Source organism: Phodopus roborovskii, unplaced genomic scaffold (assembly GCF_943737965.1).
Source record: "Phodopus roborovskii unplaced genomic scaffold, PHOROB, whole genome shotgun sequence".
Lineage (NCBI taxonomy): Eukaryota > Metazoa > Chordata > Mammalia > Rodentia > Cricetidae > Phodopus > Phodopus roborovskii.
The window spans coordinates 13234231-13305749 of record NW_026126578.1 but is presented as its reverse complement, the minus strand read 5'-3'; the positions used below and the strand labels follow the sequence as shown (position 1 = coordinate 13305749).

General features: G+C 46.3%; 2 protein-coding genes across 3 annotated transcripts in view; both read right to left on the bottom strand.

Annotated features, from left to right (window-relative positions):
• The window catches only part of Slc6a12 (solute carrier family 6 member 12), a 22111-nt gene extending 13835 nt beyond the window's left edge, over positions 1-8276 (bottom strand). The window contains exons 1-3 of one of the 2 annotated variants that reach the window (XM_051203597.1): positions 8123-8276; positions 4043-4272; positions 1-112 (exon numbers count right to left, since the gene is read on the bottom strand). The exon at positions 1-112 is cut by the window's left edge and continues 23 nt beyond it. In XM_051203597.1, the coding sequence (XP_051059554.1) occupies positions 1-112; positions 4043-4256 (326 nt within the window). In that variant the 5' untranslated portion in view covers positions 4257-4272; positions 8123-8276. Of the gene's footprint in view, positions 113-4042; positions 4273-7597; positions 7857-8122 lie in introns of those variants that run through there. The other variant, XM_051203596.1, reaches the window with a different exon arrangement.
• A 5119-nt stretch (positions 8277-13395) lies between these two features.
• Slc6a13 (solute carrier family 6 member 13) lies at positions 13396-49611 on the bottom strand. Its single transcript, XM_051203598.1, has 15 exons — positions 49489-49611; positions 46897-47103; positions 31040-31174; positions 28037-28177; positions 26053-26137; positions 25298-25430; positions 24365-24499; positions 18511-18614; positions 17548-17672; positions 16511-16623; positions 16091-16228; positions 15393-15495; positions 14969-15069; positions 13853-14023; positions 13396-13533 (listed from the first exon to the last, which is right to left on the bottom strand). The coding sequence occupies exons 2-15, from the start codon at positions 47096-47098 to the stop codon at positions 13411-13413; spliced, it is 1809 nt and encodes a 602-aa protein (XP_051059555.1). The 5' UTR covers positions 47099-47103; positions 49489-49611; the 3' UTR covers positions 13396-13410.
• Positions 49612-71519: the final 21908 nt, after the last annotated feature.

Below are 71519 nucleotides of genomic sequence, written 5' to 3'. Positions count from 1 at the left end.
CTCCAGGCAGTAACACTCCCCTGGCTGCTATACTGGCCCAGTGCCACCTCCAGAAAGAACACTGGGATACCACAGCTGAAGAAGAAGATGAAGTAGGGGATGAAGAAAGCTCCTGATGGGAAGAAAGGCAGAGTCTGAGTCACTTGCTGCTTCAAAGTCTTGAACTCCCCTCCAGCATCTTACCCTCAGTCTCCTTCCTCACACACCCGAGACCCACCCACCGGGACTCCCTCTGCCTAGCTGCACGCTGTCAGGGATGCCCAGCAGATGACATGAGCCCCAAGTAAGGCAGGCAAAGTCTTTGGAGGGAAAGGAATGAATCTTGAGAGGGACGCTCCAATAAACGAACTATTCACTGTGTTTCACAAATCAAATCCCATATTAGTTTTGAAAGAAAAACATGTGTTCTGTATAATTTGACATGCTTCTTAAACGATCGAGATGTTACATTTTAGAAGCAAACAGACAACGCCAGCTTGGAAGCTTTCTCACCAACAGTTTTCAGAGGGCTTTTCTCCTTCCTTAAGGTCTGCTTGGTCTGCCTGCCCTGCAGCAAGCCCTACAGGGGCCTGTGGAGCTGTGCTGAGGTCCTGTTTCAGCCCAGAGGTCCCTCAGGGGAGAGGATTCTTTTTGTCTGCAGCTTAGCAACACTTCCTTGGTGCTTTCTGTGTCCGACCCTCTCCTAGGCTTCAGCAGCTTTGAACCCTCACAAATCAACCTCCCACCAAGGAGATGCTGCTGTCGTCCTTCACAGAAAAGAAAGCCCAGCCCAGGCTCAAAACAGGAGAACAAGATATAGATGAGAAAACGGGCACATACACCAGGCCTCCTGACCCTGAGACATCCTGACTCCTGACCACTACATGTGGCTATGCCATAACGCCTCTGAGGTCAAGACATCCTCCCACTGAGGATGAAAGGCAGGGGGCACAAAAGAAAAAAAAGCACAGAGTATTGTACAGCCTTCCAGAAGCCTGCCTGCCTGAGTCTCCCGCACCCTCCCTCCCCCATTACTCCCTGCCTTCCTTTCTTCCCCCCTTCCTCCCTCCTTCCTCCCCCTTTTTATCCCTCCCTCCCTCTCTCCTCCTCTTCCTCCCTCTCTCCCCATCTTTTGTTGGTGGGTACCATGCTAGGACAACAACCCAGGGCCTCAGCTATTCATTCAGAGTCTGCTTGGTCCTGTTTTGCTAGACAAGGTCTCACAATGTCACCCATCTAGCCTTGATCCTATGGTGCTTGCTTTTGCCTCAGCAACCCGAGTACTGGGATTACAGACCCTCCCTCCAGATTTCTTGTAAGCATATACAGTTCTTCTTCACAAAAGCAATATACTATATATTATTTGAAAACCACTTTAAAATTCATATCATGACATTATTTCATTGCCCGTAGAATGTTCTGGTGTGGGAATGGTATTTCTTTAGTATGTTATCACTGGACATTTAGTTTCGTGCTTAGTTTTTTATCAGCGTGAAAATTGCCCACACCCTGACATATTTGTTCAGTTTCCTCTTTAGCACACATCTCCTTAGGCACAATTGCTGAGAATTCCTCTTTTCTTGGTGTATATGTGCATGTTAAAGTGTGTACGATGCAAGCGTGTACATTTTTATTCAATGTACAATCCCATAACATTAAAGTGTTCTAAATGTTGTGCATCCACCTCCAGAACTTTTTCATCTTCCAAAACCGAAACTCCGCATGCTTCAAACATGATCTCTGCCTCCTCAGCCCTGTCAATGATATTCTACTTTTTGCCTCTGTGAATTTCCCTACCTCACAAGTAACACATGAGTGGGACCATAACATTTGTCCTGTTATATTTGTGTCATTAATCATGTCTTCAAATTCACCGATGCATCTATCACATGCATCATAATTCCCCTTTAAAGACTAGCTAATAGAACTGGAGAGACAGCTCACTATTAAGAGATGTCTTGCAGAGGAAGTGGGTTCAGTTCCCAGCATCCATAAGTCCAGTTACAGGGACCCAACACACTCTTCTGACCTCTGTGTGTATCAGTCACACAGGAGGTGTACATGCATACATGCAGGCAAATAGTAACACATGTAAAATAACATAAATTTAAAAGGAAAATTTTAAATAAATAAAAGCTAACTAATGTGCCTCCTGTGCAAATACCATACTTTGAAGGAGGGACCTTCACAGGAAGTCTATGGGTGCATATAGCCACAGGTCTCTTCCTACCAGCTATGGGAGCACTTTTCCTGTGTCCCTGGAATGTGGGCTTTCACCCACAGACGATGTGGAGACCCAGAGATAGGTTTCCTCAGGCTTTCTTGGGGCTGAATGGAGGCTGAATGGAGTATAGTGCAGGGAACCCATGCACATGGCTCTCTCCTGAGCTTCCAGCCCTGCAAATATCCTATCCTCAAACAGGATGATCTAATCCTAGCCTGGGGACACTGCCTGGCCACAGCCTCATGGTGTGTCCCCAGCTGTGTCCACAAGCAACCTGACAATGTCCACGGGGACCTCAGCCAACACAGGGAATCAGCTGTGGGTTATTTTAGATGTTCCTCCATCTGCTCAGATCTACCTCAGGCAATGACCTGGCCACTGACTCTTCCCTGAAACACAGAGTCACAAAGAAGACTTAGAGAAGGTTCTGTCTGGGATGAGACAATTTCTTAAGGATGGCTAAATTAATTTCTTCCTCTCCCAGAGGCTCTCCCTTTCTACAGAGCTGTGTTTATTACCCAATAATCAATGAATCTCTCGACATAACTTAATAAAAGGTTACTTTCCACCCAGTAGGGCCTGTGGTCAGGGGGACTTGAGCCCTTTTATCACAAGGAGTTGGAACAGTTCTAGCCTAAAGCAAGACAATGACATTTGGGTTAATCTATGACATCATGTTCCCATTTAAATCTATTCCCAGCTTATCTAGAATAAGGAAAGAACTAAGTCCTGATCCTTCTTATTATTTTTCTAGAACCCCCAAAAAGCTGGTGACTCCAAGGTGAAAGCCAAGGCCTCATTTAGTCCCATATACTAAAGATTAGGGAAAGAAAGGCGAGGTGAAGGACAGTCTGCCCAGGCATAGTCAGCCCTGGTAATCTTGGAAGAATGCTTCCAGAACCATTTGAATGCCAGACCCCATCATGCTCAAGCCTCTTATATAAAGCAGCACAGTCTAGATACAGGACCCATCCACAGCTTCCAACTCAGTTAGGCTATACTGTCAAGAGAATGCTATGGAAAGGCTGTGTGTTCTTAGTACAGATGCAAATTTTTAAAACCTATTTTTGACCCACAAAGAGATTGCCTCCATCGATGCCTAACCTGTGTCAAAGGGTTGGACACACCTGCTAGATATGTATCAGCTTAAATATAAATAGGGTTTAGAACGCTTTTCTAAACAATGATTATCTCTAGTGTGTTTCCTCTTCCTGGAACAGTTCTGATATTACAATGAGAATATGCCACTTCTGCAAAATGAACTGCCAGACCCAAGAATGAATCCCACTGGTCACAGACTATTCCCCCCTCCACATCATTACATCCCCCCCAGATGTTGTCCAGAGTCCCTCTCCCTTCTCCTTACTTTTCTCCTTGCCACTCAACTTGTCACCATGACATGCCACATGTGTTTCTTGCCTGTGATCTGCAGCCTTCATCAAAATGCAACACACAGACCAAGTTCTGGCTTGCATCTAGAACAGAGCCTTGGCTCATGAGAGGCCTGCAGTCATGGGATTGAATGAATGAATGAATGAGTGAATGAATGAATGAATCCTAATAGCAGCTATCATCTGTTGAAGGTGCTACAGAAGCTAAGGAGCCAAGCGTCATGCTTCTGATCATTGTCTCACCTAAATCTCACATAGTCCTGGGTAATAAATCACCCCCAGTTCAAAGAAGGGACACTGAGGCTACAGATGGAGCTGGGACCCAACAAGAGCCTTCCAGATTCATGGCAGCCCCCCCCCCCCGTCCATTTGACCACACTTCCAGGGAAGGAGTGGCCCTGCTGGCAGGGTACAACACTCCCCACCACATCACTGAACACAAACTCACCACCTCCATTTTTGTAGCAGAGATAGGGAAACCTCCAGACATTGCCTAGCCCAATGATCTCCCCAGCCACTGACAGCACAAACTCCATCTTGTTGGTCCATTGGCCTCGATCCTTCACCTGGTCCTGGCCTTTCTGGCCCATCATCTCTCCCTCCTCAGGGACCCACGAGACCACAGGATACCCATCTTCATGAACTGCAACTTTTCCGTCCATACTGGATAGGGAGACCCTGTAAGGGAAGGCAGGATTGTGAGAGGCAGAACCCTGGTGATGGCAAAAAAAAAAAAAAAAAAAAAAAAAAAAAAAGGGACTGCGCACGCGCTCACACACACACACACACACACACACACAGAGATCTCCCTTCACCATGATCTTTCCAGACCAGTCTTTCCTATTGGCAAGAACTTTCTTCCCAAGCTCTTGATGGCATTTCTACCTAAAGTGATACTCTGCTTTCAGAGTTATGAGGCTGAGCCAACAGGAAGCAGACTCTAGCTTGCCAAGTCTTCCGCAGACAAAGCAAAGATGAAGCAGGTTTTCAGGGGTCAGAGACTTGCCCAACACCACCCAGGGGTAGAACTGTGACTAAAAAACCCCATCACTGCTAGCCCTTCTGTCCAGATCTCCAGTTTGCTGTGAATAACAGCAACCTGGCCTCTGGCCTCCAGACCAGAAGGGCTCAAAGGCTGGCTGTGAGGGGTGTTGGGGTTAAAGGGCAGGTGTGGCTGAGGTGGCCCATTGAGCTTTCCTGAGCAGTTGGGATCGATGGAGGCCTGGTAAACATGGGAGCTGGCTCATTATGGGCTCTGATTGGGAGGGAGGGAGAAGGTGTGGCCTCTAAATAAGACCAGTTGAGGACAGGGGTGGCATCGGGGCCAGCTCTAGGCCTTCCAGGGAAGTTGTTTTTTTTTTTTTTTTATGTCTGTCTTGAGAATAGTTGTGGAATCTGGCTTGGGGGAGTCACTTGGATGGTGGTCATTTCAAGGTGACCTCAAAGTGCTGAGTGCCTGGTTCTTACAAGGACAGTCTGGCAGGAGCTGCCCATTGTGGCTGTTGCTATTCCCTTCCCCCTGACCTCTGAAAAGTCCAGCACTCCCCAAGCTTCCAGAGGCCACTGTCTGTTTTCTGACCCCGTTGTCTATTTGTCAATGGCCAGGAGGTAAATTTCATTTGGAATCTATGTTTGCTTTCTCGTCCCTCCCTCCACACAGCTGATCACGCTGAGGCCACTACTGGCCCTCCTCCCACGGAAATGCCAAGGAGGAGGTGCCTGGACCGTCAGAGAATCGCTGTCCATTGGCCCTCCCCTCCAGGGAACACTCAGGGAATCAAATAGCCAGGTCTACCATGCACTCCATACTCCTCCAGGGCTCCGAGGAAGCACAAGAGAGTCTTTTTATGAAGGGAGACTCTGTGTTTATTTGTTGGTCCTTTTAACCCAGGCAACAGCCCAAGCCCCAGTCCGTTAGAAAGGCGTAGGCAGGAGCCAGCTAGGGTTGTGGAAAATTTTGAAGGTGATTTGGAGGGTGCAGGCTATCCCAAGAATGAGGAGGCATGGCAGGGCGAGGTTCTGGAATTGGGATATACTCAGTTTCTAACTGCAGTTTCCATGCAGGAATGGGATAAGGGGAGTAGCTCGTGTAAAGGCAGGGCACCAGCCTCAGACACAAGGGAGATGGAGGAGGGGGTCCAGGCTGCTTAAGCGGAATCCATGGGTGCTCAATCCCAGGGGAGCTGTCAGTGAGGCCTGAGGCCAGATGGAACTGGAACTCTGGCTCCCTGCGGAGTGGCCCCTGAATCATTCCCAAATGGCAGATGACAAACAAATCAAGGGCTAATGAAAAAGCCCAAAACACTGCCACAGAAGCTCCAGGCAGGAAACCAAGTTCACCCAGATTTGCTAATTACAACAACAGAAGGTTACCATTTAGTCAGTGTGGGACTACAGACATTCCTATACCAGATCGCATCCTGACAGGCTCTGAGTTACTAACACTATCAGACCAGCATTACAGGTGAAGAAGCGAGGCTTGGGGAATAACGCCTGACACGAAGCATACTCACACTGGAGTACCAAGAAAACGAGTGGTAGGACCAGCTCTTGCTTTGTGACTTAGACAAATAACTCCTCCTCCCTGAGCCTGAAATCTAGAAGAGAGAATGGCCCCTTCTGAGTAGGGACAATGGCAGACCAGGAGGCTAAAGGTGAAGAGATGTGTAAAAGACCACAATAGGCTGCTGTTGCTTGCCAAGCCATGGCTCAGAGTAAACCCCCACGCAAAGAACCCCAAGGAAGCTGGCAGAAGACAGCCCTCACACTCTCCAGACCACTGGCAGCTAGCAAACGAGGGAATGAATGAAGGGGATGATGGAGGAGAGCAGGGTCAGGGAAGCGAACCCAGAACCCAGTCCAGGCCTGAGGCTGAGCTTCATCAAGGATGAGAAGGAAAAAGAAAACCTGAGATGATGAATGGCCATGGGCATGAATTTTCTATAAATAAAAGATTGGTGCTGGAGAGATGGCTCCGCTGTTAAGAGCACTGGCTGCTCTTCCAGAGGACCCGGGGTTCAATTCCCAGCACCTGCATGGTGACTTATAACTGCCTATAACCTCAGTCCTCCTCAGGCACCAGACATGCATGTAATGATCAGGCGTGCATGCAGACAAAACATCCAGACATATAATAATAATCGTATAAAAATTCGTCAAGAGATTATTGAGAGGAGCATATATCATAGGTAAGAATGGAAAACTGAGACAGGAGAATAAACACAAAGGCACACAAAAAAGGAGAGCAGGCCTAGAGCCACAGTGAGTGGAGGTAAAGAGAGCTAAGCCACAGCACTGGACATCTAAGTTAGACTGGGGGGGGGCGGTAGAATGATAGCCATGAAAACAAGCTGCATGGAGCTCTCTTTTCTTTTTCATTTTTATTACTTGTAAAAGCACAAGGGCCAGTATGGGTAGCACATGCCTGAGATCTCCAGAACTCGGGGTGGAGGCAGGGTAGTTAAGTTCCAGGCCAGATCAGCTACATGGTCAGAGCCTGTCTCACAAAAACAAAAACAACAACAGATCCCAAAGGACAGCTCCGCCCCCAAGGTGGCCCTACCACTGCTAGTCTGTTTGCTAGGAATGATTCAGTGACAGCAAAGATTTGTTCCCCTCCACAAGCTCTGTTACCTGTGCAGCCCTAGTTCTCCACTACAGGCTGCCCAGGCTGGGGCAAGCTGGGGCAAACTGGGGGCAGGGGAGGGACTTCACCATACTTGGCTGCCCTTGAGCATATACTGGGCTCTGTCCTGAAAGGACTAGAAAGTACAGTCTTAATTCTTTTCTCAAAGCTAGACAGGTTAGACAGAAGCCCACTCTGGGTCTAGAAGGCACTCCAGAAGTCCTGCCCCCCAATACTGCTAGAGTTCCACTCAGGCAACTCCCCCCCCCCATCCCAGCATAAAAGAGACCCAGCCCTGCTCCAGCCCGTGCCCACATACCAGCACCCACCCCTGCACACCCTGGTGCCATTCCGTCACGTCCCTTTGCACACACATACCTGTGTGCATGGCTCCAAAGCCTGGCTCCTCGTAGCCCTTCACACCTGGTAGGCAGCTGGGCTCCACAATGGTAGCCCACATCTTCCACAGCCCCTCCTCAGCCCCAATCCCAGCCTAGGTAGCTTTCCCCCTCTTGAGAGGAGCTCAGGCTTCCTGTGCTGGCCCTGGCTGACTGAGAGCAGGCACCCCCAACCTGTGACCGTTAGTTCCAGACCCATCCACTCACCCTTCCTGCCTCTGGGAACCGACCGCCCTCCCCTGGCAGGCAGAAGACCCGCCTCTTTCACCCACTGCTCAGGGCCAGTTCCCCATCGGTGGATTCTTCTACTTCTCAGGCTTGTCCCTGAGCAATTCCGTGGTGTGGATAGTGAGGGGACCGGTAGCATGCACGAAGGTCAGACTCCCTCTGGCCTCAGGCAACCAGTTCCCTGCTCCCTGCCCAGACACAGTCCTCCAGAGCCAGGGGTACAGACCCTCTGGGGCTCCAGCTGAACGCTCTGCTCCTCTGCAGGCTTCCCACTCACCTGGCCTCTCAGCTCAGCTGGAGCTTCTGCTCCCAAATGACTGTTTCCAGATCTGGAAGAGGATTTCTCACCTTCAGCTCTCCTGCTCCTCCCTGTCACAGCCCCACCCAGTGGTCCCGGGACACAGATAAAGAGACAGACAGACGGACGGAAAGACGGACAGAGAGGGGGTAGATAGAGGAATACCACAAGCAGCAAGAGAGGCTGAAAAGTCTATAAACCAGGATTACAACATCTCCCCTCGGGAAGTGAAGCTTTCTGTCCCCGTCTCTCTCTCCCCTCAGCCCCCTCCCTCCTAACTGGTGTCTTCCCAGTGGGCACTGTCCAGGAAAAGCCCCCCCCCCCGCAGCCTTGCTGACCTGGGCTGTGGGCAGCCCTACCTCCCTGCCCTCTCTCCTCCTGCTCCCAGCACCTATCCTTCTTCTCGCCTCTACCCCAATACTGGCTCCTTCTTAGGAAAGGTACAGCCCCTCTTACCAGAGCAGTGGGATGGGAGCCACCAACTCCCAGGCTAGACACTGAGGACCTTGAGAGGGGAGCTGGCCTCAGTGACGAGGGCATGGGAGGAGGGTGAATCACACGCTGGAGTTTTCCACCAAGTACCTGGCCTCTGTGGCTCCCCAGTAAAGCCCTAGACCTCGCAGCCACTGCCTTCTCCTTGGGATTTTCCTAGAGAAAGCTCCAGAGCCGGGAAGAGAATTGCAAATAAGATTCAGGGCACAGCCCACCCACCCTGACTTTCCTCTCCTCCCTCTCCAGGATCCAAGGCGGACTCTGAGCCTCAGTTTCCCATTCTGGACAAGTGGATCATGTGTGATTTGCAGGGTTGCTGAGAGGGTTAAAGTCAATCACAGGAACTTAAGGAGAGCAGTCAGTATTTGCTGTAGGCTCTGGTGAGGTTCTGGGATCCAGACACTCTGATTCTGGGCAGCACCGAGCCGCACGCCAAAGGCTCATCCAGAATAGCCTGGCAGCCGTCAAATGTGAATCCACGTGCGGAATGTGTGTCCCCTCAGCCATGATGGGAGGGTGTTCCAAAGCAGGGCTCTGTGAGTGTGTGCTCACAGTGTGGAAATGAAAAGGCCAGTGGCTTCTGGGAAAACCAAGATGCTTCTTCAGTCCTGGGTGACATGACAAGGGGGGAAATTGTGGGGAGAAAGGGAAATTTCCCTTTACGTGGACTTCCCCTTAGTCTGCTAGAACTTCCTCGCAGTGGAGGGTGTGAAGTGAGACTGGCAGTCTGTAATTTTCCATTGGCACCTAATCGCCATGTCTCAGGTCCCCCTTGGCCTCTCTTTCCCATCAAGGAAAACCAGAATGAGGCTGGCTCTCAACACTGTCACCTCGATGAAACCAGAAGCGGGCTGGGGACCAGCTCTGGAAGTCATGGCCTGCCAAAATCCGCACTCCTCTCTCTCCCATGCTCAACTGGTACGGTGCCGCCTGCCCTGCTGGGTCTGTTCTATCTTTACAGGGTGGGCCGCCATGGTGACCCGCTAGTGCTTCATGCACCAGAGACTCCAGAGTGTGTGAAAAACAAAGGACCCAACTTTGCCTGCCTGACTCTCTTGCCATTCTGCCCAGTGAGTAGTCTGATTTCACCTAGTCCTTCCCCGCCTTTAGCCGGCAACCTCAGACTTTGTCTCTCCGTCTTCATGTTGGTCCCCCTTAACCAAGCTCATCCCAACTCGAGACGCCAGAGACCATGTCTTTGCAAACACCTGCCAAGTGCTGTGATGAGCTGAAATGGATATACAGTCTCGCTGCAGGAAGAACCATTGGCATTTGTCTTTCTCTGACCCATGCATGCTCACAGAGGCCTGGCATGGAACCCAATTCTGGGCTCCTAGCTCAGGCTGGATACACCATGTGTTGCCTCCCTTAGGAACCTTGAGATGTGGATATTAAAAACTCTTTTCCTGAGGAGGGTCCTGGGGGGAATAGTAGTGAATCTGAACCTGTGTCCTTGGGTTCCATTATCACAGGCTCCTTTACCAGATCATGAACAGCTAATGGGCAGGCGTCTCATTGCATGAGTCTCTGCTGCTGTGTTAGCATTTAATACATGCTGCTGCCTCAGAGCAGGTCCTTGGCCTGTATTGGATGGATGTGTTGATGAGGAAAAGGAGAGAGGAAGGGAGAGAGGGAAGGAGATGGATGCAACTGCAGGAGAAAATGATTGTACTCATCACTTTGCTGGGAGACAGCATATGCTGGTCTCTTGGAACCAGGGACAGAACAGGACATGAAGGGCTCCAGTCCTACTATTTCTGGAAAATCCTCCATGCTGAGCAGGGACATTGGGCCACAGGCTGTTTGGGGGATACTTCTTCCTCACTTCACTTAGCTCAGTAAATATATATTCTTCTTCCTGAGACTAAGAGGTAGAAGCTGTCCCAAACACCTCTTACACCTTTCTGCTATGAGAAGAGCCACTGTTGGGGTGCAGACACAGTACATGAGGGGTTTACCAAAGTGTTTCCGGAGGAGCTGCCTCTTCTGGAGGCTGGTGACTTTGTGTGTGTGTGGGGGGGGGTGACTAGTAATGTTAGCATATTTAGAGGCGAAAACTGAGCACCCGGGGGTTAGTTTGCTTAAGTTATTGAGTATGAAAGTCAAGATTCAAAGGAGACTGTGAGATTCTGTGGAGAAGACTGCCTGGATGAGCTTGTGCAGAGGAGCGCATTGTCCAAGGCTCACAAGGGCTGTGTGCATGTGCCTGAGTGTGAGTCTTGTGAAGTTGAAGTTTCCAGGCAGTCTAGTGGGCTCAGTGTCTAGTAAGTACCTCCCTGATGACCCAGGCATCTTCTCTGATGTCAGTAGTTCCAAGGCCTCTGCCTTCTGCGCTCAGTGGTCTCTTCCCACAAAGCTTGCCAGCCTTCTCCAACTGTGTGGGCTCCCCTTCCTGCCCTGCTTTCCTCTTTGGGGTACTGCAGGGCCCAGTCTCTGCCCTTCCAGGTAGAGACACAGTTCACAGTTCCTCCGCCCTCCACCTCTCCTCCGCCCCTACCCAAGTACTATAGAAGTACCAAGTACCAGGGGGAAAGCTCCAATCCTGATCATATCTAGGCATGGTCACTCATACCTATAATCTCAACACTTGGGAAAGCTGAGGCAGGAGGATCTCTGTGAGTTCAAGGCCACCCTGAGCTAAGACTGTGATCCTGTCTAAAAAGGAAAGCAAAAATGAAACCATGTTGGCCAACCCTGACCACACTTCTCATATCTCCACCTGTCAGTCCTACATGGATAGCCAGGGTTTTTCTCCCACACCCATCCCAATACTGTACTAAAAGAACAATTTGGTTCCTGACTTCGCTTGAGTCCTGTAATAGACCTGTGTGGGTGGGGTACATGGTATTATCCACACCTGAAAAATGAGCATGAATTCCAAGGAGTTTCTACCAAGATATGTCATGAGGGAGACACAAGTCAGGGACAGAGCCAGCTCCCTGTCACTTAGGCTACAACACGTGGTTTTCACACCATTTGTGACTCTCATGAGAGGGACTCACCTCATCATCACTGAAGAGATTTATAAAACTTCCTCAGCAAATTTAGAAAACTTTCATCAAACAAGGGAACAGAGAGACAGATAGCATACACTCAGAACAGCCTACCCTCCATGAATCCCTCTCAAAGAGCTTTGTTCCTTTGTCAAGGAAACTGCTTCTGGGCAGGCATGGTGGTGCTCTACAAAGCAAGCCATGCCAGCCAAGGCTACATAGTGAGACCCTGCTCAAAAAAGAAAAGACATGGCTTGGATTCTGGTTCTGTTCTTTTGTGTGTTAAATACAATGTATGTGGTGCTGTAGCCATGGATCTTCTAGAAACACAGTCAGGGGTGGAGATATGAGACAGTAAAATCCTGGGTTTGGGCACATTGCACCTGCAGGACTATATTCAAGGAGAAAGAATCAGTGTCCCCACACAGGAGGATCATTGTCCCTGGTTTCTACAGACCCTTCAGATACAAAACAGAAACTTAAACACTGGCAAGGATTTCAATACATTTTCCTTGAAACTGAAATGTCAAAAACTGAGAAGCCACCCAGAAACCCAGAATGCCTGAGCATCTCAGAGTCACAGGTCAAATCAAGGAGCACTAGAGGACCCAGGTAGACCTTGCACTAGATGGGGAAAAATGCACGTTCCATCCATGTTGACATCACATTACAGCAACTGGCGCTCCTCCCCATCCCCTGAGAGGCCTGTTGCTAAGACACGTCTGGGACCTTGCTTTGACCTCCAGGCAACATCCTGGAGCTTCATCTGCCTTCTGCCTGATACTCTTGAAACCTAGCCTTCAGCGTTCCTCTCTGACACTCAGGGCTGAGCACATAACAATGCCACCCCCATGTGGTCACATCTGGAAGTGCGTGCGGTACCCTGTGTTGGAACCTCTTGCTAGCTGAGCATAAGGCCCTCTGAAGGAAATGGATCCCTCTGCTGGCAGAGTCTGGGCAGGATTTTCTCTACAAGGCCCCTCTGCATCCATCCTGGTCTGCCAAGGCCCAGCTGGCAATCTTCTCTCAGCCTGCATCAGCCCATGGGTGCACACAGTGTTGATGGGCAGGGCAGGGACACAACAAAGGCCAAACGGACAGGAGGAAACTGTAACAAGTGAGTCTTCTTCCTCTTTGTAACCAGGGACTGGTCCCCTTTGTCCCTCCCTCCATCTCCCCTTTTTAAACCTATGATGGAGAGAGGAGAGAGGAGGGTGGAATGGTCGTGAGAAGCAGGGGGTAATGATAACGCAGGACCACGCATGACACGTTAGGAAAACGTGGAGGAGAGGGCAGCTTTCTTCAGTCTAAATGCGTGATGGGCCTGACCCCATCATTTGCCCCCTGCCCACCAGAGCAGCCACACCTGCCATGTGATCCAGTGAAAACCTCAGTGGGGAAAGAGAATCAGGAGGAGGCAGGGCCCTAGAGCCACAATGTCATGATGAAGAGGGAGGCAAGGCACGAAGAGAGGGCAGAAACCAGGCATATCGGCAAGCAGTTGTGGGAAGAAGTTGGGTTTAATGGCATGGAGGGAAGAGGGCCCAGCGACCAGCCACACTGCCACCTCCCCAGCCCTTGCTGGGCTTCCTAAGCTGCCTCATAGGGGTGTTACTGCTGTGGACATGTCACAGTGTTTGGCCCACCCTGGAGCAGGAGAGTTGATATAGAAGGCACCCAGCTCAGAAGGTGGGTGCCAAGTACCCCCTCTTGTCTTTTCTGGCCTCTGCTGCTATAGCTGTCCCCATAGCCAGGCTCACGGGCATGTCCAAGGCCCTGGCCCTAGCAGTTAGACTCCACTTCTGTGAGCCTGAGAAGGGAAGTCATAGGTGTAGCAGGAGCAGTAGGTTCTGGTTGGTTCTTCCGGGGAAGGTCTTCAGCTGGACAAACGAGCTGGCGGAGCCTCTGAAAGGACAGTAGAGATAGTTGCCATGGTAGAGGAGGTGTGCCTGTCAATGCCCCTCATTACTATTACTAATGTCTGCCTTCCTTCCCTACTGTAAACCTGCTTGCAGCTGCCAAGACCACAGTCACAGCTTGGGTCTCCAGTTCTGCTGTGTCTCTTTTTTAAGACTCCCAACTACTCTTTCTCTGGATCTCTGGTACCCATGCCAGGCTTGTGGGGGGGGGTCCCTCTACACCAACTCCCATGGGAAAGCAACCCTCTTGCCATCCAAGACCTACCCATCCAATGAGGCTCCTACCCCTACTGCTTTCCTCCTACCTCTCTGAGTGGGCCCTTGAGAGTCCTAAGCTTGTAGATGCTCCAGGCGGGAATGCAGATCATGGAGGACAGAGCCAGCAGCCACCCCAGGGCATCCCCCCACCAAGGGTATGTGTATTTCTTGTTGTAGGTCAGTGGTGTATATTTGATCAAGGAGAACAGGAAAGTTGCCTGGAATGAAACGGAAGAGGAAGAGGTTGGTGCTGGGGCCCTGTGCCATCAGGACCCTCATCCCACCCACCCCCAAACTCTGCCTGGTAGGGTTTGTTCTCCCAGCAGGCTGTGCTGCCTATCTAAGTCAGTCAGTCTCCAAGTTCCACCCTCATTCTGCTCAAAGTTCACTCCTGGATAACTATTTGCAGTGTACATGCCCTGTCCCTGCAAGACCCTTGGGTCCCTCTCCTCAGTTGGCCCTATTTAGGACATAACTGTGTGCTGTCTCCGGCACCAAGAGTCAGCCATGAGGACTCCAGTCTCGAACTACTGTCCTAGTTCATATCAGACACTTGGTAGGAGCTCCAGAACTGCTGGGCTCTCTGAAACATCCTAGATGGTGTGAGTGCTTCACCTGTTGAACTTAGAGCTGATACTTATCCTGTGAGTTGCTGAGACTGTGTGTGTGCGCGCGCACACGTGTGCGTGTGCGCGCATATGTGTGTGTATGTAGCACTTTGTGGACTGGCCGGTGTGCTCACAAGCATGATTCTGAACAGCCTAGCATTGCTTTTTAGTCCTAACTGGGACAGCAGCCTCGTGCTGTACTATTGGTCAACCTTGAATCTGATCTTATCCTCGTGCTGTGCTATTGGTCAACCTTGAATCTGACGTCAGCCTCACACTGTCCTATTGGTCAACCTTGAACATGATGTCAGCCTCACGCTGTGCTGACCGATAGGTCAGCTCATCTGACAGCCTTGAACTTCGAGTTACCCTCAGTGGTTAGGGGAACTCCTCTGTGATGGGGAAAGGAGGAATTTCTCTTCCTTTCTTATCTAGTGAGAGGGTGAATGAAAATCTAAGATGGCGTCCAAGGCCTAAGGAACTATGGGCTTCCACTCTGCTGCAACCACAATCCCCCTCCACCCTGCCTTTTTTACCCCTTGAGAGTTCTGTTACCATGCACACAGCTGGGGTGAAAAAAAGCCAACAATATTTGATAAGAGGCCAAGGCTTGTATCCGATCATATCCTCAATGTTGTCATAGAAGCGGCTGGCTCCTGTCAGGAGAAAGAGGAAGGGCAAAAAAACTCATTTCGGGCCGTGAGAGGTTGGGACGGGGTCAAGCAGACGAGGGTGGGCATGGACAAACAGTGATATAGCTGCATTTTGGAACCACGGCTGTGAGAAAGCAGTTGGCTAGGAATCGTGGGCATACACAACATCAGGGAAAGGAGACACTGAAGCTGTTCAAGGGTTCGGACGGGACGGGGTGTGGGCTCCTCAGGTGCTCTGGCTGTGACAGGAAAAGTGAGTGTGAGCAGCAGATGTGTCCCTTTTGTCTGAGAGCGCTGGCTCTGGGCCCAGGGCAGCAGCCACTCACCGTACACCCATGCCACACAGAAGGACTCAAAGATGGCCACAAAGAGCAGGCACATGCCACTGGCTGCATAGTAGTCGAAGAGCTGAAAGACGTACATGCCGCCCTGTGTGGGAGATTATTGGGAGGATGCAGAAGGGCCAACCTCTATGAGCCCTATGTCCTGCAGCCTCCCAGCTGGACAGAGGTGGTGAGGCTCACAGACGATAGTATAAGACACTTTAGCTCTGAAGGCCCAGCAATCAAAAGCAATCGCTATTTCTGGAAGGAATATGGAGAACATCAGACAGCTGTTATTGTTGTCCCTGAGACAGCTCCAGACAGTGTATCCAGTCTTTGGAGGAAGGCTAGCCATCTGTGGATTTCTCAAGCTGACAGGTTCTGTCACCTGTCTTCTCCTGTGTGACACTGACAGAAGGCCACCCATCCCCAAGGTACCTCTTTCTCTTTGAGGTCGTTCCTGGGAAAGCACGGGATCCCACCAGAGAGGTAGCTTTCTCATGCTAATACTTCCCATCCATCCTCTCCGTCCGTTCTCTGTACCCTAGAGCCACATTACTCCTCAAACATTCATTCTGTGGGAGCTAAAGATGGGGGCCTAGTGCCCCCAAGACCACAGGCCTACCCTGTGGTCCTTCCCAGAGGAGTCATTATGTGTTTGACTCCTAATCAGGTCCCCGTCTAGCCTTGGGGACCCTCACCTCTGTGAGCATGATCAGCCCGATGAAAAAGGAGATGACAGATACAATGAGGATGAGGATCTCCCTTCGGTTCTTCTTACGGAACACCCTGGGATACATGTCCACCAGCGCTGTCACCAGGCTTTCTACACACACAAACTGAATGAGAGGGTAAGAGAAAGTGTGGGGGAATTGAGCTCCTGGAGCAAGCCCCATCAGCCAGCCCTAGCTTCCTTCCAGCCAGCAGGCTCCCACTCAATCCCCCAGAGCAGTTACCCCTGTGTGTGGGTGTGAGCCACCTTGACAGCTCCTCCAGGTCCCTGGAAAGGCATCCACCTCTGACATCCACCCAGTCCCCAACTATTCAAGGTCTCATAGGGTCTCAACCATTGCCCTCCACACCCACTCGTCCCTCAGACTTGGAGTGGCCACCTCTGATACCTGGCTATCTAGTCCCAGAAGAACAACCATGAAGAAGAAACAGCAGGCCCACAATGGTGAGAAGGGCAACATCACCACAGCTCGAGGGTAGGCGATGAAAGCCAGGCCGGGGCCTACAGCAGGAGCAGAGGAACACAGGCCAGAACCTGAGCCAGCCCCAGGCCTCTGCAACCCCAGGGCCTCCCAGGATGGGGCCATGGAATAACAGAGCTGGAAGAAACTGCCCCCAAAGTTGTCATCACTAGCACATACCGACATAAGCCACCCAAGCCTCTACTTGATTCTCAGTGTCCACCACCCCACCATATTACAGCAAGAAGAGAATCTAGAGACCCTAGCAATGGAGAAACTTGGGCCTAACAAGGACTTTAGGCACTCAGATCTACTGCCTCAAACCAGGAGTCTCAAGCTAAGAATGAGGTCCAGGAGCCAGCAGGCTAAACAAATCCATGAAGCTGACCTGAAGGAATGTATGAGAAAGTGGGAGGGACCTGCTGAAAACTAGGGCAGGGAAGGGTGGGTGGCTTTGCCGTGGTGCTGAGACATAATCAGGCCTGGATTTGGTCTGGGCCTGCAATTCACTGTGGCTACCCTGAAGCCTTTTCTGTACCCGTCGTCAGTGAACAGGAGTCAAAAGAACCCACTGACACATTCATTGTCAAATAATTGCTTCTTTAAGCTGATTCCAACAGCAGAAGCAAACTCCCCTGCCAAAGCCTGGTTAAGCCACAGGAAGCTTCCTCCAAAACGCCAAGGATACCCTGTGACCTTGGACCCAATTCCCACACTAGAACAGCCAGGATAGTGTTGGTATCAGTTTCACATGGTTTATACCTCATGGTACAAGCCAGATGCTCTACATAGCATGTGTCATATGCTGCTTCAATGTCCTTTATCAAAAATGCTTGGGATTTTTGTTGTTGTTTTGGAATATTTATATGGACCCACACAGTTAGGTTCCCCTACTCTAAAAACTGGAAACTTTTTCAGTGTTAACTCTGGGTCCTGGTTGTCCTCGGCCTCCCCAGAATACTCACCTGACTCAGCAACCTCAGATATGGGCACACCCTGTTCCTGAGACATGAAGCCCAGGATGGAGAAGATGGCAAAGCCGGCCACGAAGCTGGTACCACTGTTGAGGATGCAAAGGGCGATGCAGTCCCTGTGGGGCGCAGGTGGGAGAAGGAGGCAACAGGCTAGGTCAGAAGAGAACCGCCAAAGGCCTGGGCTCTCCCACAGTTGCAGAGGCCAAGGGTGGGGCTCCCTGGCAGAATTCAGACTGTCAAGTGTACCCCTCCTCCAGCCCCTTTGACCCTCAACTAGCTCTTGTGTGGAGTAAACCATGGTGGTCCCGAAAGAATGATGCCATATGGAAGAAGAAGACTGACCATTCCAGCCACTCCATCACATCCACCCTGACACACTCCTACTATATGTCTAGGGACACGGCCACTCTGATATGAATCCATGTGGTTTGTGCATAGACAATCACAGATGACAAATGATTCTTGGATGCCTCAATTTGATCTTGGAATGCACAATAGAATTCTTGGCTATATCTCAGGTAATATTAAAGCTGGATGAAACTCTTGAGTATGAACCAGGTGGGCATGCGACAGAGATCATAAAGTGGAGAGAGGTGTCTGGGAGGTAGGCCTTGGCAGTGAAATGAGACTGCATAAGGACACATCGTTTGTCTGGTAGCGTCACCAAGACAGGGTCACCTTTGTACAACGTTAGTAGTAATTTCCCAGCCTTGCTGGCATAGCTCTCTAGCACCTACGAGCCTCTTAATAAGCCAGGGAAGGTTGTGTACCTCATGTGGTCTTCCAGCCAATCACATCAGTCCTACCTTTTGAAAAGCAATCCTCTGCCCAGCCTACAGCTGGCTTCTATGAGTTTTCCGTAGCCTTGGGGTACCAAGGTGGGATGCAGATGGACAGGTGCATGAGCTAGTGTGGTCCACCCTGATCTAGGTTGGCAAGAGACGAGAGAGTCACCTGTAGCAATTGTTGTGGTACTTGTTGTAGCTGCCCAAGGCCGTGAGGCACCCCAGACAGATGGCAAAGGAGAAGAAGATCTGGGTGCCTGCATCCATCCACACCTACACAAGGGAAAGGAGGAAGCTGAACAGTATGAAAGCTCATGTGAGCCTCCATGAGAGAACACAGGCACGCCCCGGGCCCTGGCTAGCCGTGGCAGCAGACCCGTTCCCACTGCTCACCTAGAGGCTCTCCATCATGGGCCCCTAAATGGATTTCTTGGGAATGCTTCAGGATGGAACAGATGTTGGGCATTCAAAGAGGACCAACAGAGGCATGGGGGGGGATTGAAAAGATGCTCTAGATCTAGAGCTTGGTATTAGGTATTCAGTCATGGATATAAAGCCCTTGGCTCTGCCTCGTGTCCTCCTATCTCAGGTCTCACGGCAGTGTGAGCAGAAGTGAAGGCATTTCTAGGGATGAGGGGCCATAATGTCAAGCCATTTCAAGCCTGTAGCTTTGTTCCACAATCCTTTATGTCTTAAAAGCAAAGGGAATAGCCCTCCTCCCAGAGGTGTCCAGAGGAGTCAGTGGAAAGCCAAAGTCTCCCCCATTAACCCTCGGTGTGGCTGTCACTGTTATCTCAGCTGGCTGGCCCAGCCTTACATGTTGTGGTTTAGATCTAACAGCTAGAATAATATCCCAGCGAGAAAGAGCATCAAGGCTCAGGGCTAAGCCATTCTGCAGGGTTGCAGGAGGTGGGTTCTGGAGGCCACAGCCCTCTTACCTCCCATCATTTCCTTCCACAGATCACAGCCTCTAGTGCCCCTTCTGGCCCCACAGCTCCCCAGTCTCTTCCTGCCCCTCCCTAATTTCTTAACCATAACCACCAGCCTCCCTGCTCTTCCCTCACCCCACCCTCCACTCTCTGATCATCAGTCCTACTCAAGTGCCCGTCTTCCTCTGCAGGACGGGGATCTAAAGGATCCCAGGGCAGCTGACCATATAGAATCACTCCTGTTCCTCAGCCAACATCCACAGCTAAGACGCTGAGTCCCGCAGGCTGGATGAGAGAACCCAGAGCTTTTCCAAAGCTCCCTGGCAATACCAACAGTCAGCTATGGAATCAGTGTCATAGAGTCCTCGAGAAATGGCATCAGATGCAGATCCTCTTAATACAGTTCCATCTCTACAGGCATAGGGACCAAACGGAGAGATGGCAGAGAAAGCAAAAGTGCATCTGCAGCCTTCTGTCTTCTCTGCTCCCTGAGAATCCCCTCCAGGGAAAAGCCAGCAGCAGTAGGAAGCATAGTCCAGGGTAGGGGAAGGGCTAGAGCTCACCAGACAACAGCACAGGACACAGAAGGCACCGGATAACCATAAGCGCAAACTGCAGTGGGGAAGAGTAATGGGACTGAGCCTTTCAGAGCAGCTAGACAAGCAGAGGGCAGGGTTAAGGAGACCACAAGGGCATATGAAAGTGATGGCACCCATGCGGCTGTCCCTTCAAGATGTCCCAGGTCCTCTGCTGTCCTAAAAGTGCCCTAATCATCTAAGGGAAACACAGTGGCCTCTCATATTGCTCTGTCCTATTCTTTCCTGACTCCGTAGGGTCTGGGCCACTTAATAAGCAGAACGCTGCAGCAAGGGACACTGAGCTGGACAGAGAGGGTATCCTGGACTGGAGGCGAGAGGGCAGAGTTAATGGATGGCTGTCATGATGCTTTCTCCCAGATAGACCATTTAGGCCTGAAAGCCTAGCCTTGGACTTTTGCTCCATGCCTCACAGTGCATTGTCCTGTGTTACAAGGACATTCTGTGTGCCCCGGAGACACTGTGATGGCCCCTAGGCAAGCAATGGCTCCATTCTGAGACCGTGCATATTTGTGAACTTGGATTTGGGAAGAAGTCTTCCGAGAAACCATGACTTGGCTGTTTGCCTCACCTAGCAGGGGTTGGGGACAGGAGAGCAGAATGGGCCATGTCAGGAGAGAGGTTAATGAGAACAGAGAAGCTGCCACACAGGAGGGCGAGGGTTCAGAGCTCAAGGGTTAGATGTGGCCTTTGACGAAAGCCCTCTGGCTGTGAACTTGGCAGAGCCAGCTCTGTGCAGCTGCAGCCCATCAAGCCTGCTGGGGTAGGGGAATGGAACAGGATGGAGTGGTGGGGAGGCTTAGGGAACACACAGAGCGAGCTGCTCTGTTCCCCACCACAGGCAACCCGCTCCCTCATCATTCCAGGCTCCCTGGGTTTCAGAACACAACTCTGATGTGTCTCCCGCTGGACCAGAAGATTGACCCAGAGAAAAAAGTATGAAAAACACATGGTGGAGTGTGGGCAAAAAGAGGTGTTTAGGGGAGAGAGGAGGAGAGAAGACACAGGAACGATGTCTTCAACCTCCATACTTGTGGATAAATGTCTGCTGCTCTTACAAGGGCAATGGCTTACAATGGAACCACCATGGCCAAACAGACCTAGGCTCCAACCCCGCCTCTATTCTTTACTGGCGCTTGATTTAATCTCTCCGAACCATCCTGTGCTCATCAGAAAAATCAGTCCAATAACAAAAAAAATGTATGCAAAATGCACAAATAAATATTAATTCCCTACCCTAGAATAATAACAACGTAATCCTTAGGACTCGAATAATTAAAGACTTTCAGAGGGCCATATGGTACACATCTTGAAGTTCCAGCACTTGAAAAGTAAGAGACAGAAGAATCAGGACTCAGGAGTTCAAGGTCGTTCTTAACAACAAAGCAAGTTCCAAGCCAGCCCAGGCTACATGAGGAGTGGGGTAGAGGGAGAGGGAAAGGGAAAGGGGGAGAGAGGGAGGAGGGAGAGAGAGAGAGAGAGAGAGAGAGAGAGGATAGAGGGTAAGGTATCGGACTCTAAATAAGTCCTCAAGACCAGACCTACCCCTCTCACATACTAGCTTCTGCTTCTTAGCAATTCTCTTCAATTTCCTAAGCTTTCATGTTTCCATCCATAAAATGAGGCCAATACCTGACTCAGGATGCATTTGGTGATTAAAACAATTCAACCATGACAGACACTGAGCCTTGTGCCTGGTGAGAGATAAACACGAGTGAGCAGCCTTGCTTCAGCTCTCCATAGATAACACCAAAATAAAGAACTACTTTTGCTGGGTGGTGGTGGCGGCGGTGGCAATGCACACTTTTAATCCCAGCACTCAGGAGGCAGAGGCCTGTCAAGCTCCGTGAGTTTGAGGCCAGCTTGGTCTACAGAGCAAGTTCCAGAACTGCCAGGGCTACACAGAGAAACCCTGTCTCAAAAAAAAAAAAAAAAATCGTTTTGATCCATGGTTACAACACCCTCTTCATAAGAATTGCAACATGTGGGAGTTAAAAGTTTCCACAGGGCTCTTCAGACAATCTACCCCCACTGCCCGCCCTTACTCATCAGCGGAAGTTCAGCAGAACAAGAGGTTGCAATGAGGGAGAAACACCTAGTGTGAGCAAAGCAGGTGCTGTGTTCCTAAGAGCCAGCTCTCAGCATGAGCCCTGGAGCCTGGGAAAGGCGGGAACCTGGCCAGCACACAGGAGAGACAGAAATGAGAGAGAAACCAGCAGTCTCCCCTGGCTCTCCTCCTCTGCTCTTGGCGGGAGGGATGCCTTTAGTCTTTGTGTTACCTAGTGGGGATTCTGTACCTTTCTCAACTGCCAGGCAAACACCAGGTGGGATTATCACACTCCCCAAGGAGTGCCAACTACATTCAATTAGGGCCTAGCAGGGTGTCCCACCCTGCAGGTGCTACTCAGCTCACAGATGACAACATGGAACTACACCCTGGCTGCCCTTGAAACTGCTCCCTGCCCACAGCCGCAAAGCCTATGGAACAAGAAAGTTCCCTGTGCGGCCTCCAGTTGCTGGGGACTGGACTGATGGCGACAGGAGTTCAGCTTCAGTAAGCCTCTCTCTCCGAGTCAATCCAGACACAGCTTCATTAACCCCTGGAGTTGAAAGTGTCCTGGCTCATATTCATGACTCCTTTCCAAACACTGCACCAAGAATGGGCCTGGCACAGAATGCAGCTCAATACACTTTGCACAAGGAGTCAGGGTGAGCAAACACCTTGCGTTCCAGAGGAGCTCTGAAAGTCTGTAAGGTTTGTCGGCATCCAGAGCTGCTTCCAGCTGCAGATGTGAAGACAGTCTTAAAACCCAGGGGTTGAGAGCTGGCCTGGCACACATGGTGCCTTGCAGTCATCTCCAATGCCACAAAAATCTTAAGGGCCTTTAGGCCTGTTTCTCTATAACATAGGAGTATCTTGTTACTATGCTGTGAGAGTTAGCTGAGATAACACATGCAAACCTCTTGCTAGTGCCAGGGCATAACAGTTGTTAGCTACAAATAGCTGGTTAGGACAAAGCTACAAATATTGGGTTCCTTTGGCCTTCCGGCCTACCTGTTGTTCTAGAACCTCAAGGGGTCCCTTCTGCAAGGTGGATCTAAGCCTGACTTTATCTAGCCTGCCTACACTACTGCCCCAGGGCAGCCTGCTTACTGTCCCCTACCCATTGTAATCCTTTGGCTCCAGGTAAAGATAAAAGTCTTCCAAATCACAGAACAGAAACATCACTTAAACACTGTACCGTGGGCCTATGATCTGCCTATCTGCAGAGTGAAGCAGTTTTGCTGCCAAGGACCAGAAGCAACAACACCTCTGGTCCTATAGCTTGGTTCCCAATGCCCCATGAGGCTGTTTGATCGTAGTCTGCATCTCTGTGGTTTGTGAGAAGCCAGGGAAGAGAAGGTAAGACTCACATCTCACAGGAAGACTCAGGACTGAGGCTGCTGGAGTTTGCAAGGAGATTCTAGCCGGGTGTGGCCTGGCTGCTGGCAGCCATGCTGCCCTGAGAAGACTTGTAATTCCCCCAGATGAGTCTGCAGACTTGGAAATGGTCAGTTCTGGATTAAGCCCAATTCTGCCCAAAGGAGAACTGTTGCCTCAGGCCAGTGGGGACTTGGAGCCCTGTGCCCATCCCTCGCCTTGCTGCTTTCCTGCAACTTCACAGATAGGGCTATTTGGAGGGGAGGCCATCTAGCAAGCAGTCTTCTAGGTGCTGGGAGCCATTTGTCCTCATGTCCCCTGGGGGGTTCTTGTGCTGATACAGAGTCCCCCAAAACCAAGAGGGGCTTTGCCAACCTAGACACTTTCTCCCCACTGAGCCAAGGCAGCGCAGGCAGCATGATACACTGGGTAGTAGCCTCCATGTCCCTGCTGCTTGACCAGCCTTCAAAATGGCTGCCAAGAGGACACCTGTCAGAAGCAGGGGCTTCACAATCAGGCCACTTCATACTCCCTCACTGTAAGGCAGTACAACCCGCCAGCGCTCCTCCCTGGACGTGGAGAACCTGCCGCAGTGGAGTGAGAGCATGAAAGGCTAAGCCTGAAGGGAAAGAGACAACTGACAGGAAATTTGACACCAGCCCAGCTGCTGTGTGTGTGTGGGGGGGGGGGCAGGAAGCAGAGGCTGGAGGGTCAGGTCACTTGGCCAGAGAGAGGTCACCACAGGGCAAAAGGGGTGGCAAGCTAAGCAGGGTGAGACAAGAGAGGGCGCTCAGAAGGAAACATGGCATTTGAGAATAAGGAGGGGGAAAGGACAGCCCGTCTGTAGTAAAAGTGCTTAGTGGTATTTGCAGTCCCCAAGGGTTCCCTGGGCAGCTGTAGCCCAGGAAAGGGCAGTGGCAGGCGCTGTATGATCACGAGGAATTGCTGGCACACGTTTGCAGAAGGGGGCACGCCCACCCCTGCCATGCTAACCGCCATCACCACAGATCAGACCATCCAGGAGCTGAGATACTCCAGATAGGCCAAGCACCCCAGAACCATGTGGTGGCTTCTCACCTGGGGGTCCCACAGGCGTGTGATGTCCGGGTACAGATAAAACTGAATCCCTTGGGCTGCCCCAGGCAGCGTCACTCCTCGAATCAGCAGGACTGCCAGCATGAGGTAAGGGAACGTGGCTGTGAAGTATACCACCTGGTCAAGGCAGAGGAGAGACCAGGAGAGAGAGGAAGTCAGGAGCGTGCTGGAACCCCAGCAGGGAGAAGGGGTCTGACACAGGAGCTCCCAGCCCACGGAAAAGGTCAAGGGATTTCCCCCTCCTGCTCTCCCTCAACCCTGCAGCTGTAAGCTCCATCCCTCCCAGTCTTGAACCACAACTCACCTCTCCTTCCCTCCAGCCCCACCCTCCATGCTATTCAGTATTTGTGGAGTGGCCCGGTGAACACAAGCATTTGCCCACACAAGTGCTTAGAACTGCAGCAGGTGTCTGGTATGCAAATATCTGGGCCACATGATCCCTTGGGGTTGCAAATTAGGAAAGAAGACTTATGAGAGGCCCCCAGGGCAGGAGTCCAGAAGAGCTTACACACACACACACACACACACACACACACACACACACACCACTTCAGACTGTAGGACAAAGAAAAGCCAAAATCCTTGAACAGGCCAAGAATCATGAGAGATGTATGTATGTTCTAACGGCATTCTCTATCCACTGAACTCTCTCATGAAATGGGGACCCATGGCTGTTAGATTTGCAAGATGCTCACACCCACTGTACATTGCGAGCTGGAATTCCTCTGGTGCTGCCCCTCCTCCCTCCCTCCTTCCATTCATCTCCCAGGAGGGCATGAGAAGCACAGAATCAAGGAAGGAAGCAGCTTATGTGGCTGTTGTCATTCTCCCCTGTCTTGAGTAGGCTAAACCAAGGGTGATAGGGAAAGCAGGCTGTCCTGGAACGGGAGGGTGAAGGCGCTTGCCAGCACAGACCTTGCCCGTGGACTTGACCCCCTTCCAGATGCAGAAGTAGCAGATGATCCAGGCAAGCAGGAGACACAGGACCAGCTCCCAGCGCAGCATCCCCAGGTGCTGGATGCCATCTGAGAGCTTCAGAACTCGCCTCCTAAGAGAGAAGGTGTGCCCTGGCCTTTTTCTTGGGTGTCATTCCTTCCTTCCTCTCCCTCCCTTCTGTGTCGTTGGTTTTTATTTATTCTGTGATTTTTTGTTGTTCTGTATAGGGGATAGAACCCAGAGCCATAAACATGCTAGACAACCCCACCGCCGCCGCCAACCCTAAGGGTACACGTGTGGGCAGAGTGACTCCTCCAAGCTCTTGTCTAAAAACCTGCAATGTTCTCCTTTGCACAGAGATGGTGACAGACCTAAAGTACGGTTAGCATACACTGTGCCCAGTTCAGTTTGCTTGGAATATTCACTGAGCATGGGGGAGGGGATCCAGACATCTGAGGATGCTTGGTGTCAGGGATAAAGCCTTGGGTGAATGACATTCAGGGACAGGGTCTGGATGAGATGTAGCACCTTCAGCCAGATGGGCGGGTGGTTAGTATAGGTACACATATATGGACACCCTCTGACATGAGAATTACAAAGTTCATCTGAGAATAGTCCTGCAGTAAAGGTCCTCTAGAACTTAGTCACATAGGTGCTGCCCAGGGAAATTCCCAAGCCCAGGCCCCTCTTTGGAATACACAGCCACATCCAAAAGGAAGAGGGAACATACTTACTCCCAGAACTCGATGACAGGGGAGGTGGCATTCTCAGAAGTCACATTCAGGGAGTCATTGGCCTTCTGGAACTCCACACAGTTTTCTACCCATGAACCCCAGGGAGGAAGGAGAGAGTTCGTCAGCCAACATTGGGCATGACCAAAGAAAACAGGATCAAAGGTGGCCAGAAGGCACTGGGCTAGAATCCTTCGAGCCTCACATTCTCCCATGCAGCAGCCTTCCACGTGACGACCTCACCTCTTGCACACTGCACAGTGGACTTTTCACTGTTTGTCTGTATGGGAAGAGGCTCCGTGTGCCAGGTGAGTGGAAATATAAGTTATCCCTTATATATTATATTATATATAACATATATAATATATAATATTATATAATATATTATATTATATATGTGTCCCGGGTGGAGCCACAGCCTTGGAGGAATGGTAAGAATACCTTCTAAGAAAGTCACTTAGCAAAGTGACCAAGAACACAGATGTAAGGACAAGGTCAGAGAGCATTAGCTTGAATGCTGACTCTCAAGGTATTGGCTATGTGGGTTTTGGTGAGTGACAGTTTGACATCCCAAGCATCACTTCCCTGATCTCTAGAACAAAGATGTTACTAGAAGAGCCTGGTAGAATAATAAATGAAAATAAAAATATGAGGCAATGAATGGTAGCTCCTCATGACCTGAATGTCACGTTAGAGTTTTATATGATGCTGACATTCTTTTTAATGGTTTATCATCAATACAATCCTGGGGAATATAAAGACAGATATTTGGGAGGCCATCAAGATAGCCCAGTAAGTAAAGGAGCTTGCTGCCAAGCCTGACAACTACTTCTCTCTATACTCCTTTCTACTTTGTTTACAGTGTGTGTGCTGGCGGGTTTTGTGTCAATTTGGCACAATCTAGAGTCATTAGAGAGGAAAGAGCCTCAAATGAGAAAATGCCTCCGTAAGACTGGGTTGTAGGCTAGCCTATAGAGAGAGGTTCTCAACCTTCCTAATGCTGCCACCCTCAAATACAGTTCCTCATGTTGTGGTGACCACCAACCATAAAATTATTTCAATGCTACTTCATAACTATAATTTTACTATTGTTATGAATTGAAATATAAATATCTGATATACAGGATATCTGAAATTTGACCTCCCCCAATGAGGACACGGTCATCTCACGGACAAGCACTAAAAGATGCTTGGACATTGATCATGACACGCAGCAATGAGAAGCCAAGCAGAACATTCTTTTTCTGTGCTATCCAGCCGCTAGTCCATCTGGCACTTAAAGTGAAAATTCCACAGTTCTGCTCCTCAGACACCCTGGTCAGGTGCCCAGCAGCCGCGGGGACTGCACAGAGAGCATGTCCATCCTCATAGGCCGGGTTGTTGAGAAGTTTGGCTTTGCTGTTGCCACGGTTCTCAATACATCAGGACTCTATCGATGCATCAGTTCTTTTGATCTAGGCTGCTCACATGGCTTTACAAACACAGAAGTTAGCTGCTCTTGTGAATTTTATTGGATAGTGGACAAAACAACTCTTTGCTGAGTTGAGTACAGATACAAGTTCAGAAAAACTCAAAATCAGGTATGGAAAACAAATAACTACATCGACATATCAAATGGACCATATTTCAGATAGAAACAAAAAAGTGGCTGAACACAGAAAAAGAAGCCAGCTCTATTGCACAGTGCACAAACAGAATGTGTCAGGTTTTTCTTAAAGTCCATGCCATTTTGCTTGTGAAATCTCACATGGGAGGGGAGTGTTGGGTGAGGCAGCTGGGGCTCTTACACACCAGACATGTGTCTGTCACTGAACCCCATCCCAGCCCCTTACTCTTCTTCTTCATATAAATTCATTGGAATCTATTTGACAGATTATGAGTTCAAAATGTGAACTAGAGATTGAATGTCTGGGATGCAGTGGCAATCTCACTGCTGGTTAAGGTAGCCAAGCAGGAGAAGAGAGCGGGCTATTTGCAATGATCTTACCTGTGTTCCACTCATGGCTGCAACTTCCCCAGGGGAGGTCAGTGGTGAAGCTGCTGAAGAGGTAGAAGAGAGCCCAGGCCAGGACAACGATGTAGTAGACATTGAGGAGGCTGACGATTATCTGTGAGGCATAGCCGATGCCTGGGGAGGGACTGAAGCTTTGGGCCAGGACAGTGCAAAAACTTCTCACATACCACCCACCCCTGTGAGAGTAGGGACCTGTGTGCCGCTATCAGGGCCCATAGCAAGAAGGGCTAGGCCTAACATCCAGGCCTAAGGAGAGGACTTTCTAAATCCCAGTGGTCTCCTGGGTTGGTCTTTTGTCTTGCCTTTTGCTATTACACAAGAACTTTGGTGTTTGTCAGACTCTGAGTCACCTTTTAAATGCGTAAGCCTGGAGCTAGGTATAGTGGCACATACCTATAATCTCAGCACTCAGAGGCAGAGGCAGTTGGACTACCACACCTTCAAAGACAGCCTGGTCTATCTAGAGAGGCCTTGTCTCGAAATAAATAAAACTAACTCCACTATGACATTAGTTCATCTCCCTTGAGTTAATCTGACATATTTCTGAAGTAAAAATGCAAGACTGGTTGGTAAAAATGTTTGCCTTGCCGGCATGAAGACCAGAACCTGTGTTTAAAAAGAAAAAAGCCAGATTTGGTGGCATGTGCTTCTGATCCCAGATCTGGGGAGTCACAGACAGGCAGACCTTTAGGACTCCCTGTCCAGCCAGACTGTCCTACTTGGAAAGTTCTAGGACAGAGAGAGATTCTATCTAAAAAAAAAAAAAAAAAATGGTGGACAATGTCTGAGGAAGAACACCTGAGGTTGACCTCTGACCTACACACACACACACACACACACAGAGGAACATACCATGTACACAGGCACACACACCATAAACACAGACACACAAACACAAAACCATGACAGCAGAGGCAAGCATTTCACACAGGAGAAAGTAAAAATACTGAATGTACACCTTTAAAATGTTCATCATCACTAATAGCTTCAGGGTGTAAAATAACACAGTAAGGTACCATTCTGTAACTAAAACCATGGCGATGTTTTTAAAGATAGGGCTTCATATAGTCAAAGGGGCCTTCAAACTTGCTATGTAGCCCAAGTTGCATAGACATACTTGTGTAGACACTAAAATGTTCTACAGGTCTATGGGTATAGTTCAGTGGTAGAGCACAGATAAGGCTCTGGGTTCAAGTTTGAGCACCATAGGCAATGGGGGAAAGACTCACTCATGTCTTATGACATTGTCAGCCAGTTAACACTGCCCAGGACGTCCAATGAACCAGATTTAGAATCATCAACTTGACATCTGTTTGATCTAGTGATCCTGCTCTAGGAGTTTGTCTCTAAACAAACCATTTCAAATCAAAAGGGAGCTATCTAAATAAACAAAGATGACAGCAGAATATGAAAGTTTTACAACTAATTGAAAATTAGCACAATGTTTCATGCAAAGAACTTTCTAAATTATGGCATGTTCACTTGATGGGACTATACAAACAACGGAAGCATACAAACCATAAAATGGCCACAGTGTTGAAATGAAAACTAGATCCTAAATCATGTATATTACATAGGAATACATTATAAGCATCACAGAAAGGAAGAGAAATAGTGGGGCCCTTGATGAGTGAAGGCTAAACAGATGACATCAGTGTCATGGAATACTACCCAACTAAGAGAAGACGTGAATTATTAATATACAAAACAGCCTGGATAGACTGCTGGATGTGAAGGGGAGCACGCTGAGTGAGAAATTCAGTCACAAAAACGCTTCATACAGACATTAAATGACATTCTCAGAGTGGCAGAAATAGAAATGAGCATAGGGTTTGCCAAAACGGAGGCGGGGAAAGGTGGGTGTGGCCACAGGATGCAGATGGGTGTGGTGAAGCCACTATGGGGCGCTTGGTGGTGGTGGTGGTCAAAACAAATCAGCATGTGGCAAAATTAGAAGGACACACACAGACCAGGGAGTGTGAAAAGTCACAGAAATGTGAGTACATTCTGTGGATGATGCCAATGTCAGTTTCTGTGTTTTGCTAACTAACGTCCTGTGTTTCTGTACAAAGTCATTGAGGAAAAATGGACTTCCCTGTACTTTTATACCTCTCTGTGCATCTGTAACTATTTCAAAATAAAAACATAAATTAAAATATTAGCTATAAAGAGAGAAAATATGAAATTAAGTGGTCTAAAATTTTAAGTCATAGTGTCAATGTGGTAGAATAATTGATGAAATATTCTTCTCATTTAAAATTCTCCTTTGAGGGGCTGGAGAGATGGTTCAGCATTAAGAGCACTGATTGCTTTTCCAGAGGACCTGGGTTCAATTCTGAGAACCCACATCTGTACTCACAACCATCTGTACTCCAATTCCAGGGGGTCCAACACCCTCACACAGACATACATGCAGGCAAAACATTAATTTTTTAAAAACCTATTTTTAAATAAAATTATATTTTTTAAAGATTTATTCATTTGTTTTATGGATATAAGTGTTCTGTCTTAATGTACTGCAGAAGGGGGCACCAGATCTCGTTACAGATGGTTGGGAGCCACCATGTGGGTGCTTGGGATTGAACTCAGGTCCTCTGGAAGAGCAGCCAGTGCTCTTAACCCCCAAGCCATCTCTCCAGCCCCATAAAATTATCTTTTAAAATGTTTTCTAATTGATTAAATATGTCCTATTAAAAACAAATCATCATTATATATTTAAAACACATACAATAAAATAACATTGCATTCCACCCATTTAATCCAAAGCCTTTGGCTTGCTCATCTGTTTCTTCTCATTCTATTTGAGGGACAACATAACTACCTAAGTCTGTGGCTCACAGATGAAATGGATATATGAAGACTTGGGATTCCGTTTTAATCTCTGAAGTGCTATTCATCACTCAGTCATCCTAAATATGGGTTATGGGTTATAAGCAACTAGTTTATGATCCTGGAATTGGACACAGATTTACTCACCCTCAAAGATGGGACAGATCTTTCTCCAGGCCGTGATGCCTCCCTGGTTGGTGTACTGGCCAAGGGCTGTCTCCAGGAAGAAGACGGGAATGCCACAGGTAAAAAGGAAGATGAGGTAGGGGATAAAGAAAGCACCTGTGGGTAGACAATTGGATGCCCGTTACCTGGCAATCTCCTCTTCATGGTCTATACACATCTCCTCTCAGTACCACCCCACACTGATGGTCAGAATCTCAGAGGCAGGGAGCATGCAAACCACAGCAGAGATCAAGAGGTGCCAAATTATCTGGAAGCTGTGCAGTCCCATGCTTTGTCTACATTGTAGAGTTTGAATCAGTGCCTGCTGCCTAAGTAACACATCTCTTGTCGAAATTGCAGGGAGGCCACTGAACAATAAATATTCAGAAACCTCAACACAGACTACAATTCTTAATTCTTCTCAAAGAAATTATTATACTAATTTCAGACGTTTTATTAAAGGCTAGAGTTTTGAGACAAGATCTTGCTGTGTAGTTCAGGCTGCTCTCAAGTTCATAATCCCATGGCTGGAGCTTTCTAAGTGCTGGGATTACAGGTCAGGGATTTTATCAGACTAAAATCCAATTTTTCCTTTGCTAATCATTCTGACTCTTTGCCCATAATAATTGGCTAAGGAAAAACTATAGCTGCAGACATTCTGGGACTTCTCTATGTGGACCTCCACCTACTGCCAAAGTTGGCAGGAAGATCCACAGTGAAGAGAAACCAGAAAAGGGAGGAGCACATATACCTTCCACTTGAACCAGGAGAGAGGAAATGACCTGAGGTGAGAGAAAGAACTACTCAATTGAGATGGGGCACACTCGGGTGGTATGGCTGAGACAGTCACACTGGGGATGGTATGGCTGAGACAGGGCACACTCTGGTGGAATGGCCCTGCACTGGAAAAAACCATTTCAAAGGATTAAAATAACAATCCTAAATCTCCTAAAACTGGGAAGCTTCTGTAAAGCAAAGAACATGGTCCCTACAAACAAAATAGCTCCCTACAGAATGGGAAAAGATCTTTACCAACCACACATCTATCAGAGGACTGCTCTCCAAAGTAAACAAAGAACTCAAGAAACTAAACACCAAAAGACCAAACAATCCAATAAAAAAAAAATGAGGTACATATCTAAACAGAGAACTCTCAACACAGGAATCTCAAATGGCCAAAAGAAACTTAAAGAAATGCTCAACAGCCTTAGTCATCAGAGAAATGCAAATCAAAACAACTTTGAGATTCCCTCTTACACCCATCAGAATGGCCAAGATCAAAAACACTGATGACAGCTTATGCTGTAGAGGATGTGGAGAAAGGGGAACACTCCACCATTGCTGGTGGGAGTGCAAACTTGTACAACTGCTTTGGAAGTCAATATGGCAGTTTCTCAGAAAACTGAGAATCAATATACCTCAAGACCCTGCAATACCACTTTTGGGCACATACCAAAGGATGCACACTTACACCACAAAGACATTTGTTCAACTGTGTTCATAGCAGCATTATTCATAATAGCCAGATCCTGGAAACAACCTAAATGCCCCTCAACTGAAGAATGGATAAGAAAAATGTGCTACATTTACACAATGGAGTACTACTCAGCAGTAAAAAACAAACAAACAAACAAAAAACAATGACATCTTGTATTTTGTTTTTTCTTTTTTCTTTTTCTTTTGCTTTTTCGAGACAGGGTTTCTCTTTGTAGCTTTAGAGCCTATCCTGGCACTCACTCTGTAGCCCAGGCTGAGAACTCACAAAGATCCATCCCAGGTGCCTCCCCGGTGCTGGGATTAAAGGCATGCCACACCACCACCCAGCAACAATGACATCTTGAAATTTGCAGGCAAATGGACGGAATTAGAAAAAGCTATCCTGAGTGAAGTAACCCAGACCCAGAAAAACAAATATAATATGTACTCACTCATAAGTGGATATGAGACATAAAGCAAAAGACAAGCAGACTAGGCTACAACCCCAGAAAATCTAGAAGACCCTAAGAGAGGCATACATAGATCTGCCTAGGAAGGGAAAATAGACAAGATCTCCTGAGTAAATTGGGAATGTGGGGGGCAGGGGGAAGGGTGGAAGGCAAAAGGGGGAAGAGGAGAAGGGAGTGGGGTAAAAATGTACAGCTCAATTAAAAATGGCAAAATAAGAAAAATAAATAAAAGAAACACCAAAAATGCTCATACAGTGTCTGGTCCACTCGTCATATTAAAGTTGTTGACGCTCTCCTGATACTGGATAGTGTGTGTGTTCCTCATCACTGGGGAATAGTCACCCCTACACCAAGAACAACTGCAGTCCCACCCAACAAAAGAAATGTAAAGAAACTTAAACCGAGACACATCACAATCCTGTCACTTAAACCCTCCTACGTTTTTCAGGAGGAAAATCGTAACTGTGACCAGAGCGAGAAACAACACAGACATACAAAAGAGCAAAGAAAGGGATAACGTCAAATTAATCCTTGCAAGCAGTATAAGCAGGTGGGGGGGGGGAGGGCAAACGTGCTACAGTAATAAGAAGAAAAAGCTGTCAACCTGGAAGTCTACACTCAGAAAAAAGATTGCTCAAAAAGGAAAATGAAATAAAAAACTTCTTGAGTCGTGAAAAGAATGAATCCATCACCAGCAAGACACGCAGGACAAAGAAAAGTTAAGGAAGTCTTTCAGGCAGAGGGAAATGACTATGCCACATAGCAATATATATCCACAAAGGAAGACAGAACTCTAGAAAGAGTAACTACATTGTCAAAAATACAACTGGGCTGGGCATTGGTGGTGCACGCCTTTAATCCCAAAGCTCAGGAGGCAGAGGCAGGTGATTTTTTAATTCAAGCTCAGCCTGGTCTATACAGTAAGTTCCAGGCCAACAAGGGTTACTACTGAGATGCTGTGCCCCAACTTCCCCCACTCCCCCCCCCAAAATAAAAAGACACAGTTGACTTAACTGCCTTCCAGACATTTCTGTTTCTATCTACGTAGATCAGTACCTCTCTCATTCTTCATTAGAGAGGTGTCTGTGCAGTGGACAATGGCTAATGCAGAGACTCAAGCTGGTCAAAGGAATGAAAATAAGTGGCTATCGAGTGTTCATCCCTGAATGGGACATTTATAACAATGCCACCTAAGGTTCAGGAAACATCATGGAGGAGGAGTAAAAAGAATGTCAGAGCCTGGGAATGAGGGCTACTGAAGAACAATGTCTTCCAGACATGACACAGTCAATGTATCCATGAGCTCACTGAAGCTGTGATTAACTCCACCAGACCGGTACAGGACTGGACTGCCAATATCCTGCATAGGAAAGGAGTTCCTGAGGCCCCACCCCTCCCTGAAGATTTATGGGTAGTTATTGGTTGTGGGGGTTGGGGGTTTGTGGGGATAGTGTCACTTTCTTTAGTGCTGGAGCCACTGATAAATTGGCCATGTTCCAGTTGATAATCTCCTGTCCATACTCATGAGGACCATTATAGCAGAACCCTGTGAGTCAAACACAGAACAGAAAATGTCAGAGTAGGCGGGGTCTTGTTGGGAAGAGGGAGGGTTTCATGGGAGAGAGAGGGGAATGGGAGAGTGTAATGTGGGAATTGTAAAAGGACTAAGGTTAAATCATGCATGGAATTGTTAAAGAAGAATAATAGAATTCAAAAAATGCAATTGATTTATTAAAAATTACAATGTAAAGAGTTTCTAACAAGTGAAAAAATAAAATATGCAGCAGAAGTACAATGCTTAGGAGAAAACAATATAGGAGTATAAGACTCATATATAAAGTAATAGACAATATTCTTTGAAAATAGAATTTGATGAATTAAAGATGCAGACTACACAACAAAGAGTTACGAATAGTAAGCAAACAAAGGGACAATGCAAGCAGTGGAATAATAAAAGAAATACCTGATTAATACAACAAAAGACAGAAGAAAGGAAAAACAAGGAACTAATAAGACAAATATAAAACAAGTAGTAAAAAGTCAGACTTCATCTACCTATGGTTAGCTGAATTAAATGTAAATACTCTAAATAAAATAATTAAAAGACTGGGACTCTTAGGTTAGCTTTAAAAAAAAAAAAGTAAGACTCAAATGTATGCTGCCTAAATGAAACACATTTGAGGTTTTTAAAAATGAAGAGATTGTAAGTAAAAAGATAGAGAGAGGTATTTCAGGTTAGTACTTATTGAGAGAAAGTTGGAATCTTTATCATGTTTAGTTTGGTTTGAGACAGGGTCTCAGCATGTAGCCCAGGCTGGCCCATAACTCACAATCTTCCTACCTCAGATACTTAGAATTGCAATCTATGATTACAGGTATGCACAATGCCTAAGGAGTATTTATCTATTTATATTAATCATTTTTAATGGCCATAAACCTTTTTTTCCTTTCTTTTTCAAATTTATTCATTTTCCTTATTTTGCATATCGATCCCAATTCTCTCTGCATCCCTCTCTTCCACCCTCCCCGCCCACTCCCCCCCCCCCACTCCACATGTAGGTGATGCCTTCCTGGAGGGGTCATCTAAATCTGTCAAGTCATTGGAATAGGGACTAGGCCCTCCCTCCTGCCTCTAGGTTAAGGGAGTGCCCCTCCATGGGGAACATGCTCCCAAAGTCCTTTTGTGAACCAGGGATACATTGGTTCCACTGTCTGAGATCCCTTAGACTGCCCAGGCCTTCTAACTAAGACCCATGTTCAGGGGGTCTGAGTCAGTCCAATGCTGGATTCCCAGCTATCAGTCTGGGGTCCATTAGCTCCTCCTTTTTCAGGTCAGCTGTCTCTGTGAGTTTCTGTAGCCTGGTCTTGTCCTCCCTCTCTACATCTGGATTCCAGTTTGGTTCAGTGCTTAGCTGTGGGTGTCTGGTTCTGTTTCCATCAGGCTCTATGATGGTGGATAAGTTAGTCATCAATCTCATTATCAGGGAAGGGCATTTATGGTAGCCTTTCCACTGTTGCTCAGATTGTTAGTTGGGGTCAGTCTTGTAGGTCTCTGGACATTTCTCTAGGTTCAGTTTTCTCTTCAAACCTATAATGGCTCCCTCTTTTATGGTCTCTCTCTCTCTCTCTCTCTTTCTCTCTCTCTCTCTCTCTCCTATTCCTCCCCTGAGTCCCACGTGCTTTCCTCTCCTCCCCTTCTCTTTCCCCTAGCTTCCTCTCCACTCAGGAAGTTCATTGCACTAAGTGCCCATATGAAGGCCATAAACCTTTTAAAAAATCAGAGAAAAACTTTCAAAAGAATATCTATCTTAACATCACACAAATTATATTTTAGAGCAAAAAATATTTTCAGTGGTAAAGGTAATTTCATAATAAGTAGTCAATTCATCAAGAGGACATAATATCTTAAATTCATAGTCACTTAAAAATAGAGCTTTTAGGTATATGAAGCAAAATGAATAGGCCTGCAAAGAAAAGTATATAGATTCCTACTTAAAGTTAAAATGTTTAATATTCTCTCAATCATTTAGTGAATAGACTGAAAATCAGTAAGAATGTAAAATATTTAAAAACCATATAAGTCTATTGATGTTTAATAAGGATCAGGAGAAACAAATAGGCTGAATAGATGTTTATTCAGTGAGAAATAACTCACAATATAGACAGATGAACAACAGAAAGTTCCTGGTCCCCAGGATGCCTCTGGATCTTCTCCTGTCTCTGTGCTGCAAGCAAGAGAGCTCTTCAAGCCCCCTCCTCAGCCTTAGTTCCCCCAGGTCACATCTGGCCCTGTCTCCACCCCCAATGGGTGTGGTCTATACCACAGGTGCAGACAAAGTGAATATCTCACTATGTAAGTCAGCTCCACTCACATGACATTTATAAAGCATCCCAACACCAACAGTAGAGTGTACATTGTTTTCTGGCATCTGTAGAATGTTTACCAAGACAGGCCATGCACTAGTCCACAAAGCAAATCTTAACAAGCAAGAAAGTCATTCAAACAGATGTAGTCCCTGACTAAATTATAAACCAATAAAAGCCCCTACATATTTGGTTCTTTGAATTATGTAACACTCTTCTAAACAATTTATAGATCAAATAAGTAATCAAAAGAAAAATCAGAAAGTTTCTTAAATAGGATGAAATAAAATACAACATATTCAAATCCATGGATTCCATTAAAGCAGCAGTGAGGGTTTTTTAGTACAAAAAGTCTATTATCGTGAAAGGAAATAGAATCCTAACCAATAACCTCAGCTTCCCCCTTATAAATGAGAAAAGTAAGTGAAGCCCAAAGTAGAAAGCAGGAAAGATAAAATCAACAAACCAAAAGCTGGCTTCTTAAGACAACAAACACAATAGACTTGCAGGTGACATAAATTACCAACACAGGACTGGGGCACTGGCTCAGTGGGTAAAAGCGCTAATTGCATAAGCCTGTGAACCCAAGTTCAATACCTCAGACCCACGTTTTAAAGAGCACGGAGTGCAGCGGTGTGCCTTTGCATCCTCAGCTCTTCTCCAGCATGTTTAGAGGCAGGAATAGAAGCTGTCCCTGCCTGGAGTAGGCGCTGTCACAGCGGAAATATGTGACTCTGCCTCAGCAAGGTAGAAAACAGACACCCACCCAAAAGGTAGTCCTCAGTGTGCATACATACACCTACATGGATGTCACAGGCATGCACGCACGCACGCACCTGCGTGCCACACACACGTACACACACATGCACACACAACACAAAAATAAGTAAGCAGAGTTGTTTTGATTTGTTTTTTGTTTTTTTAATTACCAATGTGACGAATGAGAGGCATGTCGTTAGCACAAGTTCTCCAAATAATGAAAGGATGGTAAGAAAATTCACGAGCTACTGTGTAGCAAATCCCTCAAAAAGCACAAACCCCTGCAGCTTACTCAAGAAAGGCAAAGCTGCCCTTAAATATCAAATAAAATGATCTTTTTGGTTAAAAATACTTCCCATGAAGCAACCTCTAGACCTAATGACGTCACTGGTAAACGCCCTGAGCACCCAAGGAAGACATCACACCACTTCTACACAAACTTCTTGAACAGCAGTGAAAAACAAGGAAACTGCTGAACTCATTCTGTAAAACCTTAATTTTGTGACAACAAAATCAGACAAAATGCTAAAGGAAAACAAAATTTAATTAAGTTATTTTTAATCTGTGTATGTCTGCATGTACGTTTGTGGGTGCATGCGTATGCGTGTGCATGTGTATGTGTTCCCACATTTGGCATGGAGTCTCTCACTGTGCTGGAACTCACCAAATAGGCTATTCTGTCCCCAGGGAATCACCTGTTCCTGCCTCCCTAGCACTGGGGTCACAAGCATCTACCACCATGCCCATAATTTTCCTCTTTCTTCCTTCCCTCCTTCCTTCCTTTCTCTCTTCCTTCCTTCCTTCCTTCCTTTTTTTCTTTTCTTTTCTTTCTTTCTTTTTTTTTTTTTTTTTTGTGGGCTCAAATTCAGGTCCTCACACTTGCAAAACAAGCAGTCATCTGAGCTGTCTCTTTGGGTCCATAAAGAAGCCCTTCAGAACAAGGGATGAACTACTGAAAAGAAAACTATGTCTGAGTCTCAAAACAGTTATTCTGCGTGAAAGAAGTCAGTCCCTAGTATAAAATTTGTTTTACCAAGCAGATGAATTCAAATGACAGAGGAGAGCTCACTGGCTGCACAGAGACACTGCAGCAGGGGCCATGGGAGCAAGAAGAGATTATCAAGAGCCTGGAGGACGTTTTTGACGGTGATTGATGTGTTCATTAGCTTGACAGTGGCAGCTCTGTGGATACATGTATGTCAAGAGCCTTCAGTTTGTACATCTTAAATATGGCAATCAATTGGCAGTTAATGGGAACAGAGGTCCAGTTAATAGGAACAGATCTTCAGTTTGTAGTCACACATTATTTAGACACTAAAGGAATACCCAATTGCTCTACACGTAAAGGAAAAAAAGACTGTGAACGGTCTAAGAGGTCCAAGGCTTGATGGGAAAATTCAGGGAAGAAAGAACTCAGTAGCTGGCGGGAGTGGTCTCTGTGGAAAGTCCTAATTGTTCCAGTTCAAACCGGCTATCTATGCCGCCTGCTCTTTGCCAACTAACAAGACAATGTTTAACCGCAGGCCCATGGTCAGCTCTGGCCCTGAGCACATGAACAAAGTCCATACTCGCCAGCAGAAGCTTCTACTCTAGAAGTTTGGAAGGATGGAAGGGACCAATGACTGCATGCTGATCAAGAGGAACCGGAGTACAACCCAGGTAGTCCTGAGGGGCACCCCCCCCCACTTAGTTCTCCCATCATCACCATTAAGAATGGAGTCAGGGCCATGGGAGTCTCCCTCATTACCCTAAAATGTGAGGGACCCTAAAGAGTCATGCAGGGGCCACCCCTCCCAAAAGGAGCACACTCTGTGATGTTACCTGTAATGTTCCAGCTTGTTTTTTTTAAAAATGCAAAGAACTATATTCTATCTACATTAGCAACAGAAGTCAGTGTGTACATGAAAAGGCTATAATGAATGCTAGCCTGACCAAAGTGGGCATGGAGTAACCCAGTAACAAGACTGTTATGTGCTTCTCACAAGAGACCTGGGATAGACAAAGCAATTCTGAGCAAAGAAATGATGCTAGAGGTATTGCCATTATCTTCTTTCAAGCTATACTACAGAATCCCAATAACAAGAACAGCATGACACTGGTACAAAATTTATTACAGTACAAAAGGGAGTTATAAACCCATGTAACTACAGCAATGTGGCTTTTGAGAAATACTCAAAAATATACACTGTAGAAAAGACAGTTTTCCAGCTGGACAAAACAGCCCTACAGACTACAGCCAGGATATCTGAATCTTCTTCGAATCCCCCATGACAGCGCCCCTTACCAGCAGGAAGTAGTTTGGAAAGAACGACGCCCAAATTCCCAAATATTGTGTATAAATGTTTGTTTTCATTTAATTGGACTTTGTTACATAAAATTAAATAAAATAATAATAAAAAAAAAGAAAAGACAGTTTTCTTGGTGCTGTATATCCACAGACTGAAGAATAAAATTGGGCTCCTGTCTCTTGCCGTTCACAAAACCCAGCTCCAAATGGATCAAAGGCCTTAATGTAAGAACTAAAACTGGGAAACTGTTAGAGAAAAAAAAAGTAGGGAATACAATTAAAGATGGAAACATAGGCAAGAACCAAGGAAATGAGGTCAACAATTGATAATGGACCCTCATGAAATTAAAAAGTGGCTATACAGCAAAAGAAGCAGTTTACTGGGTGAAGAAACAGAATAGGAGAAAAGTTTTTGCCAGCAATATATCTGATGGAAGATTGACAGATTTTGATGATCCCTCACGGAAGGCCTCACCCTCCCTGGGGAATGGATAGGGGATGGGATGTGGGGGTCAGTGGGGGACATGGGAGGCTGGGAGGGAGAGGGAACTGGGATTGACATGTAAAACAAGCTTGAATCTATTTGCCAAAACAGATTTCTTTTTTCTTTTCTTTCTCTCTTTCTTTCTTTTTTTCCTGGGGGAGGGGGTTTGTTGTTGTTGTTTGAGACAGGGATTCTCTGTCTTCTTTTGGAGCCTGTAGACCAGGCTGGCCTCGAACTCAGAGAGATCTGCCTGCCTCCGCCTCCCGAGTGCTAGGATCAAAGGTGTCTGTCTATCTGTGCTATGTCATACTGTGGCCTCACATGAACACACCAATCCTGGGTGTTCTGTCAGAGACATCCCACCCAGAATTTGGTGTGTGGGGTCTGAGGATTAGAACAAACTTAGAGAACTGTAAGGAGAGGAACAGCTCCTGCCCTGTATTAGATGGTCCTCAGTTGTGTGGACACAAAACTCCAGGTTCCCAAAAATCAATCAAAGACTTAGAAATCAAAGGAAAGTGGTTGACAGTCAGGTCTTAGCCAAGCTGAGATTAACAGACAAGTCATCAAAATTCTCCTAGCCAAACTGAATGGTATTACTGCTCCCCACACCACCACCACCTGCCCCACCATGCTTCTTGGGATGACCAGAGTCTCTTTATCTCCTTGGCTGAGGTCTGTGTTGGACAGGCCTTGGGGGGAAGTCATATTTATTTTCTCTCCAGGGAGCTGAGGATGAAGGGCTGGAAAAATAAGTTTACAACTTCAGCAACTTCTCCAGCTAGGGAGCCAGGGACACAGCGACTGGACATGTGGGCATGTTCCTCCTCCTCCAGGAGCTAGGAAGGCTTCCTTTCTCCCAGGAAGAAGATCACAGAAAGAAGGGATTCACTTCCTCATTGGGGTCCTTCAGCAATATCTGTACTTGTGCTTTCCAATTCTTCTCTCTCCATCTCCCTCCATCTTTTTCTTAAACACTCTCTGGATACCTTGCTCAGCCTAGACATAGGGGTGTGGGGCTGGAGAGGCGCCTTGGTCCTGCCTCAAGCAGATGATGGAACAGACTTAGTCAACTTCCTAGGAGAGGCCTTATACTCTCCGAGGAACAGATGGAAGGTGGAGGGGGGACGAAGTGGGGGAAGCAGAAGAGGAGGGAGGGGGAACTGGGATTGGAATGTAAAGCATTAATGAAAAAGGAGAAAAAAGTTAACCCTTAAAACCCATTAAAAAAAAAAAAAACAAAACCCCTCTCCCATCAGGTGTTGCCCTAGTAACTACCTCTACCGCAATCGCCCCTGAGTTCTCAAAAATTGTTCCCACTCACCACCTTCTCAGCCCCTCTGCAGCATCTACTCTGTTTGCTTTCTTCTCCTTTCTAACATATCTCCAACTGCCTTTTTCTCAGTTTTCAACCTGTGTTGCTACTCTCTTCTTTTCTCCTCATAGGCTCTTTCTCTTTCCTCACCTACTCAATAGGCTGGCAATCTCTCTCCTCTCTCCCTCTCCGCCACCTCTGTGTGTGTGTGTGTGTGTGTGTGTGTGTGTGTGTGTGTCGCACGCGCGCGCGTGCGTTTCTTTTGAGACAGGAAGCCTTACTGTGTGGCCCAGGTTGACCTTGAACTCACATTAACAATCCTCCTGCGTCAGCCTCCTGAGATTACAGATATAAACTGCCATGTAGTCTCACTCCCCCCCCACACCCAATTTTTCAAGACATGGTTTCTCTGTATAGACCAGGCTGGCCTCAAACTCACAGAGATCTGCATGCCCCTACCTTTAGAGTGCTAGGATTTAAGTTGCCTACCACCACCAGGCTAGGCTTTCTTTTTCGCTTTTTTAATGCTTTTAAAAAATAAAATAAATTTCTAATGACACCTCAATGTGTATTTCCAACCAGATCATTCACACAAACTCCAAACTCCCATATTGTACTGTCATGACAAATCCATTTGAATGTGCCAAAGGTATCTCGAGTCAGTCACTTATTTTCCTCTGAAAATCTGCAGCCTTTCATGTCTTAGGAAGAGTGGCCCTTTTCAGGTTAAAAGTCTCGGGTTGCTTAGACAGGGTTAGCAACAGGCACTATGTCCAGGACTCAGATTCTGCATATCTCACATACACACACAGGTATGCTGGGTGTTGAGAAATTCACTCTGCTGGCAGCCAGGGTCCAGGGAGTTGGAGGCTTCACCTGAAGGCCTGGGTCCTGAAATACTTTGGCTTACTTTGGGTAGAGTCAATAGTTACGAGAGAAGGCATGAATCTTAGCTACTTGTCTATGGTTGTGATAAAAGATCTCACGGAAGCAAATCAAGTAACTAAGGGTTTATTCTGGCACATAGTTCAAGGTACAGTCCATCGTGGTGGGGAGTCGTCAAGCCAGCAGGAGATTAAAGCAGCTGGGCACACTGCATCCACCGTCAGGAAGAAGAAAGCAATGGATGCCCTTATTCGACACACTTTCTCCTTTTTATACAGCCCAGGGGGAGTGATGCTGCCCCCTCCTTTACAATGGATTGCCCCACCTCAACTAGTCAAGGCAATTTCTTACTGGCATGCTCAGAAGCTGATCTAACCTAAAGATTTTATTACACCTATTTACTTTGTGTGTGTGTGTGTCTGTCTGTCTGTCTGTCTGTCTGTGTCTGTGTGGGGGGTGCATTGGTGCCACAGTTCACATGGAGAAGTGACAGGGCAACTTGGTGGAGGTCAGAGGAACTGAACTCAGATCAACAGGCTTGGTGGCAGGTGCCTTCACCTAATGCTGCTATTTCAACAGTCCCAAATCTGACCTAAGTTATCCCAAACAGGTGTCCTAGGCAAGTCCAGAACCTGCAAAACTAATAATCAACCCTATCCATCATAGGAACCAGGGATTTATCTAAAACCTTTAGCTTTATACCTGGTCTATCCCCTGCAGTCAATTCTCAACACAGCAGCCAGTGAGAGTGTCTTCAGTCGAAGACCTTTGCTATTCCTGCTCACAACCCTGCCCCGACTCTCCATGACACTAGAGGAAAAGCTAACATTTTACAGTAGCCAGCAAGGCCCTACCTGGTCTGCATCCTTGTTGTGTAGCTCCAAATCTAAACACGCCCTCCTCCAAAGAGAAGAAAAGATCACAAGACTTGGAAAGTTCAAGAAATTTACAAGGATCATGAGCTTCCTCTCTAAGCCACTAAGATAGCAAATAAATGCTGAGAAACGGGTCTCTGCTGGAGCTGTCTGCTGGCTGGACAGAGAGCTCCACCACAGAGCTTTGCCCATGCTGGGGAGGGTGTTTTAGTGATGCATCTGCACCCCCTACTCCTATAAATAGCCAAGTGAGACTCAGGTGGAGAGCCCTTTCTTGGGACTGTTGTTGGTGTCCTGTCTGTGGTGGAAAGAAAGATGTTGGTTTAGGTCCCATCAACAAAAGGCATATGACAGCAACTTTTCCACTTACTTCCCTGACAGCACCTTCTAGCTACTCATCTCGCTCCAGGCTTGCAGGCTCCTTTATGCTCCATGAAGCCAGGTGGGCTCTTGCTTTGGGCCATTTAACCTTTGTTTCCTCTCTCTACAGCAAGCTTACCTGGATGATCACATGACCACCCCTCTCACTCCTGGCAAGCCTTCACTCAAATGTCCTCAGTGCAGCCCACTGTGACACCCCCTTTAAAACAGCCACAAGCCCACACCCACACTCCTAATCCCCTTTCCTCTTCCTGTTCTTCTCTGTAGGGCTTGCTAACTTCTGATACTCTATATAATTTTCTTATTGGCTAAGCTTTCCTTTGTCATGTCTGGTATATTTGCAAATGCATTTCAAGCACTTAGGGTGTCCGGTATTTGCTGTTGAATGACATAGAGGTTAGGCTTTCTTGTCTGCGTGCCAACACAAGTGACATTCTGGCAACTCTAGGAAACCTTCATAGTGATGCTGGCATTGAGCCCTGGATCCTAGATAACACCAAGAGTTTTGTCTAGGTGACTGAGGTAGGCAAACCTCCTGACCACAGCCCTGAGAATGCCATTTTAGCTTCTGGTCTTGGTGGCCATTGTTACATCACTTTGCTTCCCTGACTTTCAACTGTTTAGCCATTCCTTTATCTATCTCAGCTCCTTTCCTGATGCAGAACTTACTTTGAATTAGATCTGCCAGGAATTAAAGCTTTGAGCTTTGAGCAGAGTTCTTGGGATTGAATTGTCACCACACAAATGCATCACTAACAGAAGTTCTCACCGTACCCCTCCCCCGCCCCCACCCCAAGCACAACAGTGGCTGTGATGCTGTGGACTTAGAGATTCTCTGGACCAGAAGCAAGTTGATAGAACACATTACTAAGCATGGTACCTCCCTGGGACACCCACCATTCTTTCCAGAACCTATTCAGAACATGTGTGGCATTCCTAGGAGCCCGAGTATCCATCAGAGAACAATGGACTTAAATAAAATCACTAGGGCAACAGAAAGGGGGCAAATCAGTATATATGCTCTGTCTTTGTTTTTTTCACCCTTCCTCCCCAAATCAGCAGCAAAGAGTCCCCTTGGCATCAGTTCATCCATCGGCCAAAAAAACCGAAAATGCTCCAGCCTAAGGTTCTGTGGGAGCTTGCTTTCTGTGTCATGAACTGCTGAAAATGCAAAGGCAAGGGCTCTGGGTTCTTCCAATACTTATCCTCGGTCTTTGGCAAATGAGCCTTTTCATTAATTCACCCAGTAGCCTTGAATGGCTCATGCCCTGCAGAGCAAACCTGGCATTAGGCTCTAGCTCCAAAGTCCATCAGAATACTCCCACTACTGGGCTGCTGTCATTCATCAGAAAATAGGGAGGTGGCACACACAGTCCTCCGCTCCATCAAGGGCTGAAACTGTGGGTGGTGACACAAGATTAAATCTCAGGTCTCCTAAAAATGTCTCAATTGTCACACGGAGTCAGAGATTCTGTCCAAGAGGCAGAAGTCCCAGCAGTCGTACCCAGGCACCCACACAAGAGACTGAGGGCCCGGGACTGCTTTTCCTGTGTATGCATCTGTAAGCCAGACTGGACTAATCACTGCTCAGACCCTAAAGTTGCCAGACAAGGGAAGCAGCCTTGAGTCCAGCATCCCCAGCTGTCCTGCCTCTACTCCCCTTCACTGCCGTTCTCATCCCCAGCAGCTTTACACTAAGCTTGGAAATCACTGCCTCAACCCTTACCCAATTCCAGAGAGGCTTGGGGAAATCTTCTCACCCCGTAATCTTTCTGCCACATGAGAAACTAAGCTGGTTTCTAGGTTCTGAGTCCCAATGTGCGGCTTTAGTCCCTCGCCTCCGTCTGTGCCCTGGGCCAGCCACATCCCTCTACCTGACGTTCTAAGGGAAGGTGTTCAGGCCCTAAGTCCTCAGCTAACATAGGAGCCGCTAGATGAGGAACAAGAAGACCTCCCTCCTTCACTCACAATGCAGACGGAGCAAAGTCCTGTGATTTCAGGCCTCTAGCCAGAACTCCTAGGGAGAAAGGACATATTACCTCATTCTCATTCCTCTAGGGAAAAATACATGTTAACTTCCGACCCCACGGTTAGTCTCCAATGTCCACAAAGCCGGGAACAAGACAGCGTGAGTGAAGAGTACCCCTTTTGGTCTCTCCCAGTCCCCTCCCACCTCCACACTGGACTGTTTGGACCGTGTGCCTCATCTCTCAAAACCATTCAGGACAGAGACTTGAGGTTGAGTTTGGAGGCCTCTGCTGCCCTGCAAGTGGGTAGGTATGTTCCTGTCAGCACTGTCCCTGGTGACCTACCTCTGTGTTCCGCGTTCCTCCAACTCAGGATGTAGCCTCCCTACAAAAACAGACCCATGACCCGCAATCCCTGGAAGCTTTATACATCAACAGAACAGGATGGTTTCCTAACCCATGGGTCAACGCCAAGCCCTTTAGTATCTGGGGACTCTGTCCAAGGCTTCACACAGAGGTGTGGAAATTCTCTAAATGTGGATTAGTGCAATTACCCCAGAGGGCTAGGAAGGAAAATAAGCCAGTACAGGAGTATGTACACATACACATACAGAGAGAGGCAGAGGCAGAGACAGAGACAGAGAGAATTTTAAAGGAAAGGCCATGAGGGTCAAAGATTGTACTAGTGAGAGTTGGGAAACAGATATTATTGGGAATGTCATGGTACCAGCTGAGTAGTGGGGGGGGAGGGGACACAAGGCCAAAGTCAAAGAATGCTATCTTGATTTTCAGGGGCAGCCATCGAGACCCTGGGGGCTTCAGGAACTTGACCAAGATCTCGCAGAGGAAGAGCATTCCCTGATCCAACTGGATCCGAGCCTGTACTCACACTGCTAAGAGAGAAAGCCCCAGGACACTCACATGATTTATCTAGGTCACAGTGTCCTCAGTGACCTGTCAGGGTCCTTCAACACCAGCATACTACCCACTCATACAACTTCCCAAAGGGACAGCAAGTGTGGCGGACAGAAGCATTCTCCTTCCTGGGGTCACTGGGGTGGCACAGTGCCTCTCACCTCCCCCGTTCTTGTAGCAGAGATAGGGAAACCTCCAGACGTTGCCTAAGCCAATGATCTCTCCCGCCACTGACAGCACGAACTCCATCTTGTTGTTCCAGTGTTCACGTTCCAGGGTGCCATCTTCCTCCACCTTCTCCATGACTGGACACACTGGCTTTGTCTCTCCATTACTGGTTGTTCCCGAGATCCTGTTTTCCATCCCACCTGGAAAACAAGTGGGGTGCTCTGTCACTGGCGGGAACCCCACAGAGGAAACCTCCCCCCCTTCAGGAAATTCCCACGGGAATAAATTCCCTGGCAAAGGGTGACTTCCTTCTCTGTTCTCCGACCCGTTCCTTTCTAGCGCCCCTCACTGGCAGAGCTGGGGACCAGCTCCTGATACTTCCTGTTCCTTCACAGTGAGAAAGCACTGACCATGAAGAGCAGACTTTGCCTCCATGATGCATATTCTCTGAATTCATAGTCTGTGGTCATCTGCCCGCTCCCTTGCCTTTCACACCCAGCTGTGACACATTAAAAAGCAATTCAGTCCCTTTATAGGCTATGTCCATCAAGAGGATGACAGTTGACAAATTGTCAAACCCACTGACATCCCTTGCAGGAATTATCCTAAAGAAATAACTCTGACCACGAGGAAAAGATCTGATATTGAAGGTGATGGTTGTTCATTACAGAAACCAAAAGTAATTGAAAGAATATACATGTTAGAAATAGAAGGCATATTAATAAGGTATGGTAGGTATATTATGAGCTTCTATACCAATCATTAAAAACTATGTTGCAGGGAAACAACATATCGAAACAAACGGGTGTGTGCGCTATAGGAAGCGAGATCAGTATGTACAAGAGGGTCATGTTTGCCAGATTCTTTATAATGTCTTTACATGCATTGAAAGACTGGAACAGGCACCATGCCATTTCTTTCTTAGTGGCTGCATCTTAGGAATGTATTCCTTATCTATGTCCTCTCCACTCCAATCCAAGAAACGGCCTCTGAAGGATATTGAATGGGACCAGTGACTGAGCAAGGTGAACTGAGCTGTCTAGGAATTCATTCCTCGCTCCCCCATTTCTTCCTTAATCAACATACATGGAAAAATTACCTCCCTCACTCTCCCTCACAGCCCCCCTCTTCTTTGACAATAACAGTGTAGCAATTTGTTACACTAGAGATGATGGCATGACTTCCTAAACCACTGATACTGAGATTGAGGAGAAATTACCGATGTGGTTTGTATTAAATGAGCAGCTATCATGGACTAAGCATTTTACACATACTCATTTAATTCTTACGTCAGTCCAATTGTTGTCCAGAAAATGAGTGTATAAAGTACCTGAAGCTCTTGCTAGATTAAATCAAGTTACTGTAGCCACATAGGTGGGAAACTGTATGGGACTTGAAGCCACTCTGCACTCCCTGCCTTTCCAGTGACATCAATTCACTTACGTTGGCTGCCTTGGTTTATCGACATATTTAATGTCAGTGTTTGCAGTGATTCCCTCCTCATTTTATACAGTGGCCCCTTTTGTTCCGGTTTTTTATGTTGTTGTTGTTTTGAGACAAGGTCTATAACCCAGTTTGTCCTAGAACTCACTATACAACAGAAACTTGAGGGGATCCCCCTGCCCTCAGCTTCCCGAGTGCTCTGATTATGGGCCCGAGACACCATAACTAGTTTAGAGTAGACCCTTTCTAGAGAAGTAAGCAGGTGGGCTTTCTCCGAATCCCAAAAGAGTTCAAATTAATGGACCACTCTCATGAAGAACCCTTCCAAGTCACAGGCGTTCCTTAGCTTCTGCCTCCAGCCCTAGCGACTGGAAAAGTCATCCCACAAGACAGTTAGTGGAAGGCAGCTCTGATTATATGACAAGTTGGGGAGTGGGCTCCAAACTTAGCTGTGGCCAATAAAGAAAAACTCCAGCAACAGGGGCAAGAAGTTTCTATGCTGACTGAACTTGTCTTCTCAGACTCATGCTGATCTGGCCTCCTCCTACCAACTAACCATCTCAGGGATGTCTTCCAGTGAGGTAAAGCCCCCCCACTTGGCCTTTCCACACCCCCCCCAGCAACCAAGCAGCACTCCCTCTCTCTCTCTCTCAGCCCTCTGGGGCTGGAAGAGCATAGGCTGTGGATTCCAACAAGCCAGGTTCAGACCGTAGCCATTTCCAGCATTCCTGCCTGCCTCCAAAGAGGTTAATGAATAACTCAGCCTTAGTTTGTTCATCTGTGAAAGTGGGAACGATAGCTTCGACTGGGCTGGGAGGCTTGAGTGAGGAGATGTGTGAGATCTTCACAACTTAAGCTCAGTGATTTCTCCCTCCAATCAGGGCTCTCTGTTTCCTACTCCTGCTGCCCCTTAAGTCAGGAGCCACCGCTTTCAGAACCCCAAGAAAATAGCATGAGGTGTTTGCATCTGCACACCTAAGAGCCAGCAGCGCTGTTAGGGGACATCAAAAGCCCTTTGGCTGTAAATCCGCAGATTCCACCAACCTACATTCTGAGACCCAGAAAGAGGAGAGAGAGAGAGAGAGAGAGAGAGAGAGAGAGAGAGAGAGAGAGAGAGAGAGAGAGAAGAAAATATTCCGAACCTTGGTGACGTTTCTGCCTGAGGTCCGTCAGAGAATTCTTGAGGGGGCCAAAGGAAGGTGCTGGCTATTTAAAGCGTGACTGGAGACTGCCCTGTGGCGGCTGTAATCCTAAACTTGACCGGCCCACATTCTGCCTCCCGCCTTCCCCCTCCCATCTTCTCCCCTCCCCTCAGCCACCAAACAATCTGCACATGAGTGACTCCCTGGTTAGGGAACTATGTGTGCACCCTGACAGGTCAGCCAGTTGCTTGTGACTTTACCACAGCATACTCTCTTCGCATCTCTTGCATGCCCTTCCTTCTGACACTCTGGCCCTCTCTAAAGGGATCAACCAGTTACCGTGTCTTTCCACAACTCAAGGGCTCCTGGGAATCAATCAGTACTAGGTGTTTATTTGATGAGGTGTTATGTAGATTAATTTAAAAGTATATGGATCTTATCTGGTTCCAAATGGCACTTAGGAAAGGACAATAATTTGGGAAGTAGGTGGGGGAGACATTAAGATCACTGAACTGTGAGAAGTCAGTAAAACTTCCAGCGTGCATACATACACAGACACAGACACACACACGTGCACACACAACGTTTAAAAGTTTGAAAAGGGCTCATGAGTTAACAGTGGTTGTTCTCAGAGTAGAGTTGGCTGAGGAAACAGTAGTAAAGGAGATTTCCTCTTCTTCTTGACACTCCGTATTGTTTGAATTATTTGACAAAGTGCTAGAACTTTTTTTTTTAATGCAATCAAATGAAGCGCCAAAGCTTAAAACAAACTTGTCAGGGAAGATTTGGCAATGTGAGGCAGACAGCTAGTTAGAGGGACTTTCTTTCCAGGCAGGGATGACCCAAGGAGTTAGCCGGCTGTTCTGTTCGTTCAGCTGCATGTTGCAAGGCTAGAGCTGTCTCGGGCCCAACACCTGCTCCAGAGCAGGAAAACAGGGACTGCATAAGCTTTGATGCCAGGAAGCCCAGGGCCCATTGCATCTGTCACTTTTCAGCTTGACATTTTGAGCAAAGCATTCAACTTCCGAAACTCCCAACTTCACATCTACGAAACGGAGAAGATGCTGCCTATCTTGGACAACTGTGTGAGGTTTCAGGAGAGAATGGATCTCATAATGTAGCAAGCCCACCAACAATAACTGATGCTGCTATTTACCCTTCAAGAAGCATTCACAGTGAGCTTCAGGGAAGGTATCTTAAAGAAAGGAAGGAAGGAAGGAAGGAAGGAAGGAAGGAAGGAAGGAAGAAAGAAAGAAAGAAGGAAGGAAAGAAAGAAGGAAGGAAGAAAGTAAGATTGTATCTGTGTGTGTGTGTGTGTGTGTGTGTGTGTGTGTGTGTGTTTGTGTGTGTGTATTCTGTGTATGTTTGTGTACATGCATGTGGGTGCCCTCAGCAGCCAGGAGAGGGTGTCAGACTTCCTGGAACCAGACTTACAAGCAGATGTGGGTCCACTATGTGAGTGCTAGGAATCAAACTCTGGTCCTCTGGAAGAGCAGCTAGTGTTCTTGTCCAATGAGCCCTCTCTCCAGCCCTGGTGATTATTCTTGTGTTTCAGAAGCCCCTTTTCTTCTTCTTTCCTAACCATCCATCTATTTCATCTTATGGTTTAAAGAAAGAGATGAAATGGGTTCTCAAAGATAGGCTGCAAATTCATGCTTAAAGCACAACGCAATGTGATTGACTTCCTAGACTTATGCCAAGTGATATTTACTAGCAGCCTACTACTGACCTAATAAGTGCTATGAACACTCACATTTGTACTCCAAAATTACCAGGCAGCTGGAGATTATTTGAGACTCAAATCAGTCCCCTAAGAAGTCTGGGTACCACACAGCCTTCAGCAGTATTTTTTGGTTCTGTATGACCTCACACTGATGGGATTTCTTTTTTAGGAAACACTCCCAGGGATCAGAGCATCCTTGGTGTCATCTTCTGTCCTCCAGTTGCTCTGACATGAGGGGATGCTGATTCCTCCGTTTTCACATAACTGCTGCTACACTGCCATTTTGATTGCTCTTTTATTTCTTCCCAAATGCTTGTAATCCCATTTCTTTAAATTCTATCTGTTGTGACTGACATTTTTCCCTGCTTAGCCAAGTGATGGAGAAATAGTTTGAGAACCATTGATAGAACTGTCAGTGACTGTCTTCAGACTGCCTGTCCTGGAGTGTCACACCAATCACACAGGTGCTTCCACCACCCTTGGGTACCCAGGAATTAGACACTAACAGAATCAGTGTTAGTGAGTTCTTACTCAACAGGGGGATCAGGAGAGCCTCTAAGGACTGCTACCAAGAATCACTGAACATTAAGTTCCTTGACACAGGACTGGATGGAACAAAATGAGCTCATGAAAAAGCTTGGGTCATGGCTGGTACCAGGTTCATTCTGGGCATATTAAATGCCAATGTGTCGTGATCCATCTTCCAAGGTGTCTTCTGTCTCCACTAGGAGCAGAACGAGGACAGAAGAATCTTCGAAGAGTGGCCTGTTTCTGAGCATCAGTGATTTCAGTAGGAGAGTGGCAGCAGAGTACATGTCAGACCCTCTCCCGCTCACTCATGGACAACCTGGGCCCTTTTCAAATGTGACACTGATGGGAAGAAAGGAGCAAGGAAACTTGCCTGAACAATACCCGGTGACAGCCTGCTGGGATGGTAAAAATCTGAGAAGCAAAATAAACATTGGTAATAGTAGATTGGGACCAAAGTATAAAGCAATTCATGGCTGTGGTAATATAAATAATAAAGTAAGCAAGTGAATGGGAGAGAAAATACACCTTTTCCCAAAATAAAATTATAATAAATAAATGTGGAAGGAATGATAGAAATGGGAAATCTCCATTGGGCGGAAACAGTAACAACCACTGCACCAGTAAAACTTCAAATAAAAATTTGAAGAAGAGCAGAATTTTTCATAGTTTCTAGATATTTTCCCCCAAATATTTATTCACTTCAAAGTGGAAGATGCTAACTTCATGGTAGAAAGGCCAGTGGCCAAGTGCAGCGCCCCCAGTAACAGAACACACTGGTATTACTCACTCTCTAAAGCCGGTACGATACACTGCTATTCTTGCCAATGATTCTATTTGATCATGAGAAATTAGAACACAGCTCCAAGCAAAAGGCATTCAGCAAGCAACTGTTCTTCATTCCATTGCATCTGTGATGATGAATGTGGAATGTTGACTTGACAGGCATCCCCGTGAGAAATTATCTAGATCAGGCAGTCATAGCTGTGAAGAGACACCATGACCATGGAAACTCTTTTATAAAGGAAAGCATTTAACTGAGGGGGATCACTTATGGCTTCCGCAGTTCTGTCCATTATCATCATGGCAGGGAGCATGGTGACATGCAGGCAGATGTGGTGCTGGAGCTGAGTCCTACATCTTAGCTCAGAGGTTGACTGACAGTCACACTGAGGGAAGCTTGAGAAAAAGAGACTTCTAAGCCCGCCCCCACAGTGACACACTTCCTCCAACAAGGCCACACCTCCTAATAGTGTCATTCCCTTTAGGGGTCATTTTCTTTCAAACCACCACCAGGAGATTAAAAAAAGAAAAAGAAAAAAGAAACAAATGCATTGTGGGATCTTGAATTGGAGTAGGGATAGGATCCTGGACTAGAAAGGGTCAGTGGAATTTAAATAAGATCAATAACTTAGTAACACCTTACCAACATTCATCTCTCATCATGACAATCATGGTGTTTGCTTAAGATGCTAAATATTAGCAGAAGCTGAGCACAGAACATATGCAGATTTTTCTTTTTTCTTTCTTTTTTTTTTTTTCCAATTTTTAAATCTAAAGTCAGTTTAAAGTTTAAGGAGTGTGAGTTAAGATGGTTTCACTCCTCAGCTGTAACAGCCTAGGGAAAAACTCTGGGATATTCCATGCAAAACCAACAGACACCACTGAGAATTTTGATGATTTTTCCATGTGCTGTGTTTGATTCCAAATAGTATTAGCCTAAATTCTATAATCACAAGATCTCAAAGGATCGAAATTTATGAAAAATATTAATATTAATACCATGAATCATCACCACTGCTCTGCATAGAATACTTCCAATGTGCAGGGCACTGTGTCACGTGACAGGAACATCCCACTTTATCCCTTTACACAGAAATTACTGTTAGGACCAAGCTAGGCATGGTTGATGATGGCTTAGTAGATCTAGTGAGTGAGTGACTCACTCAAGGTCTCAACTATCAAATGATGACAGCCAGGATTTGAACTCGGGTTTTTGGATCTAATGATCATTATATTTGTAACACCCTTGCCACACCAACTCTAAAGTGCTAAGGGTTGTGGGGAGGCTAAAATTCCAGCCTGGTGTTTACTTTGGGAAAGAGGCGAGTAGATAAAACACCAAGGAAAATGTTCCTAGGCCGGAAAGACGGCTTGGTTGTTGCTCTTCCAGAAGTCCGAGGTTCAGCTCCCAGCATCCTTATCTCTCAACTGCCTGTGACTCCAGTTCGAGGGTTATCCAACACCTTCTTCTGGCCTTCTCAGGTGACATGTACATGTATGTAAATAAAAATAAGTTTTTTGAAGAAGGAGAAGGAGAAGGAGAAAGAAGGGAGGAAGGGAGGGAGGGAGGGAGGGAGGGAGGAAGGAAGGAAGGAAGGAAGGAAGGAAGGAAGGAAGGAAGGAAGGAAAAAAATGTTTCTTTGGCTGGAAATGTCACTCAGACTTGAAGAATAGTTTACAAACCTCATTAGAGGGCTGGCAAGATGGCTCAGTGCATAAAGGAGCTTGCTGCCAGGCTTTACTATCCCAGTTCAATCCCACATGGTGAAAGGAGAGAAATGACTCCCACAGTTGTTCTCAGGCCTCCATACTACTGTCCTGGTGTGTGTGTAATGAATGTAATTTTAAAAGTTTAAATCTCATTGAAGTTCCTTCAATGTCCAATGTAGTCTACAATCCCCATACCCCAGCACTTTTCCTTCTCTAGGGAAAGAGGAAAGCCATACATTTTCTCTTAACACCAGAAGACTAACTATATTTTCCAATTATACCTGGGTCTTCTATTCCCAGGTTCCTGACTTCTTAAGTGATTCTCAGCACATAGAGAGAGTTTACAAAGTTTCACAACAACCTCCGTGGGGAGCTCCTGGCTGGTTTAGTTAGCAAAGCCATTGCACAGCCCCTGTACCCTGACCAGATAATGTCATGGGAAGGGACCACAGCAGAGTAACAATATTTAAAAAGCAGCTCCAACCATGGGACAGCCTTTAAGACACCAGCACAGGAGCTCATTCGTAGGAGAAATATGCTGATGTCATGTTAGGCTCACCCTGCATTGTTGCCAAGAGCCTAAGGCATTCACCCACCTGTGGGTGTCAGTGCTGACCCGATGAATATAAATCCCACACTGTCTGGATGCACTTTCTTTTACTCTTGTCTGAGGAGAGCAGGACAGGTGACAGGAATATACTCATGTTCCTCTCTGGTTCCCTTTCCTCTAGGAGAATGGTCTGCAGAGAGGGAAGGGGTTGATCTCAGGATGGGCTTATGTGGGGTGATTCGGAGGAGGGGCCAGGCAGAAGGGCAGTACTCTGAGTGCATGCAAAGCATGAGTAGCTGTGTGCTTGTGAGGGAGGAATGAAGGAAAGCTGATGTGATTAGGAAGAATGGCACTTAGGTTGTTCGTGTGTCTGTGTGTGTCTATATGTCTCTGTGCTTGTCTGTATGTATGTCTGTGTGTGTGTATCTGTATGTCTGTGTCCCTGACTGTGTATGTCTGTGTGTGTCTGTGTCTGTGTGTGTCTGTGTGTGTGTGTCTGTGTGTGTGTGTCTATGTGTGTGTCTGTGTGTGTGTGTGTCTGTGTGTGTGTGTCTGTGTGTGTTTATCTGTATGTCTGTGTCCCTGTCTGTGTATGTCTGTGTGTCTGTGTGTGTGTCTGTGTGTGTCTGTGTGTCTGTATGTGTGTGTGCCTCTGTGTGTGTGTCTGTGTGTGTGTGTCTGTGTCTGTATGTGTGTGTGTGTGTCTGTGTGTGTGTGTCTGTGTCTGTATGTGTGTGTGTGTGTCTGTGTGTGTGTGTGTCTGTGTGTGTGTCTATGTGTGTGTCTGTGTCTGTGTGTGTCTGTGTCTGTGTGTGTCTGTGTGTGTGTGTGTCTGTGTGTGTGTGTCTGTGTGTGTTTATCTGTATGTCTGTGTCCCTGTCTGTGTATGTCTGTGTGTGTCTGTGTGTCTGTGTGTGTCTGTGTGTCTGTGTGTGTGTCTGTGTGTGTCTGTGTGTCTGTATGTGTGTGTGCCTCTGTGTGTGTGTCTGTGTGTGTGTGTCTGTGTCTGTATGTGTGTGTGTGTGTCTGTGTGTGTGTGTGTATGGATGTCTGTGTCTGTGTATTTCGTTTCAGACAATGTTCACATTTTGTCGCTGTTCTCTCATGGTCATAGAACGGCTTTGTTTGTATCTTGATCCAGCCTGACCACAAACTGTAAAATGATTTGTGTTCACTGGAACACCAGGCCCAGCTATGTTCAGCCAGCTCCTAGCACCACTGAGGCCTTAACAGCATTAGTCTAGCTCCAGGCTGGCACAGGCTTCCTTTCTCTCTCACACACACAGTAAGCACACAGAGAAAAGCCCTTCCGTTGGCCTCTGGGGTAGAAAGAACCTGACTGGAGAGGCCATGGAAGAGTTGCTAAGCTCTTGCCCCTCAGCTCAGCTCTTACTCCTCTCTTCTCTGCTCAGCCTAAACTAGCCCTCGGCTCTCTCACTTTGTAGTCTTGCCCTCACTCCTTAATTAAAACAATAACAACCTTCTAGGCCAGAGACTGACATTATTGGGCCATTTCCTCTTACTTCTTTCATAAAACTAAGTGTTGTTAATTTTCAGAGTCACACCATAAGTGCTCACCGGAATCCGAAAGAAGCCCTGTTTCCATTATCAAGAAGGCCCCACTGGACCCTAGGAGCTGGGCGCTTTCTGCAGTTGCTCAACTTTCCCCATGGCCTTGCCTTGTGCTTGTTCTTTGTTTACCTTGTTGCAAATTTTAGGTTCTGGCCACTGGCCAAGCACAGGAGTCAGCCCCAGTGGTCACTTCCCTCTACTCCCCACATGGTCTTTCTCTCTTTCAAAATATGGCTACCACGTCACCTCCACGCCCTCCCTTCATTCATTACCTTTTCAGAGCCAGCTGGAACCCCACTTCTGGGAAGTGCTGGGCCATCCATTCAGCCCGTGCTGACCATGCTGTTGCCTGAACTGTGGCAATCTGAACCTCCTGGCTTCGGACGTCTCCATTGCCTTGTTATTCAGTTGTTGGCAGTGTGGGGGCCTGTATACCTTTTTATTTCTCAATTAAATTGTTTGGGGTTTTCTAGAATTTCATACTTTAGTATGGTATTTATACCACTTCTACCTCCCCTCCCCGCTCCAACTCCTTCCATTCATTTCCTCACACTCCCTCTCTAAGTATCTCCTCCTCCTCCTTCTCCTCCTCCTCCTCCTCCTTCTTCTTCTATTACCAATGGTATACATATGAGTATGCATAAAAACCTGCTAAGCCCATTTGGTGTTGTTTGTATGTATCTGTGTTTAGGGAGGAGCACTTGGGATTGGCTAACATATCAGGAAGCTCATCCCTCCTCCAGCAGTTGCCTGTAATGGGCTTGGCTTGTGAACACATTAAAAAGAAAAACCTTAGTGTCTCTGTCCCCAAGGGATACAACAGAACTAAGCACACAGTAGGTGCTCAGTACACACCTACTGACCAGTGGGCATGGTGTTTACACCTTGAGTTAGCTAGCATGCTGATTTGCATTCTGGGAAAGAAAGGAATGATGTTAGCTTGCATTTCCTCCCAAGCATACCTACCTCTCCCAAGGTGCTAGAGTTGGTGCTGTCACCTGCAGTGGCTTTCAGAGGACCTCAGGGAGACACAGGCAACTCAGGAAAGCAGCAGGCTGTGGCCTTCCCTTGGAGTGTGATGCTGCATGATGACATTAGACTCGGCCAGAAAGCTCTCGAGGAAATGTATCTATCACTACACATTATTTGTAATCAATATATGGCTTTAGACTATGAGCCACGGCTCAGAGATTCTATTTAGCATCCCTAGGGTGAGACCCAGGGAGACATTTTAAGGCCCTCAAAGTAATCTATACCAGGATTTTTTCTTTTGGGCCACCAACCAGCTCCCAAATCATGACATAGAGACTTATTGTTAGTTTTGAATGCTCAGCCTAGTTTAGGCTCACTTCTGGCTAGCTCTTCTAACTTAAATTAACCTGTTTCTCTTTATCTACCTTTTGCCTCGGGGCTTTTTACTTTTCTGTCCTTACTTTCACTGCTTCTCATGTCTGGCTGGCTGACAGCTGCCTGGCCTCTGGCCCCAGATGTGGTCCTCTGTCTTCTCATTCTCTTCTTCTCTCATTCTTTTCTTTCCTGTTTATTCTCTCTGCCCACCAGCTCTGCCTACCCCTCTCCTGCCTAGCTGTTGGCCATTGAGCTCTTTATTGGACCAATCAGGAGCCTTAGGCAGGCAAAGTGAAACAAATGCAGCACATCTTTACATAATTAAACACACACCCTTACATTGTTAAACAAATACCCATAAACAAATGTAGCACATCTTTACATCATTAAGACAGTATTCCACAACAGTAATCCTAATGCACAACCAAGACTGATAACCACTCCCCAACCCACCCCATCCCCAGAGAATGTCAGCATCTCTGGATAGACCACAGGCCACTCAGCAACCTCTATAGCTTGGATCTTGAATGTCCTCCGGAGCCTGTGTGTTAACAGCTCGGTTCCTTTGCTGGCATTATCGGGAGATGATGAACCCTTAGCAGATGGGGCCCAGTCAGAGGGAGTTCGGTAACTGGAGACATGCCAGTGAAGAAGTTCTTAGGGACCCTGTTCTTCCTCTTTGCTTCCCAGCTGACACAGGAGAGCGAGTTGCACCACAGTGTGAGTCCTCCCAGGATGTCCCACTTCCCTATGGGCTCAAGGATCATGCACTGGAATCCCTGAAACTATGAGTCAAAGTAAACCTTTCTGCTTTTTAAATTGCTTACCTCAAATATTTCGTTACGGTAATAGAAAGCTAACTGAACACTTCTCAGAAAAACACAATCTTCAGAAATTTAAGAAAAAATTAAACTGTCACCTGTTGTCCATCAGTTCTCAATCTTGTCTCTCCATCAGATTCTCCTGGGACATGTTGAAGATGTTACTGAGATTGTCACTCCCAAAGAACCTGGTGCAATTGTATTTACAGCTTGATAAACAAATTTAAAAAAAAAAAAAAAACTGGTATCTCTAAGTTTGAAAATGTCTGCAGTCCAACTCTTGCTGCTGTTAGCTTATTTCTTACTCTGTCCCCTACAGGAGGACTTTCAACAGCTGGCTTCTTTCCAAAGTCACCTCAGCCATTGCTTCTCCAAGATAAGTGGCCCCAGTCCTTTCTCCTTTCTCCTGAACACTTTTTGTTTTGTTTTGTTTTTTGTTTTGTTTTTTTTTTTTGAACAGTGTTTCCATTCATTTTTTAAAAATTTATTTTATATAACAAAGTCCATTTAAATGAAAATAAACATTTATTGACAATATTTGAGAATTTGGTCGTTGTTCTTTCCAAACTACTTCCTGCTGGTAAGGGGCGCTGTCATGGGGGATTCGAAGAAGATTCAGAAATCCTGGCTGTAGTCTGTAAGGCTGCTTTGTCCAGCTGTTTTGAATGTAGGATCACCTCGTACTCTGTTTCAGGTGGTCTGGCTTGATCAAACCACATTAGTCTGGAAGGAATCCACATCTTTTCATTTTCTGTGGAAACAAAAATAGAAATCCTTTTCCCCAGTAACTTGTCCTTGAACTTAAATTTTGGAGTCAAAGCATTTTTTTTTAAATTTACTTTATTATTTTACATATCGATCCCAGTTCCCTCTCCCTCCCTCCCTCCCTCCTTCCCTCCCTTTTACCCTCTCTGCCCTCTCACATGCACTCTAACCACCCTCCCATCCCCCCACCCCAATTCCATATGTAGGGGAATGCCATCCAGTTGGGGTTATGTGAAGTAGGGACTAGGACTTCTCTCCTGTCTCTAGATTAATGCAGTTATCCCTCCATGGGGGATGTGTTCGCAAAGTCCTTTTGTGCACCAGGGATACATCCTGGCTCCACTGTCTGAGGTTCCTTAGATTGCTCTGTCCTTCTGGCTGAGGCCCATATTCAGGGGGGCCTGAGTCAGTCCCATTCTGTCTTCCCAGCTATCAGTCTAGTGGCCGTTATCTCCTCCTTGTTCAGGTAAGCTGTCTGTATGTGTTTCTGCTGCCTGGTCTTGTCCTCTCCATCTACATCTGGGTTCTAGTTCAACTCAGTGTTTATGTATGGGTGTTTGATCCTGTTTCCAACAGGCATTAGTTGAGGGCTCCAGGGATAAGTTAGTTGTTGATCTCACTCTCCGGGAAGGGCATTTATGGTAGCCTTTCCACGGAAGCTCAAATTGTTAGTTGGGAGCAGTCTTGTAGTTCTCTAAACCTTTCTCCTGAACACTCTTACCACCATCATCAAATTTCCACTGTTTGTCTCTGGATGTTCTCCAGGATCCTGCTATCCCTGTGAACCAAAACTTCCTTCATCCCTCATTCTCATTGCCAGGTTAAAGGCAACTGAATTCATGGTTTCTATCAATCAAGAAATTCATCACGCAAAGGTGGGTGTAGTGGCATATGTCTGTGACCGCTACTATGAGAAGACTCAGACAGGAGGGATCATGAGTTCCTAACCAGCTTAGGCTATTTGTCTTGAAGAAGGAGGAGGAGGAAGAAGAGAAGGAGGAGGAGAAGGAGAAAGATGAGGAAGAAGAAGGTATCTCAGAGATGTTTTGATTTGCATTTCCCTGAAGACTAAGAATGTTGATCATTTCCTTAAGTGTCTTTCCACCATTTAAGATTGTTCTATTGGGAATTCTCTGCTTAGATCTGTACCCCATTTTTAATTGGATTATTTGATAGTTTGATTTCTAGTTTCTTGAGTCTAGTTTCTTTGTATATTTTGGAGATCAGCCCTCTGTCATGTGAGGTTAGTGAAGATCTTTTCTCATTCAGAAGGGAGCCGCTTGTCTTGTTAACCATGTTCTTTGCTTTACAGAAGCTTCTCAGTTTCATTTATTAATTGTTGCTCTTATTGTCTATGCTACTGGTGTTCTATTTAGGAAGTGGTCTCCCGTCCAGTGCATTCAAGGGTACTTCCCACTTTCTCTTCTACGAAGTTAGTGTGGATGGATTTATGTTGAGGTCTTTGATCCATTTGGACTTGAGCTTGTGCATGTCAATAGACATGGATCTATTTGCATTCTTTTACATATTAACATCTAGTTATGCCAGCACCATTTATTGAAAATGCTTTCTGTTATTTAGTCTTCAATAACAACCTAGAGGGGAAAAATCCATATTTTACAGTGAGTACCTGAACTCTGGAAAGAACCAGGAAGCTGTCTAAGAACTCAAGACTGAGTAGATTCTTCTACTAAGGTAGCTGAGGTAGAGCTATTCGGAGGGTAACAAAGATTAAGCTTTAGCACTCTTCACTTGCACGAATACCTTTAAGCCCTGCACCTGACTTTTAATTCTTAGGGAATACCTTTCAGTATTGTGCCTAGCTTTTAAGTCTTAGGTTTGTGCTCTTTTCCATGAAGAAGGTTGTCCCTCAACTACCCAACTTTAGGGCCTACCAAATTTCATCCCATCACTGAACTCACCTTCTCAAGATTGAGGTACACACTACTATCTTGTTTAGAAAGCCAGTCTGATTTGCCTCAAACATGAACTCAAGAAGGCTCCCATAGCTTCCTGCTATGGGACACCATGCTGGTTCTGCGTAGACATCGAAGGATTTGATTCCTTCTTGAGCCCTTGAAACATGGGTTCCTCACTGTCTACTCCCCTCAACCCCAACCCCACCCCTCACCCCACCCCCCAATTCTTTTCTGCTGTGGCTGTGGGCTTTCCCTCTTCCTGGTGACAAGCCTGCTGGGGTTCCATTTTGCCCTGTAGCACGTCCTTCCATTCTGGTCCTCAGTTCACACCCTTCTGTTCCTGCTGTTTCTCGTGGTTCTGGCACTGGGTCCGGCTCTATTCTCCAGACAACAAAGTGGTGCTGTTGCTCCACAGGAAAGGCATGGCTGGAAAAGAAAAAGGAAGAAAGAGCTGGAGATACCGCCATTTGCTTCATTCAAGCTTTTCTACAACCTCCCATTTTCAGGCACAAACATTTCCTAACATTATCTTTTGTCAATGGTTCTTTCCCTTCACCTTGACCTTAGTAAATGGAATTTTGTTTCTTAGCTTGGTAGTTTTAAAAATAAATTTAAGTGCATTGATTTGTAGTTTACAACGCCATGCTATGAGATATGTGTGTGAATATAGTAAGATGGTTACTACAATGGAGATTAATGTACCTATCACCTCACATTTTTATATTTTGAATGTGTAAAGTGCCCTCCCTAAATATAAGTGCTCCTCTGTTCTTATAGCATGCAGGTGCGCAGCACTGGAAGAGTTTGGGTGAACTCGGCCCATCCCCCCCTTTTGTGTCTCCCATGGTCTCAATACTTCCCTCCCCCATAGCTGCAGCCATCTCCCAGATGAGAAACATATTGCTCAGCAAACAAATATTTACCATGCAATGGTGATTCAGTTAGTCATATTGGAAACACACAGAATGAAAGTGGGTGACTTATACATACAATTTCCCAAACACACTTTTTTTCCAGGCATTGGGCATCTTCCTATGAATGGCTTGGATGCATTCCTATTGGTAGCAGAAGCATGAAAACGCTGATGTGTTGGGATGCTTAAAGTCTTAGGGGTAAAATCTACGACATCATTTAGGAGATTGTATTAATTCACAAATTTAGAGAAGGTAAAGTATTAAATATGATCTGGATAACAGAACAACATAGAGAGGAGGGGAGGAATTGAGGGACAGGGAGGAAGAGAGGGAGGGAGGGAGAGAGGGAGAGAAGAAGGCAGCAAGGAAAGAAGGAAGGAAAATGAAAAGATTAAGACACAACTCCTTTGTTTAGTGCTATAATTATGCTTTACAAATGGTGGCACACGCCTTTAACCCCAGCACTCAGGAAGCAGAGGCAGAGGCAGGCAGATTTCTGTACGTTTGAGGCCAGCCTGAACTACAGAGTGAGTTCCATGACAGTCAGGGCCACACAAAGAAACCCTGTCTTAAAAACCAAACGAACAAGTAAATGGTACAAACGATTGGGTATAGACAGAAGAACATACAGAAGAATCTTGGGATTTAGAACTTACCCAAGTAGATTTGATGAGTTGTGGAAATTTTTGTTTTTCTAGGCGGAAAATACTAGTTTCATTAAATGCAGGAGTTGGACCAAAGGGGAGTTATAAGTCAAATTGAAGCTAGTTTGTGAAATTTTGGCCCAACTGAAAATTGACTGGTTTTGCTCTTAGGGATGCTAGAAAACAAAGATGAAGCCTCTGCCTTCTCAACCTTGAACAGGGAAGTATGAGTGGATTTTAAGCCTAAAGAAAGTAGCTGCTTCTCTTGGCTTCACACAGCAGGAGATGTGAGCATGAAGTGGCTTCTCACAATCCGGACCTCCTGCTACTCCCAGCCTTCTCTGACCTCCCCTGGGTGTGAGCAGGTGTGAACAGCCTCTAACCGAATGAATAGTAAGACAAAGAGGACCTGTACATGTGACTATGTAAGTGTGACTAAGCCACATAAGAGTGGGACATTGGTTCTTAAGACATTGGTTCCCTCTTGCTGGCTTGAGGATGCTGTAGGTACTTAGATGTCAAGAAACCAGAGGTGTCCTCTGGCTGTTTCCCAGTTGAAAACTGACACCCAAGGCCAACAACCCACTGGAAGTAGATGCAGCCATCAAACACAGAAGCCTGGAAACAGATTCTTCCCTAGTCCAACTTCAGATGTGGCCAGAGGCTCAAACATCACCTTACTCACCATCCTACAAAACCCTGAAGCAGAGTCCCGAGAAAAGCTGTGTCCTGATTCCTGATCCTGCCAATCAAGCACTGATAGACAATTCCTACTTCTTTATTTATTTATTTATTTATTTATTTATTTATTTATTTAAATTAGAAACAAGCTTTTTTACATGTCAATCCCAGTTCCCTCTCCCTCCCATCCTCTTCCCCCTACCAACCCCCATCCCATATCCTTTTTGCTCCCCAGGGAAGGTGAGGCTTTCCATGGGGGATCTTCAAAGTCTGTCATATCATTTAGAGCAGGGCCTAGGCCCTTCCCTGCCTATACCCACTTCTTTTAAGATAGTAAGGTGTCTTGTTTGTTTTCGGTTTTAATTCCTGAGAAAGGATCCCATGTAGCCTACGCTGGCTTCAAACTCACTGTGTAAATTTAAATTTATTCTCTTGCTTCTACATCTCAGGTAGAAGCTGTTAAGTCTCTGGCAATACTATTAGCAATAGAAATTAATACTGCAAACATGCTGAGCACATATACATAGGACAAGTTATATTTACACTGTCAGTTTGGGGATGGCTATATATGCACAAGTATAATAATGCAAAGCATGGGCCAGTGAGATGGCTCAGAGGGTAAGGGCACTTGTTGCCAAATCTAATGGCCTGAGTTCAATCCCCAGGACACACATGATGGAAGGAGAAAACTGACTCCCAAATGTTGTCCTTTGAACTCTACATACACACCATGTCATGCACAAACACACACACACACACACACACACACACACAATAAGTATAATTTAAATTTTTAAAGAAATGAAGTAGAATAATATGCATAGAAAAATATACCATAAGCAACTCAAAAGGCCTTTAATCCCAGCACTCAAGAGGCAGAGGCAGGCAGATCTCTGTGAATTGGAGGCCAGCCCAGTCTACAAATCGAGTTACAGGACAGGCTCCAAAGCAATACAGAGAAACCCTGTCAAGAAAAACAGAAGGAGAAGGAGAAGGAGGAGGAGAAGAAGGAAGAGGAGGAGGAGAAGAAGAAATGTCAGGAGGAAAATAACCTCAAGAAAGATGACATCCTTCACACCAACTACCTCCAAGACAGAGCAGGGATGTAAATAAAGAAGAAAACTCTCAATATTAAGCAATCAGGGAGGTCCTTGTTTTACTTTCTAGTTGGGGGAAAGTCAGTAAAGGCAGTAAGTAGAGGAATTATAACATTTTTAAAGTTTACATCACAAAACTCTGTAACTTGTATTTTTAAAACTCAAGGGTGAAAGACTCCCAACAAGGTGCACCAATCTGACACAAGAAAAACAAAGTGTCCTGTTTTTTGGGTGTTTGTTCGTTTTGTTTTGTTTTGGCGGGGGGGGGGGGACCTACCACCCAGCTCCCAAATAAATTACACATGGAGCCTTAGCTTGGCTTATTTCTAGCTAGCTTTTCTTAAATTATTCCATCTACCGTTTGCCTCTGGGCTTTCCCCTTTCTCTAAGTACCCTTCTTTACTTCTTACTCCATGGTTGGCTCTGTAGCTGGGTGGCTGCCCCTGGGTCCTCTCTCCTCCTTTCCTTACCCTTCCTTCCTTCCTTCCTTCCTTCCTCCCTTCCTTTCTTTTCCCCAGACATGGTTTCTCTGTAGCTTTGTAGGCTGTCCTGGAACTGGCTCTGTAGACCAGGCTGACCTCAAACTCACAGAGATCCACCTGCCTCTGCCTCCTGAGTGCTGGAATTAAACGCATGCGCCACCACCACTGAGCCCTTACTCTAGTATTTTTAAAAAAGCAAATGACCCGCAAAGAATTAAATGTTGCTTTTTATCCACATGATTTTGAAAGTAGATGTCCATGTACTATTTTTTTTAAGTAGGAAATATTTTAAAGAAAATTTCAGAGGTATTAACACACCTATAAAACAAAAATGTATCATTCAGCTAAGAAGTTAATTAGCAAAACACCCAGTGAAGACGCTCCAAAGTAGAGAGACTCGAAGAAATGTGACGTTAAGGAAGCATCGAGGGACCTGGGGAGTTGGCTCAATCTGTCAATCTGTAAAAAGTGCCACACAAGCATGGAGAACTAAGTTCAGTCTCCCAGGACCCACAAAAAGCTGAGCGTGGCAGCACACACCCCCATAATCCCAGCAGAGGAAGTGTAACTAGAGAATCCCTGGCACATGCTGGCCAGTGAGCATAGCTGTATCAGAAAGCTCAAAAAATAGGGTGGAGAGCAACTGAGGAAAAACCAATGTCCAGCCTCCAGCTCCCACAAGGACATGCACACCACAGGCAGACACACAAGCTCTGGAGTGGAGGTTGGCAAAGGAAGCAAACATCAATATCACAATTATTGCAGAGACTACAATCTTTTGCAAGAAATGTTCCTCGTGTACTTTTCCAGAACTGTTAACTTATCTTAAAAGGAGAGAAAATAGCATTCTTTCTAAAAGGGTTCGTGTGTGTGTGTGTGTGTGTGTGTGTGTGTGTGTGTGGTTTCCTAAGGGTCCAGAAGAGAGTATTGGCTCCATGGGGCTGGAGCAGCAGGCAGTTGTAAGCCAGCTGATGGGTGCTGGGAACCTAAGTCTTTATTGCCAAGCCATCCACCTCTCCAGAGTCCAGGAAAGCATTCTTGAGATCATTTTTCAAGCACTTGAAAGAGAATAAGAGATTATTTTAAATATGACACTAGGATGTACAAAGGTGAACTAGAACTGTCTATTAAGCTCTACTGTCAAATGATCTCAGTCATACTAGTGATGGGTGGGGTCACAAATGTAAAAATTGTGCAACATCTTTACTACACACAGGCCTCAGTATTCACTAGGATTGCTCACAGTGAATTAAAAGCTGTAGTACTCCACCATAGTTGCCTATTAAAATAAGACAAGGGCTTAAAAAGAAATCCTGGGGCCTGGAGTGATGGCTCAGTGGCTAAGACCCCTGGCCATTGTTCCAAAAGACCTGGGTTCAATTCCCAGCACTCACTGGCAATTCACAACTGTCTGCAACTCCAGTTCCAACAAATCTGGCATCCTTGTACAGACATGCATGCAGGCAAAACACAAATGAACATTTAAAACTCTAAAAAAACAATCTTGATACTCAATAGTAGAAAAGGCAAGCCTATTGCTTTGTGGCTGCTTGAGCTGGGAGTAGACAGGGGAAGCAACTGCAAATGGGGGTGATGGAAACAGTGTAGTTTGGGTGTGTGGTGATGCTTGCACAGTTCTGCGAGTCTCTAAAAAGATAATTGAATCCTTTGTATAAAGGAGAGAGATTTGCAGGCCATAAATTACCCCACCAAGCTATTCAGAAAGAGTCACGCTGATGTTTGCATTCCACCCTGACGTACCTGAGATTCAGTTGTCTGGAGTGGCAATGGCAGGCTTGGGTTATGGGTTTTAAACACTCTCTAGGTGATTGGATTATGTCATCAGGGCTGAGACTCACTAATTCAGTTATCTGAAACTATTTGATATGATGACTGACGTGATACGGGCAAGGAGTAGGAAAACACGCTCCAAAGATCTGACATAAGGTCACACTTAGAGCTGAAGCCCAGATTCTCTGACCCCTAAGTCCTATCCCGTTAGCATTATGTAATTTTAGGGTTCTCATCTGCATGAACGTTTTAATTTATAGGACATCCTTCATCTCAAGACGGTTCCTGAGCACAGATTCACTGCATGGAGCCATCTCGGTGTTTCTGGGGCTTCTTGGTGCCTTTCTGTCCACTCTGACATAGGAAGCTCCAAAGGTAAAGGTGCACAAAACAAATACCTAATTAATTTCATGGATCTTTACCACATAAAATATCAATTAAATATTTCTTTCTACAAAATTACAGTAGAAGTACCACATAAAGAAGAGATAGGGCCAGCAAGATGACAGCCCAGTGAGTAAAAGCATTGTCCCTGAAACCCAAAAAGCTTCAATACCCAGAGCACACGGTGAGGGGAAAAGGGACTCCAGAGAGTAGCCTCTGACTTTCACGCAGGCTCTGTGGCACACGTGCTCACATTCATGAATTTACACACATTAATAATAATTAACAAAACTAACTTTTTAAGAAGTAGGAGAGAAGTAAAAAAAAAAAAATTCCAAAATCACTTTAAAGTTTAATCATATGACAGTTACATGCGGCTTTTTGCTTTTTGGGGGCTTTGAGTTTTGGTTTTAGTTTTGTGTATGTGGTGTGTGTGTGTGTGTGTGTGTGTGTGTGTGTGTGTGTGTGTGTGTGTGTGTGGTGTTCTCTACTTCTACCATGCTTAATCTTCCAATCAATGGTTAAGTTTTCCATGAAGGAATTCTGGATTTCCTACTTTTTTTGCTGTTGATTGCCAAGATTTATATCCCAGGGAACCACATGTATATGCCCACATACATATGACACATGCACACACAACCACACACAACCACACAAAATTAATTAATTAATTAATTAACTATGTATAATAAAACCATTTTAAAAAGAAATACTTGACCTAAACTAGAGGGTCCCATACCAAAGACTTCATTTGATTAAGTTGCTTTTTCTGTTTTGTTTTGTTTTTTTTGTTCTCTGAGAATTTCAAACACATATACAATGTTTTAGGATCTAGCCCGCCAGCCATTTGTCCCCTTACTCCTCCTGGCACCCTCCACACCTGTCCCTCTTCCCATGCCGCATCCTCTTTGTTTTACTGTCCCACAACATTGGATTAGTTAAACTAGGAAGGACCAAAAGAGGGAAAGAAATCTTGCTTCTTCCATGTCACTAGGATCAGAAAATTCAGTAGGCTAATCACATTTCATTCTAGTGAGAAAGGAAACAAAACATCAAACTGTTCTCCCCAGCGGGGGCATTTTTTCTATTGAGGTTTCTTCTTCCAGAATGACTCCAGCTTGTGTCAAGTTGACATAAAACGAGCCAGCACACATCTCTTATAAACTACCATATCTTTTCCCAGTGCAACATCCTATGCCACACTGTAGTGGGTGGATCCAGGCCAAGAGAACACTCCAATTTCAAAGACAGCAATGTCCATTCTTTCCCTCTTACGCTATAAATATCACTTGGCAAATCCATATTCAAAGTAATAATGTGGTTTGATTTAAAGGAGCAGGGGTTTGAAATGAATTCTACTTACAGACCTACTAGAACAACACTTTCAGGACTGGAAGATGGCTCGGCGGTTAAGAGCCCTTGCTGCTCTTTTAGAGGACTCAAGTTCAATCCCCCACACCTCCACTGGATATTTCACAACCCAGCTGACTGCCCAGAAGCCCAGCTCCAGGGGACCCGACACTGAGGACACTGTGAACCTGTGCTGAAGTGACTGAGATGACACCATCTTGTCCTGGTCCTTTCCTACCTCCACTTTGTATCTGCCCAGGCAATTTTCAAACCCCAGGCCCCTGGGCAGCCACGCCTGCCTTGGCTGCACACCCAGGACTTTCCATGACCCTGACTGTGGTCCAGACACATAACCAAAATATTTGCTGAAAGGGTATCCAAAACAAACGTTAGTACTCCCCAATCTATACCTGACGGTAATGTCATTGTGTTTTTCACCTTGATAAACACTGTGCCCCTGAGCTTCAGTGATGAGAAGCGTTTCCTTGGAGCAAGAGCCAGCTCTTGTTCTCCGGCTTAAATAAAGGGCTCCAATTTGCCTTGTATGCATAGTGTTCTGTAACTTTCTTATCTGGACTATAATATCACATTCACACGCACACACCTACACACAAACACATACATGTACACATAATTAGAATATTTAAATTTAAAAATAAACAAAGCTTCTTTTTACGTAGGAAGCTAATTCACACCTGAAACTTTATTGTACCTGGCTTTAGGGTTATATGGGGCTTCAAATGTTACACAGTTTACAGTTTTCAAAATCCACTCCGAGCTGTTAAGTAACAGCTCTCCTTTAAGAAATGGACTCTCACGTCTTCTGAAAGGCAGGCTTTTTAAATTTTTCTCTTCTGCCTACTCTACTGGCTGACACACAAATGTACTATGGAATTAAAACACCAACAAGCAGTTTCTCTACATGAACTGCATCCAGCAAACTAAGACAACTGACCTGTCTTGGACTCTTGTTGAGGACAGAAGCAGGGACGGGAGGGAAGCACTAGTGAAGTCACACTGACTTAAGGGTCCAGCTGTGCCTGGCACATTTTTATCACAGGCAATCACAGATTTAATGTCGCCTTCCAGCTCTCTGAAGTGTGGCACATGGTAATTCATATCTCACTGAGGACAACTCAAGAGTCAGGCAGCAGCTTAGTGAGGGAGCCACGCCCCTCCATCTCCACATTCTACGTGGCTTCTGCAGGAATGTCCAAAGTGAACTAACATTTGTGAGAGGGTGACGACGCCTCTTCTCCCAAACTAAGGGCTCTTAACTATTGCTGCCTTATACTTCTGAATGCAGGGACTGCATACAGTTGTAATGACTTGCCCTGTCAAGAATTATCAAAGACCTTGGTTTTTGTTGTTGTTGTTGTTGTTGTTGTTTAGATTTACTATATAACCCTGACTGGCCTGGAATTTTCTGTGTAGACTAAGCTGGCCTTGAACTCACAGAGATCCTCCTGCCTCATGGAGAAGAACTACAACTCTGAGGAGACAGGAATAACATAGAAACCCAAATCAAGTTTTAATGAGAACTTTTCAGCCTGCATACTTTTAAATGTTGGAAGAGAATACTAATTTATCTCATAATCTTATCAAATCTAAATCTGTGGTCAACACCAGGCAAATTCTCCAAATACTAATAGAAAAAAGGCAACTGAATCATTGAAATGACGTATTTAAATTTCAAAATGTCAGAAAATGCCATGCATTGGTATAGACTGCCTTGAGGATCCCAGGTCTCCAACAAATACTGCACAAAGAGCACAAATGATCCCTCCAGCAGCCACCCAGATCCGAAAGCCACACACAGGAACAGCCACCCTTCTCTGTTCCCCCTAACTCTCCACCTTTTGGGAAACAGTGACTAAATGAAGGATGGGAAGGAATGACAATTTTTAAATAGAGTCTGGGCATCTATTGCTTACATTCTAATTTTAAAAGGTTGAGCCACTCAGCAAAGGAGAAATCCTGTCTGGTGCTGGAAGCCTAGCCAACTACCCAGGGCTAGTGATATCATGGATCTTGGAGGAGAACCTACAACCACCATTTTACTAAACCAGCATAATCCCTCACTACATCCCAAATATTAGTCCTTACGCCCACAGATAAGTGTGGGTCTCACTGTTCATCAAGGAAACTTATTTGTGCAACAGACAGAGACCATTAGAGAAAACCACAAACAATGCAAGTGCAGAGTTGTAGAGCCCAGTCCCAAAGGATGCATCTACACAATAAGCAACTGTACCTGAGGCTCAGGGACCAGTGCAGAAGAGAAGGCAGGAAGACTGTAAGAGCCAGAGAAACAGGGAGCTTGCTATGACATCGTATCTCCTAGGATTGTCAGAAGCTACACCCATGACAGCTAAACACTTGCTGAACATGAACAACAACAGTACACATGAACTAATATGAATATGGGGAGGGGCTGGGATCCTTAAGGCTTCACCATACACAAAGAACTAAGGTATGCTCAGAGAGGGAGAAATGGTCCTCCCCAGGGAAGGGCGCGCCAACTGGTCATCCAACACCAAATGGCCAGCCCTGAAAACATGCACATACGAGTAACACATAAAGACTGAGCAGGTCGTAGCTATGTATTTAGAAATGAATATTCTCTTTTCAGCGTTTGCCTTGGTGTGTGCGATTTCCAAAATGGCCACCTCTTAAACATGCTCCCAGCCACGTGGAATCATCAGAGAAAGTGGGTTTGTAGACCCTCTGGGTGTGGAGTTGTTTTAGTAAACCTACTTTTAAATAGAAGTGAAGGCAAAATCAGTTTTACTTTTTTCAAAAGATGTATCCACTACCAGTTGTTCTGTGGATTGCTTTTCTAGACATATGTGTATGGAACAATTAATTTAAAAAATGCCATGAATTTGAAAAAGAATAAGAAGGCATATATGGGAGGGTTTGAAGAAAAGGAAAGGGAAGGGAAGTGAGAAATGATATGATTACAGTATA

What these genes read in the sequence shown, in the direction of transcription:
- Slc6a13 (XM_051203598.1), bottom strand. Translation starts at nt 47,098, where the DNA reads ATGGAAAACAGGATCTCGGGAACAACCAGTAATGGAGAGACAAAGCCA. An exon ending in CACGCCTGTGGGACCCCCAG is followed by an intron (nt 18,615 to 24,364) that starts GTGAGAAGCCAC and finishes TCCCTTGTGTAG; the next exon opens with GTGTGGATGGATGCAGGCAC. An exon ending in GGCTGATCATGCTCACAGAG is followed by an intron (nt 15,496 to 16,090) that starts GTGAGGGTCCCC and finishes TCTCCCACACAG; the next exon opens with GGCGGCATGTACGTCTTTCA.